This window comes from Aotus nancymaae, unplaced genomic scaffold (genome assembly GCF_030222135.1).
Source record: "Aotus nancymaae isolate 86718 unplaced genomic scaffold, 86718_ANA_hifiasm-v0.15.2.pri h1tg000036l, whole genome shotgun sequence".
Lineage (NCBI taxonomy): Eukaryota > Metazoa > Chordata > Mammalia > Primates > Aotidae > Aotus > Aotus nancymaae.
Genome location: NW_026988450.1, coordinates 86904614 through 86976702, shown reverse-complemented (window position 1 = coordinate 86976702; position 72089 = coordinate 86904614). Strand labels below are relative to the sequence as shown.

Genomic DNA, 72089 nt, shown 5'->3' with positions numbered 1-72089 from the left:
CTATAGACCTGTGCTGGTAGTCTGCATTTATGTGAACCTTGATATAAAACTGTCTGTACCTTCTCATCTATATAAGATTTTACCCTGGATATAGAACTGCAATTTAGAAAGAACAAAATTGATTTATTTCCACCAAGAAGGTGCCATCTGTCTGCCCAGTACCGAGATCTCAGGAAATAAAGCAGCACAGAAGACAGGCCCGGCTGTTTCTCTGGGACACTTGGGAATACAGTTGTTCATGCGGATGAGCACAGAACGGGGAGCTCTCATTACTCGCTGGGGTTTTGTGTTCACAACGGATGTTTAAGCTCCATCCATAGTCATCTTAGGTGTCCCTTCCTTAAGAAAAAATCAATGCCCCATCAGAGCAATATCCAGTGGTGACTCTTCATCTGGAGAAGTCAAACCACCTCCTTGATTCCTGTCCCATCACTTTCATGATGTGGCTCAATAGAACCTAGGTCAGGACAAGCCAGTTCAATTCTACAACAGAATCGGAGCTCAGGGAGAACATTACTTGTGTATACAAATCACTTTTGAAGAGTAAAATCAAGAATGAAAACTCCATCTACAATGGGGTAAGTTCTAGACTCAGAAGGTGAGAAAAGTGATAGTTTAAGGCACCACCATTAGTGCCAGTCACTTTTGCTTACTCACACGGTGCCTGCTGTTGTAAGCACACAAGTCAAAGGACACGGGAATGACAGGTTTAGGTAATCTGTGACGTCACTTACACACACTACTGGTTGCCCTTAAAGTCTTTAGAACAAGTTTTGCACCCTGCAGCGAGGACGTTGGTGAATTTTGGAATCCTTGCAAACTGCAACCATTGTGTCTACGTATATTTGCTAAGTCTAACACAGGAAAGTCTCAATCCCATCCCAGCTGACATGATTTCCCATCAGACTCACGGGTATCATCGCAAGGCCTCTCCAGTGTCTCTATAGAAAAGCCAAATGTGAGAAAGTTCCCTTCACTTCTCATTTTACTAGCCAAGATTCACTTCTGATGCAACTCAAAGCAATTTGACAAGCTTTTCAGTAGGACTCAGCAAAAGCTCAGTGTCAGTTGGGGAGTAGGGATTCCTAGATCTCTAAACACATTTCTATATTTCTCATTTTTTAGATTGAGGAAGGTGGTTTGGTGAAACCATGCTGAAGACATTGGAGCCAACATCCAGAATCTGGGCACAGGAATTCACTGAGGTCACGAGTCTAACCCTCCACAGCACTCAGGCTCTGGGGTCATTGAAATCAGAATAACTAGACTGTATATATGCATTTATATAAATAGGGCCTCCCTGTAGTCGCTCCACTCTCCTGTAGTTCTCAGCTCATGCTCGAACTTTCCCAAAACAATTGAGAAGTTCAAAGACAACATGCATGCCATTGCAGAGAAGGCCATGCTAGAGGACAGTGACAGGATCTGAAGCTCATGTTTCCAGAGTCCAGTTCACACATGAGACACCCATGAGAACCAGGGAAGTGAGACCCTCACAGCTTAAGAAAGCTTCACCTGCTATGTTCAGTGTGACCAGGAAAGATTTAACAGATCATTTCCTTCTGGGACAGAGCCAGTGTCCTTCTAGGATCAGACACAACTCATTTGAAGATTTATCTTTGTCTTCAGATCCCCTATACATAGTTTGTGTGAACACAGGATGTCAGCAATATGCCCTGGCTATAAGGCACCAATCAACCTTCCTCTATGCCTTGCAATTAGCACCTAGTATCTACAGAAGGTTTCCCAGCACTCATGCTCCAGATGGAAACAAAAGTGCTATTAGCTGCACAGGCAATCTGGCTCTTAGCTTCACAGTTCATTTTTACTAAGGAGATGTCTTTAGGGTTCCTTGAAGGACCCTCAAACACTCTTTTGAGAGAGGATATAAAATGCCAACATTTCAGTCTCTACCCAAGTATGACCCTGAAAAGATCCAAGTAAGCAAAACCACTCTTAGTCATGAAGTATCTCCATAGAAAGCTTCTCCACCATGGAAATCTCTATCTCACAGTGGCCTTTCCACTTTTACAAAAGCCAGTGGCCAGAACCCTCTCCTAAGCACAAAGCACATCCGGACTGGGACTGATCATTTGTAGTATGGGGGGTCCAAATTCAATGGTGCTTGAGGACTGTGTACTGTTCGTTACGGCACAAATTGTTCATGCTGCTCCTCCTGCCACAGAAGGTCATGGGCCTGCACTATTGTCTGTATGATATGAAATGACATTCCCTGTTGACCATCTGTGCAACTATAGTATGCAGTGAAACATCAAAATATTCCCAGAGAATCTGTAAGTCCCATTTCTGTTATGTGGCCTTCCAAAAATAAACTATTGTGATCATGCAGCCACACGAATGTCTGTGCCTATATAGGCCATGAACATGTTAAAGATCAAATTTGTGTCCACAGTCCTTGTTCACAGTAAGGGCTCCAACATTGTTTAATGAAATGAATAACCAAGAGAAATTAGATGCTCTTATCTAGAGTCAGAGATCCAAGCTGGCCTACTTTCCCAAAGGTTTACACCCTAAGTCAATCAGATGGGATGGCATCATTTTAATATCTAGCATGAGACTGGGAAAAACGTCAACATATTATCAGACTTTGGTTCAGATTGTGACTCACCAATAGGATACTAAGCCATGTTTATCATTCCTTAGAATCTCATGATTGTCATCCAAAAAGCCTGCTACTGCCCACTGGATAAACTAATTTGAGTACAGAAGTTGAGTGGCTAAGGTAGCTGTCACATGGCCTGTGAAATAGGCATTTCATAAATGCTTACTGTCAGCTTGTACACATTTAAATTTAAAGACAGGGTAAGGTTTAATTGGTAAGGTTGTATGCTTTTATCTTGGTAAGAGGATATGTTTTATTATCTCGTGAAAAGAATTCTAATGGTCAGTAATGCAAATATCTGGCAAAGAATTGACAACATAATGGTGTGTAATGTTGAATAGAATTGTATTGAATGGAAAAATAGCTTCTATCTATTGAATGCTTATTCTGTGCTGGGTATTGACCTAAGAGACCACATGAATCACTTTTTAGCACTCAGAATCATAAAGAGACCATTAGTCCTTTACAGGTGAGATGTCAGATTCAGAATAAGAATTTTATACTAGGCAACACCGCCAGTGAATTAGAGATGTCTGATGCTGAATTATGCTCTTTTCACAGCATTCTACTTTATCCTCCACATTGATTCAAAGCTGGTAATCCCAAGAGACATGCTACCTCAGCAAGAGTTATAGGTTAGTCTTCGGGTTTATTATCTGAATGAGATACTTGGCTTACACCTAATGACTTTAGAACCTGCCTGGTTGAAATACAAAAGTCTATTTGAATTTAGAATATTGTCAAAATGTTGTTACTACTCAAAATAGATTTAATGCAATCAAAATCATAATTGAAGTAAAATTTATCCAGGCTCTTCTATAAAGAAGGCTAACACCATTCTTAACTCTGTAGCTTGGCCAAGGTAAGCTACAAAAAGTCTAAGGAGAGTCTCCGAGTCATTTTCCTAGGCAAGACTGTGTCAGTCCTGACCTGATGAGGGCTTTATCAAAATCTCATATGGAGGAAACTCCAGCATTAAAGGCTCACATCTGCACTGACCTGTCCTGGACAATGGGGTGTTATGCTTTCTGTGTCTTCTCAAATATCAAGCCTTACAGGTCTAATAAAACATCAAAGGTTGCCATGTGCTGCTGCCCCTCCCAACTCACGTTCAGTGGCAGAGCAGTTGGTACATTTTGGTTTACGTGGTGACATATTCATCCCATCCTTTAGAAAAGGTTACCTTCTCCCTAAGTTGTCTGCAGTTCTCACATCCTGTTGCCTCTGTAGTCAAAAGAGCCTCTGCTCTCTGACTTGTCTTCTCAGTACACAAAAGCACATCTGAGCTGAGGGCCCTGAGCCTGAAGACCTGACCTGTGTTAGCCTGTGTGTATCCAGAAAAGGAAACATAAGATTCAACCCTGCACTGCTAATGTTGTCATAGAAAACACAAATTTAGGTAACTTTACAATTTTGGTTTGTATTCAATCTACAATGTCTTCATGTCACCATTTTTGTAAGTTTTCAAATTCTGATTACATGGCAAGATCTATGAGGCCTCCTTCCTTTGCAAGGAGAACTTCAGTCAATGACAGTCTCCTTCAGGGATATCTGCCAAGTGCTTCAGTTCTGAAAATATAGCCAGACTCTGCAGAGCTGTGCTAGTTGTCTGTAGTTATGTGCCCTTAATATAAAACTGATCAAAAGTACTTCCTCGTGCTTATTAAGAGATGGTTTTTTTGAACTTCGGGTTCTGTTTCTGGCTCTGCCATCCCTCGTTCATCTGCTTAGCCCTGAGGTAACCTAAAAAAACATGCTACTGGCCATGATGACCATTCTAGGTAGGAGGAATGCTTGACACTAGCCAGTAGCTATAATAAAAACAAGGAACAAAAACTCATGGGCTTCTACAAGTGACAACTCTTAGATACAGAAGTTTACGAAGCCGAGAAGGGAAGCAGCAATAGTGAAAGACATCACCGTTAAAGCCAGTCACCAGTGTAAGCCACAGAGTGCCTGCTGCTCTGAATCCAAGCACAGAAGCAGCAGCAGCACACAGGTGTGGCAGTAGTATACACGGCTCACATACACTCTGTGCCCACTGAGCCCTGCAGATCATCATTTATACTCAGAAGTTTAAGGAACTGCTGCCTCTGTACTTCAAGGGATGTGAAGATTCCACGGATCTCCATGAAAATCCAAACACAGGAAAACCTCTATCACACCTCAGCAATTCTTTCAGCCCTTCTCCAACATGCTTTGTTTAAAAAAAGAAAACAGAATCCACTTTGATTTTCCCAGATAATAGCTTAAAATGGGATAATTCTTTTCTAGCCTTTCAACACCCAGCTCCTGAAACATTCTCCTATCCAAGACTCACTCCTGCGGAACCCAACTCAACTAGTCACACAAAAGGTCAAAGAAATCATGGGGTTTTATGACCCATGAGAAGCTAGTTATGAATGGGGAGGTGTTGTGGGTTACTCCTTTAAGCAGGGCTGTTTCCATATTTTCAGTTTCAACTTTTGAACAACATTGGAGCCCAACATTTACATCCTGACAAGATCTCATTCACGTTGGGTCCTGTATCTTTGAATTCAGAGTCACTATAATAGGTATACATAAGCACATTCATCCATTCCTTCCATAATTCCATTCTCCCCTAACTCTTAGCTCATATTAAAAAATCCCCAAAAATTGGACATCAAAGCTAAGATTACACATGCCAGTGTGGAGTTGGCCACATTAAAAGGTCATCAACATTCTAGATTTCAGTACATAAGACTCATGAACAATCAAGGAAATAGAACTACCACTCAGACTAAGATGAATGTATCACTTACTGTTTCTAAAATGAGGGTTTCACAGAAAGTTGTGTCATAGGAAGGAACCAAGTCTTTTTCTAGGATCGGAGACTGCTCATCCCTACATTTGTTTTGCTTCAGGCCAACTTAAATGCATGTTTGTGTGCACCAAACCTCAGTTACGCCCTGTCCTCACACAGCAAATGGGACATTCCTGACTTTCCAGTTAGCACAGGGTCACCGTGTACCCAACCCAAGTGGAACCAGATGAAATGCTCTCTCTACATGACAATCTGGCTCTTGGCTTCACAGTTTATATTAAGATGCCATGCTTCTTTGCAACAATCATTCAGTAGTTTTAAAAGGAATAGGTAAAGTGCTTAACAGTGGTATTTCAGTTCCTGAGGATCCCCTAAAGATTAAGGTGTCCAAAAAAGTAAAGTCAGCTTTAGGTCATAAGATGTCTCCACAGAAAGTCCCACCCAGTATTGAGATCTGTATCTCCTATAGCTGTTTGTTTATAGGAAGGAGTGGATGCTGGAATGGCCTCTTGGTCCCATGGAACAGCATCTAACAGGAACTCTTGTTCTCTATGGATACATAGTCCCAAGTAGGCATTGGTTCCAAGACTCATCCTCGGGCACTGGCTTTAGCTTGCTGACTAGATCAGAATGGCTTTACATCTGAGCATCTAGGGATAGTCGCAGGCCCTGCAACCCTCTAACTAGGGAAGAGGAGGAAGATCGATATTTAAACAGAGGTAATATAGAGTAGATGCAAAGAACACCAAGCTATGAGCATGGAGAATTTCCCAGAGTAACATCCTGCTGGGAAGTGACTCCAAGACACGTCTGGGCTCTTTCATTGAGTCCTCAGTTCTGTGCCAGCTAAGGCTAACCCTAAATGCTAGGGACACACATCCCTATGGGGCACCTTGTACTCCTTATCAGTTTGGCAGAGCCAGTGTGCTCTCTGTGACTCTAGCCAAAGATGAATATTCCCAAGATTAAAAAAGCATGCTCAAGTCAGATCCCAGTGGCAGATAGGGCCTTCATTCTCAGCCAGTACCATCTTCAGACTTGACAGGTGCCTGTATCTTCTGTGGGAAAAGTCTCTCACAGCATTTTCTTTTGTGTACTTACAATGGGTCTGTTGGATGGGATGCTCGCCTCTCCAGCTAAAAAGAGAAACTGCTGTTTGTCACTCCTGACTTCCCTTAAACCTATGCTTTCTTAATGGGTCATCAGTAGCTATCATTTGTCCACAAACTTCCTGTGAAAGAGGTAAGTAGTTGAAGACAGCACAATTTCAATCACCGTCCTGGTACTTCCCAGTGGTCTTTCCCCATAGGGCCCCCTGCCCTGTTTTTCCTAGAGCCTCTCCTTGAAGAAGGCATTTATAAAACTAATGTCCTGCCATACTAGAAACTATTGAAAGCCCCAAGACTTATTTTAAGAATAAAATTGGGAAGGAGGTTGGGATGTAGCCTTCCTGACTCCCACCAGAAATGTTGAGCTAAAGCGCTTCTTTGCCCACGCTGCCCCAGGAAGTGTTAGGTTTCTGGCTTATAGTTTAAGATTTCAAGTAATTTCTTATTAAACCAGATAGAAAAAAATAGTCAATTGGATCTCTATAAACACATTTATTTTTCTAATTTCCCATTGCACTGGCCAGCCTTGTACCCACAAGCAATGGATACACCACTTTCTACACTGGTTCACCAGCAGCCTTACTGCTGGGAAAAGTCACTACAATTTAGGTTTCTGACTCTAGACCCCACATTCATTGCTTTGTCAAGAGCAAAGGGGCCAAGTGCATTACATGGTTCTTCCATTCACAATTCAAGGAGGCACTTGGCTATGCTGCCTCCTCTCAAGTAGCTCATTTCAGGACAAATAAAGTTGGAGACGTGGCTAGGAAACCCACCAAGATCAGCAACGTTAAGCAGGGCAACTCCCACGGGTCTCACATGAAATCTGCAAGACAGTTTTGAAGGATGTTGTGTAACAGATGCCCAACCAGTTTCAGGAACGAGCCTAGAAGAGCTAAGCCAGCATTTCCTGCCCTTAGTTATCTAGAGGGAGAGATGACGCTGACCTAGTCCTAGTCTCTGTGTCTAATGGAGCAAAAGCAGAACTTGGAGACCTTGTCATCTTAGTCACAGGCAACGGGGACAGCCTCCGCCACTACTTACCATCCCGGGATGGGCCATGTATACACACGCACAACTGGTGACAGGGTCAGACACACCAACTAGGAGGCAGAATAGGTGTGAATCCAACGGTTTATATACTAGGTTTAAAAATCGAAGGCAAAGCATATCTACCAAGTTTATCTCATTTGGGAACCCAGAAACTTCTCGAGTGAATAGCTTCTTTTGGCTTTGCACTACACCAGGCACACAAAGTGGCCACAGATAACAGCCATGTGCAAGTGAGTCTCTTTGAAACAAGTTTTGAACTCCACATGCCACTACTTAAAAAAAATAAACATTCCAGCCACATAGGCTCAAGACCTGCCTGTTAACTCATCACTCCCCAGTCAAGGGATTGTCACACACAACATCATCTCTTCTAGAATGAGTCTGACACCATATTCGGCATTATCTTCACTCTGCAACTTTGCAACGGCAGCCACAAGAACCATGAGAAGACACCATGTAAGTGATTTTCCTAGGTAGGCCTAGGCCAGCCCAGACCTGATGATTCTAAAATATTTTATAATGAAGAGACTCCAATGCTGAAAGGCTCGACTATGCACTGACCAGTCTTGGACATAGAATAAAATAATTTTCCTTGCATCATTCCTCATATAGACTTAGTCTTTCTCAGTAATGGTTGCCAAATGCTGCTGTTCCCACCCTACCTCCAATGGCAAGGCTGTTGGTGCACATTGTGGCTTAGGCAGTTGTGACTCATTAATCCCATCCTTTATTATCTGAGAAAGTGCCTGCAGAAATGCTGACAACAGGTTTTAAAAGTTTTATTTTAGCTTAAATGCACCAGCATCCCCTGGGTTGTCAGCATTTAGTCTGAAGATTTTAAAAGTTATAGGGGAGGGACAGCAGAGGGTGGGGAGTTGGGGAGAGATAGCATGGAGAGAAATGCCAGATATAGGTGATGGGGAGGAAGGCAGCAAATCACACTGCCATGTGTGTACCTATGCAACAATCTTGTATTTTCTTTATATGTACCCCAAAACCTAAAATGCAATTAAGAAAAGGAAAAAAGTTATACCTGTAGTATAACCCGAGAGGGGAAACAGTAATAGTGTAAGACATCACCATTAAAACCAGTCACCAGTGCTAAGCCACAGAGTGCCTGCTTCTCGAAATCTAAACGCAGAAGCGGCGGCAGCAGCACACAGAGGTGGAAGGAGTTAGTATGCATAACACCGAGAAGAAAAGTTAGGTATAACTGACATTTAGAAGTTTATGACTTCTAAAGTTGTACCTTCAGTCTGCATTCCCTCATCTTGATGCCTATGTAGTTGTGACAGCCTCTGCCCTCTAACCTCATTCTTCCATCACTAGGATGCACATCTAAGCCCAGGGTTGGGCTGGCCCGGAGGAGCCCCAGACTGCAGACCTGACCATGCAAACCTGGGCAAGTCCCAAAGGGGAAGAGTGAGATTCAGCTCTGTGCTGCTCTCGTTTACCCCCCATAGCTAAAGTTACCTCAGTGAACAAACGTTATCAAGTTTGTCAGACTAAAGGAGGCCTCAAAAGATAGAGTTTAACTTAAATGCACCGGCATCCCCTGGGTTGTCAGCATTTCACAAGCACCTTCTCCCTTCTGTTTACAGAAAGAACATAGTTTTGGAAGTCCCTATTCCTCTTCAACTGTGGATCGATCTGTGGTACATTTTCTTTCAGAGGTATGGCTTTGGCCCCTCCCTCCAGTCAGTTTTGGAAAAGTTTTGCGGACCTGTGTTGGTTGTCTGCAATGTCCAACCTTGACATGCGACATTGAGAGCACCCTTCAATCTATAAAAAAATTGCTTCTTCTGAGCCACAGTTCTCTTTCTCTGCTTGTGTTGTCTCGGAACTTTCTGCCCACCAAACTGAAATCCAGAGCTAGGCTAAAGGATGAGAATTTCCAGTCTATGAAGGTTCTGGAGTCCCATTCACACAGGAGATGCCTCGGAGAACTGGGGAAATGGGAATCTTTGCACAGCTTAACGGATTAAGTCATCTGCCATTTCTAGGGTGACCAGGAAAGAGTTGAAATTTCCTTCTCTCTGAAGGAGCCAGATGTTTTTCTAAGATACCATTTATTCCTAGCTTGTGTTCTCTGCCTTCAGACCTCAGGCATGCTGTTGTGTACATAGAAACTCAGAGCAAAGGGGCCTCATAGAGCCAGAGGATTCTCTCATGATCTATGCAGTTAGGACCTGCTGCCTACGACGGGTCATCTAGTATCCAACCGACAAGTGGAATCAGACGAGGTGCTATCATCCTCAGTCTGGCTCTTGGCTTCAGCATAGTTCATTTTCACCACGAGAATGCCATCAAGTGTCTGTAGTAATTCTTACATACTATGTTTTGAAATGAGATATTGAAATGCCAAAATGTGGTATTTCAGTCTCTACTAAAGATGCCCCAAAGGTTTGCTTTTAGGGGGTCCAAGGAGGCAAAAGTAGTCAATTTGGGGTCACAAAACACCCCCACACAAAGCTCATCTAGTATGGAGATCAGAGTGTCTAACAGTGACCTCTCCATTTATATCCACTTCAGTGGGCATTAGAATGCTGTTTGGTTCTAGGTAATTTTATGGAGACCCCTGTTCTCTATGGAGAATAGAGTTCCAACCAGAATCAACTCAGTCATATCTGGGTATCAGCTTTAGCCTTCTGACCAGAGCAGGGCAGCTCCCACATGAACAGCTGTGAACAGTCTTGCTGGCCCTGCAACCCTCCAGTCAGATGTCTTGTTCTTCTAGTCCTCTGAACATTTGCACATGTTCTTCTCACTTCCTTTACTTGAAGTGTTCAATTGGGAAGCTTCTCATCTATATTTTAACTCAAGTACTACCTGACCCGAGAAGGCTTTCCTAAGTTCCAGTGCACCTTAATAAATGCTTCATTGGAAAGATATACAAGTATGATTGTCCAGTCACCTGCTTGTTGGCCCTATGGAATATAAAATCCTTTAAAGGAAAATCATGGAAGAGTTTAAGTCCTTGGTTCACAGGAGTTCAAACACCATTAACAAAATGAATGACCCTGAGAAAGTGATTTGGAGTACTCTTACCTAAAGCCACAGACTTAGCCCAGCTTACTTCCACCAAAGTTCCGCATGCTAAGCAACTTAAAATGATGCTGCCCCATCACATTAACGACTAGTGTGAGTGGACAACACAAAGTATCAGAGAATTTGGTTCAGATTGTGACTCACCAACAGTCTAAGAGCCATGTTTACTTTTTCCTCAATCTCATGACCCTCATCTGAAAAAAGATGATTCTGCTGCCCACCTGGATGAATAGAGTATTAGAATATCTGAAGTTGAATATGTAGAGTACCTGGCACATAGCCCATGACGCAGAAGGCTGTGCTCCATAAACCTTACCGCCTCACAAATCAAATGCAAAGGGAAGGCAGAATTTAGTAACATTATAGATCTCTATACAGATATCAAAATATTTAGATTTCATGAAAACAAGTTCTCATTAGGAATGCAAATCTTTGGCAAAAGATAGCTGAAAAGAATTGTGTTTAATAGCAAAAAAGCTTCTATTCATTGAATGCTTACCCTATTACCAATTAAACATGCCACAGGAATCATTTTAGTATTCACAGTATCATAAGGACTATGAACCTGTTTTTTCCTAATGGCATAGGTTCTGATGGATTAAATTGTTCTAGGCAGCGAAGTGACAAAGGTCTCCCTGATGCTGAATCATACTCTTTCCACAGGACTCTGCTTTATCTTCAATGGATTCAGCACAGGTAAGCCCACGAGTCAGGAGAGCTCAGCAGTTCTCCTTGCTGGGCTTCAGAGTTACCAGTAATAAAGACATTTGGATGAATTAAGAAACAAAATGCCCAAGACACTTGTATCTCCTTGAACTTTTAGATTTAGTATTGCCCACCCCATAATCTGTAAGACAAAAAAATGCAAAGAGGAAACGGCAGAATAGTCAATAAACGGTGTTAGGAACCCTGGGCATTCACATGCAAAAAAGAGTTGGTCCCGTCTCTTGCAACATGCACAAAAGAAAAATCAAAATGGACGTAAATTCTATAAACCTTAACTTTTGAGACAGTGTTGCTCTGTCACCAGGCTGGAGTGCAGTGGTGCTATCTCAGATCACTGCAACCTCTGCCTCCTAGGTTCAAGAGATGCTCCTGCCTCAGCCTCCTGAGGAGCTGGAATTACAGGCACGTGCCACCACACCTGTTCCAGCTACAGAAGGTCCTTCAAGAGGCACAGTGAAAGGTTGCAGGGATTGCAAAAGGAACTGAAGGGATGTAAAAGTGGAAGGCTCATGTTAGATGTCTACACTGAGCTCTGTCTTTCCCCATCTCAGGCAAGTAGGGCAGTTACACAGGCATTGGAGGAGCTGCTAACACCAATGTCCATCTTGGATGAGGATTTTACACCAGGACAACTGCTGTGATATGCCAGTTCAAAACAAAGATGGGCTTGAACCAAATGCTACGTTTTACTTCGTTTCAATGAAGAGAATCCAGACCAGGAAGTCCTTTATCTGCAGTATCTTCATCTCATTGGGGGACTCAGCAGCTTTCCAAGTGCACAGCTTCCTTTGGCCTCTAACAGGACATGGACAGTGGCCCTAGACAAGAGCCTAGTGTACACGGGTCACCTTAAAGCAGAAGCTCTGGGCTTCATGTGTCATTAGCCCTTTAAGTTCTATCCATATAGGCAACCAGATCAGCCTGTTAACGTATCACCCCTGTAAGACTAGAATCTCCGTCTGTGATTGTGTTTCTGATGTACCTGCTCCAAGTGTTTGGAAAGGAGCCGGGTTCTATACATCTCATAATTTCTACTTATGTGAACCCTGCCACATAAAACTAATGGAAAGCACCTTCTACTCAATGTCTATAAACATTTCCTCCCAATGCAGAATTGTTTCAGAAGGAAGATCGTTTTCTGCCTGTATCATACTTCCTCTAACATGGATCGTAGGAAACATGAGCCAACATGGAGATCAGCCTGGATGCTTTCTTACACTAATCAGGGGCTAAAGCTGGCCATGACACAGTCCACACATCACAGAAAGGAATACCTGAAACCAGCCAAGACTTCCAGATTCTACTGGGAACCTGAGCTCCATCCAGTCATTCTGACTGTTCCTCCCCTAGAAATTAGAACAAAATAATTTATCTCCAGCAGATCAAACATGGAATGGGTGGCTCAAAGCCCTTCCATTCATGAAAAGGAAAAAGAAAATATCCAAACCTGTAAGATCCTCCTCAAATCCCATCTTCTCTTCTGACCACTTTTGTAACATGCATAACTAGGTGCAAGCTTAGAAAAAATATTTATTCCATCTTCCAGCAAAACTAGGGCTCGTGAAAAAGCATATATCTAGGATATGTAATAGCTCTGAAAATCAAACTAGATACAAATATCAGGCTTCTCCATAGAGCAAGTTCTGGCACTCAGTTGAAGATGAGAAAAGAATAATTTAAAACATTGTGGTCAATGCCTGTCACCTCTCCTTAGCCATAATGTGTGGCTGGCTGCTGCATGTGTGTATGAAGCCAGTGGACATGGGTTCAGAGAAACCTGTGACATGGCTCATGCACACTACCAGGTGCTCACAGAGTGTGTAGGACCAATTTTACAACTAGCAGTGATAAGGACCTCAGTGACTATTTGTAGTTATAATACTTAGGGAGACTGTAGATTTGATGGAAGTCCAGCACAAGGGAAATTTTAGTCTCAACTCAGTTGATGTATCCTCTGATTGGACCCATGTCTCTCCAACATGCCCATTTTCCATCCAAATTCAGTTGACTGTTTCCCAGAGAAAAATGACGGAATAAGAAAATTCTCTGGCTTTATAGCTTCCAGCCCTTTAAACATTTTCCTACCCAAGATCACTTCTGATACCACTCAAAGCTACGGGAATCTTTATGACCCGATATAAGCTGAGTGGGGGATGGGGAGTCCTAGGACCATTCCTCCCAAGAAAATGACTTGTTTCCAAGATTTTGAAGGTGTTTCGGTCAAACCATGCTGAGAAGTTTGGAGACAATATTTAGACCCTAAAGCACAGGAATTCATATTCATTGAGGGCAAAGATTTAACCCTCCATAGCACCCAGGCTCATGTGACATTGAAGTCAGAATCAGGCTGCTTCCATTTGGAACAGAGGCCCTCCTGTAACCCCCTTGTCTCTTCCATAGTTCTGGTCCTATGCTTAGACACCCCCCAAACAATCGACAGGCAATTCAAGGGAAAAAAGCATGATAGCACTGAGAAGGTCATGCTCCGGGATAAAGAGACCTGAAGTCCATGAGGTTTCTAGAGCCCAATTCATACATGAAACTCCCATGAGAACCAGATCTGATTAGTTGGGTAAGTTTTCTACCTAGATTGCAAAAGGAATGGGGGGTAGGGAACCCCCTGGGAGGACATGTTTCATATTTCAATAGCAGACAGGGCTTTATTCCCTGTATATATTGAAATATACAGCAGTACTGTTCTGATCTGACATACTCACACATTTTTACTTTTCCTGTCAAGTGTCATCACTTCTTACACTTTGTAAGATTAATAAGAGGTGTTAGAAGTAACTATTCACTGCCCAGCCTCGAAGCCACATTGCTCTGGGTTTGGCATACCACGCTCTTTAAACCTACGCATCCCTGTTCCCTGGTCACCAGTAGCCACCTTGTATCTATAAAGTCTACCTTCAAGTGAATAAGGGTAAAGCGGGAAGTCCAGGACAGTGCCAAGTCATTGATTCATTGATCTTGCCTGGTGCTCCTCAGCAGGAATGTGTCCCTAGAGGGCCCCGGCCCATTCCTTTTTACAACCAGCTTGCAGAGAGGCTTCATCCTCAAACCCCTTCCCTACCAAATATGAGGCTACTGAAGGCTCCAAGACCCTGTGTAAGGATGAACTATATAAAGGAAACGGTCTCTGGTCCTTGATTCATGAAGGCCAGTTCCCAAGGTACAAGATGGCTTCTCACCCATGCTGCTTCATGAGCTACTAGAGTGTTTCCAATTTTTAGTTTGTATGAGCAAGGTAATTTCTAATTAAAACAGATTGGAAAATAAGCTACATCTTTGCATTTGTTCCTTTAAGTCCTCCCAACACTTGTTAGTCCTGTACCTAGAAGAAATGCATATGCTGGCTTTGTCTCACTGCAGCCAGAGCCCCAGGTCTCATCTTCCCTGCTTTGTGTCCTCTGCTCCTAGAGGCCCAGCCTCTACGGCCCTGTGACCTGCAGGTATTAGGAGATGCACATCTAAGACTCCAAGACCTGCAGGTATTGGGAGATCTACATTTAAGACTTCAGAAAGCCTGGAAATGGGAGCGTTGACATTTCGGGATGTGGCCACAATTCTCTCTGGAAGAGTGGCAATGTCTGGAAACTGAACAGCGGGATTTATATAAAAACATGTAACTATAGAAACCTGGTCGTCTTGGGTATTGCCAGCTCAAAGCCAGACCCGATTCACCTGTCTGGAGCAAGAAAGAGGCTTGGAATGTGAAGACACATGATATGATAGCCAAACTCCCAGTTGTATTTTCTCATACTGCCCAAGACCTTTGGCCAGAGTAAGGCATAGGAGATTTACAAGAAGTAATATTGAGAAGATAAAATGTGGACATGAGAATTTACTTTTAAGGAAAGGCTGTAAAAGTGTGGGTAAGTTTAAGATGCACAAAAAAAGTTACAATAGACATAACCAGTTTAACAACCACCCATAGCAAAATATCTTAAGGTGAAAAATACGTGAAAGGTTTTCGTACATTTTCAAATTTAAACAGACAAGATCAGACATACTGGAAAGAAACCTTTCAAATGTAAATGATGTTGAAAGTTATTTTGCATGTTTTCACATTTCACTTAACATAGAAATAATTCATACTGGAAGACTTGCACCAAGATGGCTCAGGAGGAACAGCTCCAGTGTGCAGTTCTCAGCACAAGTGATACAGCAGGTGAGTGATCTGCGTTTGCAACTGAGGTACCAGGTTCATCTCACTAGGACTGGTTAGACAGTAGGTGCAGCACAAGGAGGGCGAGCTGAAGCAGGGTGGGGCATCGCCTCACCCGGGAAGCGCAAGGGGCCAGAGAACTCCCTCTCCTAGCCGAGGGAAGCCATTAGGGACTTGTCCCAGCACTCTGGCTCAGATACTGCACTTTTCCCACCGTCTTCACAACCCACAGACCAGGAGATTCCCTCCAGTGCCTACGCCACCATTGCCCCGGGTTTCCGGCACAAAACTGAGTGGCTGTTTTAGCTGCAGTTTTTGTTTTTGTTTTCCCTCTCACCCCAGTGGCACCTGGAACTCCAGCAAGACAGAACTGCTCATTCCTCTGAAAAGGGAGGCTGAGGCCAGGAAACCAAGCGATCTGGTTCAGCAGGTCACAACCCCACGAAGACCAGCAAGCTAAGATCCACTGGCTTGAAATTCTTGCAGCCAGAACAGCAATCTGAGTTAGACCTGGGAAGTTCGAGCTTGGTGCGGGGAGGAGCAACAGCCATTACTGAGACTTGGGTAAGCACTTTTAACTTTGCCTGTGTAAACAAAGTCACAGGGAAGTTTACACAGCAACTAGGCTGAGCCCATGGCAGCTCAGCAAGGCCTCTGCAGGCAGACTGTCACTAGACTCCCTTCTTGTGGGGCAAGGCATCACTGAAAAAAGGCAGCAGCCCATCAGACACTTATAAAGACCCCACCTTCCTGGGACTGAGCACCAGGGAAAAGGGGCTGTTGTGGGTTCAGCTTCAGTGGACTTAAATGTCCCTGCCCAGCAGCTCTGAAAGGAGCAAGGGATCTCCCAGCACAGTGCTTGAGCTCTGTTAAGGGACAGGCTGCCTCCTGAAGTTGCTCCCTGACCCCCAATGTATCCTGACTGGGAGACACCTCAAACAGGAGAGCTGTGGCTGGCATCTGGCGGGTACCCTTCTGGGATGAAGCCACCAGAGGAAGGAGCAGGCAGCAATCTTTGCTGTTCTGGAGCCCCTACATGTGATTCCCAGGCAAGCAGGGTCTGGAGCGGGCCACCAGCAAACTCCAGCAGACCTGCAACAGAAGGACCTGTTAGAAGGCAAACAAATGGAAATAGTTTCAACAGAAAAGACCACTCAGAGCCCATCCAAAGGTCACCAACTTCAAAGACCAAAAGTAGATAAATCCACGACGATGGGAAGAAACCAGTGAAAAAAGGCTGAAATTGACAAAAACCAGAATGTCTCTTCTCCAAGGGACCACAACTCCTCACCAGCAATGAAACAAAACTGTATGGAAAATGAGTTTGATGAATTAACAGGAGGAGGCCTCAGAAGGTGGGTAATAACAAACTTCCCTGAGCTAAAGGAGCGTGTTCTAACCCAATGCAAGGAAGCTAAGAACCTTGAAAAGAGGTTAGAGGAAATGCTCACTGTAATAGCCAGCATAGAGAAGAACATAACTTGATGGAATGGAAAAACACAGCACAAGAACTTTGTGAAGCATACACAAGTTTCAACAGCTGAATCAAGTGGAAGAAAGGGTATCAGATTGAAGATCAACTCAATGAAATAAAGTGAGAAGGCAAGATTAGAAAAAAAGTGAAAAGAAATGAACAAAGCCTCCAAGAAATAAGGGATTATGTGAAAATACCAAATCTGTTTGATTGGTGCACCTGAAAGTGATGGGGAGAATGAAACCAAGTTGGAAAACACTTTAGGATATTATCCAGGAGAACTTCCCCAACTTAGCAAGGCAGGCCAACATTCAAATTCAAAAAATACAGAAAATACCACAAAGATATTCAAGAAGAGCAACCCAAAGACACGTAACCGTCAGATTCACCGGGATTGAAATGAAGGAAAAAAATGCTAAGGGCAGTCAGAGAGAAAGGTCGGGTCACCCACAAAGGGAAGCCCAACAGCCTCCCAACTGATCTCAGTAGAAACCCTATAAGCCAGAAGAGAGTGGGGTCCAATATTCAGCATCCTTAAAAGAAAATTTTCAACCCAGAATTTCATATCCAGCCAAACTAAGCTTCATAAGTGAAGGAGAAATAAAATCTTTTACAGACAAGCAACTGCTCAGATTTTATCACCACCAGGCCTGCCCTACAAGAGCTCCTGAAGGAAGCACTGAACATGGAAAGGAACAAAGCAGTACCAGCTACTGCAAAAACATACCAAATTGTAAAGACCATCAACACTATGAAGAAACTGCCTCAACTAACTGGCAAAACAACCAACTAGCATCAAAATGGCAGGATCAAATTCACATTTAACCTTAAATGTAAATGGGCAAAATGCCCCAAAAGACAGCTGGCAAATTGGATAGAGTCAAGACCCATCAGCTTGCTGTATTCAGAAGACCCATCTCACGCGAAAAGACACACAGGCTCAAAATAAAGGGATGCAGGAAGATTTACCAAGCAAATGGAGAGCAAAAAAAAAAAAAGTTGCAATCCTAGTCTCCGATAAAAAGACTTTAAACCAACAAAGATCAAGAGACAAAGAAGGGCATTACATAATGGTAAAGGGATCAATACAGCAGGAGCTAACTAGCAATCACTTAAAAAAAAAAACGGGAGACAACAGATGCTGGAGAGGATGTGGAGAAATAGGAACACATACAATTGGTTGGAGTGTAAATTAGTTCAACCATTGTGGAAGACAGTGTGGCGATTCCTCGAGGATCTAGAACCAGAAATACTATTTGACCCAGCAATCCCATTACTGTGTATGTACTCAAAGGATTATAAATCATTCTATTATAAAGACACATGCACAGGTATGTTTACTGCAGCACTTCAAAATAGCAAAGGCTTGGAACCAACCCAAATGCCCATCAATGATAGCTTCGATAAAGAAAATGTGGCACATATACACTACAGAATACTATGCAGCCATAAGGATGAGTTCATGTCCTTTGCATGGATAAAGCTGGAAACCATCATTCTCAGCAAACTGACACAAGAAAAAAATCAAACACCTCATGTTCTCACTCGTAAGTGGGTGTTTAACAATGAGAACACATGGACACAGGGAGGGGAATGTCACACACCAGGGCTTATCGGGAGGTGGAGGACTGGGGAGGGATAGCAGGGGGTGGGCATAGGGAAAGGATAGCATTAGGAGAAACACAATATAGATGGGGTGATGGATGCAGCAAACCAACATGGCACATGTAAACCTATGTAACAAGCATGCACATTCTGCATGTGTACCCCAGAACTTAAAGTGTAATAAAGGAATTCACATTGGAGAAAAATCCTACAAATGTGAAGAATGTGGCAAAACCTTTGAGTCCTCAAACTGTGCTACACATGGAATAAATCATACTGAAAAAACTACAAATGTCAAGAGTGTTGCAAAGCCTTTAACTGTTTTTCACATTTTACTACACATAATACTGGAGAAGAACCCTACCAATCTTAGAAGTGTGGTAAAGCTTTTAACCAATCCTCAACTCTTACTACACTTAAGATGATTCATACCGTAGAGAAATTTTACAAATGTGAAGAATGTGGCAAAGCCCTTATCCAGTTCTCACACCTTACTACATGTAAGAGAATTCATACTGGAAAGAAATCCTACAAATGAAGAATGTGACAAAGCTTTCAACCAGTCCTCAACTCTTACTACACATAAAAGCATTCATACTGGAGAGAAACCCTACAAATGTGAAGAATGCAGCAAAGCTTATAACCGGTCCTCAACCCTCAACACGTAATTCATTCTGGAGAAAAAAAAAATACAAATTAAAGAATGTGGTAAAGCCTTTAGGTGGTTCTCACACTTTACTTGACGTACGATAATTTATACTGGAGAGAAATCCTAAAATTCTAAAGACTGTGGTAAAGATTTAAACAATCTTTATACCTTACTACATGTGAGAGTACATGCTAAAGAGAAACCCTACAAATGTAAAAAATGTGGCAAGCTTTTAACCAGCCCTCAAATCTTACTAAACATAAGGTAATTCACACTGGAGAAAAACTTACAAATGTAACGAATGTGGCAAAGCCTTTAACCAGTCCTGACACCTTACTACACATAAGATAATTCATACTGGAGAGAAACCCTACAAGTGTTAAGAATGTGGTTGCAGTGAACTGAGATCATGCTACCTCACTCCAGCTTGGGTGACAGGTCAGACTCCATCTCAAAAAATGGGTTTTTATATATGGTGTGACATGGTCTCATTTTATTACTCTGCGTGTGGTTATAACATTTTCTCAACACCATTTATTGAAGATACTGTCCTAAGAAATAGTCACCTTTATTTAAAATCAACTGTAAGTACACGGATGTATTTCTGGTGTTTTTCTGCTCTGCTGGTCTGTCTTTTTATTCAAGTACCATACTGTTTGTTACTATAGCTTTGTAGTATATTTCAAAGTCAGGGTACTATCTGTTTTGCTTTATTGCTTTGGCTAATTCAGGGTCTTTTGTAGTACCATATAAATTATAAATTTTTTTAAATTGTCACTGGTACGTTCATTGGGGCTGTGTTATATTTGCAGATCATTTTGTGTAATAATATTTAATATTAATGCCAATTCATGAATAACATCTTTCATTCATATATTACCTTAATTTCTTACTTTAAGGTTCTTTAGAGTATAATGTAAGGTGTTTCAATTTTTTGGTTAAATTTATTTTGAAGTATAGTTATTGTAGTTATTGTAGATGAAATTGTTTTTAAATTCATTTTGAGATAGTGTACAGAAATTCTAGTGATATTTGGATGTTGTTTTTGTATTCTGCAATTTAATAAATTTCAGTTCTAATTAAAAAAGAAATGCGTACACTGCTTTCTATGCTGAGATTTGCCTGTAGATTTGCTGGTGGGGCAGGGGAGTAATTAACAGTAACTTAGATTCCTGAATCTAGACCCCACAAGTCAATAGTTCCCTGGTTGAGGGAACTAATGACAACCAGCTATCAGCCCAGTAACAGTGTAAGGGACCAGGACAGTGGCCTATGCCATTTCATTGAACACAACATCCTAAGTGAACCGACAGGGAGTGTACTGTGATTTAACAGTATTCTGAGTCAGGCTTATGTATTAAGGAACAGACACAAGACTCTACAGCATTACCTCCTTTGAATTTAAAGTCTTTTTCCATCCCCTGTTCACATTTGCTGCCTTTCATAGACTGTCCTAATAAAGTCGAGCTCAAGGGGTCAGTGGGGAGCTCAGTCTATTTTCCATTGGTGATAAACACTAGGCTTGGAATTCACATTGGGAAGTGACATGACCTGGCCTTCAAAACCTCTTGCATCATCAGTAAGAATCTAAAACATGATCTGAGCTCAGCCTGCATTGGGCCTTTCATTTGATAGGCAAGCCATCTCCCAGGCCACAGTGTGTGTATGGCCCCAAGTGTCACCTACAGCCTTCCAAGTATTAGGAAGTTCTCCAGTGTTGTGTGGGGAGAAACAAGCTTAGAACCCTAAGTTTTCTAATGAGAGGTTGTAGTGCAAACATTGAGTCTCTATGAAACTGGAGCAAAATATTTTGTAAATATTCAACATATTCCATAGTCTCACAGAAAAAACAGACTAGAAATCACTTTCTCGATTCTCCATCTTACAGATGGTAGCCTGGCCAAATGGATCATCTGTGTGGAATTTCAAATGAATTTCTCATGACCAAGAAAGCAGTCGAATGCTCCTTCCCCAGTCCTGATTAAAGAGATGGAGTAACTCCAGCACTCTAGGCCAAGACGTCATAGGGATACAAAACACAGCATCTACCCTCCAAAACTGAACTAACTTGTGACCACTCCCAGACTAAAAGGACAATTGGCTTAGCTAGTATTTTCGGAGCTCAAGGGTGGGGTCTTCCATTGGAAACTGACACTATAGTTCTATCTGAAGCTAGACCCATGAAGCAGACTCAAAATGAGGTCTGAGGTAGTGAGGATGCGAAGCACCTTGAACCCTTCCCCTCCTCCCATCCTCAGTCTCCTGCCAACTTTTCCCACTGGCAAGGGCTGGGTGGAACAAAGTTGGTACTACATCTGAGAAACACAGGCTTCAAGGTAATGTTCTTTGTGGTTGAGGGAGGGAATAAAAGGAATAGAAGCCAGTCAGACAGGACCAATAGCCACGTAGTAAGTACAGATGAGCTGCTCAGACTCGAGTTTCACTGCATACCATTTAAGTGGACATTTACATATTAGGGTGCGGTTTCAACACAAGGCTGGTGAGGAGAGGGAAAAAAAGCATCTTTGCTTCTTTGGATTGTCTTAGTTTGAATCTGGATCAGATTATAAGAGGCCAGTACTGGCGAATTGCTTACTGGGGTCTTAGGCTCTAGACCATGATGGATGCCTCCAAGATTAAAAAGTACATACTTGGCTCTTCTAGCACTGGATCTGCCATTAAATCAGGACAATCTCCCCCAAATGTATTAGGACAAGTTCTCCATATACAAGGTAAAACAACAACAAAGATCAATCAACCTACACCAAGATGCAGACAGTTATGTATTAGTTGCTGTAACTGTTCTCTATGCTGAAAAGTTATATGGCTATACAATTCTTCTATGTTCAGACAGTTGTCACTATGTTGCAGATGTCCAATAGGAAACGTGACAAAAACTAAGTTGAATTTTGGAGAGGACATTGTAATATGCAGTATGAAAACAGTGGATGAATAGCAAGTTAATTATACAAGTACATACATAGAATATGTCCAAAATGGCAGTTTGAAGTATACATGAGAAAGGGAATTGTACACAAACTCTAAGTAGCCAACTAGATGTATAGATTACCTGAAAATGGACAAATGAAATATTTATCAAGTTTTCTGTATTTGAAGACAACTGTAAAACATGCAAAAAAAAAAAAAATCACCCAGAGTGCAGAGTGTACATTTTAAGCACACAGAGAACAAAAGTGAATCAAAATTAACAGACTTGCTAGTTAGAAGATGCCAGTTTACTGTGTCAATTGAGTGTCCCATTGCTGGTGATATTTTGGCCCTGATTAATAACCAGACAATCCTGTTACTAGGTGCAGAACAAGGAAATAATTCTGCACACCACTGGTTTATAAGCTTCTTATGGAAGGCAAGTTGCCCTCCATAAAAGGAAGAATGGGTTCTTATTCCTCTAACCACCCTCACATCACTCCAGAGCCTTCACTTTCATTCTCAAAGAAGGCGATTATGGATCTGTAGGCTGGAGAACTATCTTATTAGCTCCTGGATTGGGATGAATTACCGTATGGGGCTGCTTAGAGGCGTCCCTTGCCTCAGCCCCCTATCCATGCAGCTGCCTCATGGAAACAAGTCTCTGCTATGTGAAGAGATCACGGTTCAAGAGCAGACAGACATGCTTCCCAGGCTCCCGATTCAAAAGTTCTTACTGTTAGATTGGCACGAAAGTAACTGAGTTTTGCCATTAAGAGCAATGGTAAGAACCAGTTACTTTTGCACCTACCTAATACCTAGCCTGCCACATTAAGCCACAACACAATGTCGTTGGCAACATCAGAGTATCCATATCCTTGCCTTCATTAATAATTAAATCCTATATGAGAACTGTCAAATGGTGCCTCTGCTGAACAGACGTCCTCTGCATCATGGCAATGATAGTCTTTTCAGAAGAATCTTAAGTGATCCAACTTCTTCCCTCATACAAACTCTGATCTAGTATTTTTGTCTCTACTGGTTCTAATTCCTGTGCCTTGTCTTCATCTACGTACTTTCAAGTGTGGGTAGGCTTCATGCAGGTCAACTTCAAGACATCCGTCAAGAGCAAGGAAGAGCCTATGAAGTGTGTTTAACATACGATTCAAGGAAGCGCTGCACTCTGTAGCCTTCTGTAAGTAGTACATTTGAAGACAGCTAATGTCACCTGAAAACCTGGAATCACTAAGATCCATAAGAGCTGATAAGAACATGGAAGACTCCCACAACCACCTAACCACATCTTGTGAGAGCCCCATAAAATGGTTTCTGAAGCTATTGTACAAACAGGTGCTGCTCTGGCTTCAGGAATATGAGCCTAGGTAGAGCAGCTAAAAGCAAGCCTCTCCTCCTTCTAGGTTTCTGGAAGAGATGTTGCCAACCCAGTCCCAGCCTCTGCATTTAGGTTACGGGAAAGGAAGACAGTTTGAGAGGCCAGCAGCTCAGACACAGGCACTGGGGATAACTCCTGCCATCACCTCCATGCTGGGATGAGCACTGCACACAACTGTGGGGATAGGGTCAGGCGGAAACTTGATTAATGCCAAGTGTGTATTCCAAGTATTATGTTTACTGGATTGTATAAAAGGATCTAAGACAGGAACTGTATCATCTGCATTGCATTCAACTCTTCAGGGGATGCAAACTGTACATAGTTTCCTTTGGCCTCACCCACACAGGTCAGGTACAATGTTCACTCAAAAGAGTTACATGCATGTGGGTCACCTAGAAACAGCTCAGTGTGCAGCTCTATGTACCCAGAAACAGTTTTGTATCTGTTAGGGCTCACTAATCTTTTTATACTGTAGCCTGTCAATGCATCACTCCCCATTCCATTAAGTTAGAGTGCCACACATTAGGAGCTGTTCATGTGGAATACATTTGACAACATAGTCCCCATTTACCTTAACTCTGGTTTGGTAAAAACCAGCAATAGAAGCTATGAAAAGACAGACTTCAAGTTGTTTTCTCATACGGAGACCTGGGATCAACACAGCCAGAGAAGTAGGAACTTATCAAGCTCTTACACAGAAAAAACTTAGCTGGCCACTTGAACTGACCTGTCCTAGATGAAAGTATGTCACTTTGTCTCTTCTCTCACATATTGAAGTCTTATTGACCTGGTATATTTCATTTCAAAGAGTACCAAGTGCTGCCCCTCCCACCTCATATGCCCAATAGAGCTGCTGGTGCACATTTTGCCCTAGGCAAGCGTCATTCATTCATCCCATTACTTTCTGAACACTTCTAAGTTATCTTCAATTCCCTCTCTTGGTCCCAGTGCACTGATCATCTGCCTTCTGACTTCATTCTTCCTATTACAAAGGAGCACATCTGAGCAAAGGAGAGCACTTCCCCAGGAAACCCCAAGCCTGCAAACCCCTGGGTGAGTCCTGAATGGGAAGTCCAAGACTCAACCACCTTTCACTGCTAGTTTTGCCACTGCTATTTGGATATATTGTAGACAAACATCCAAGTTTTCTCCGTAAGTTATATTTTGCCTTAAACGTACTAGACCCTTGGTTTGATGTATTTTTACAAGCACTTTCTCAGTTTGGTTTACGAAGATTTGTCAAAATCCTTCCTCCTCTGTAGCCAAGTCAACGAGACAGCCTCCTTCAGGAGCACTTGTTCCTCTGAGTATCTTAGTTCTCGTTAGAAACCAGATTCCACGGACCCACATTGGCAGCCTGTAGTTATGTGAACCTGAACACCAAAATGTGATTGAAACACCTTCCTGTCTGTAGAGATGGCTCCTTTTGAGCCACAGACCTGTTTCTGGCCTTGTCTTCTCCGATCTCTGTGCCTAGCACCAAAATACCAAGGAACAAACCTGAGGTGGTTTGGTCCGGATAGACCTAGATGTTCTTCCTGGCCCACTTGAGAGCTACAATTGGCCGTGAACTCTACCACAGAAGAAATGCCTGGATTTGGCCAGTATACATAATCGCTTTTGAAAAGGAGACCGGGAAAAAGCTCATGGACTTCCACAAGAAACAACTCCTAGATATGTTTATGAAGCCAAGAAAGGCAAGAGCCGCAGTTTAAGATCTCACCATTAGAGCCAGTCACTGGTAATTGGCCACAGAGTGTCTGCTGCTCTGAATCCGAGCACAGAAGCAGCTTTAGATAACATGTGACATAGATCATGTACATTGCTTTGTACCTACTGAGCCTGTAGTTTTTCCTTGGGGAAAAACTCCAAGGTGTCAAATTTCATACCAAGTTTAAGGAACTGATGACTCCATACTTCAACGAATGAAGATTCCATAGATTTTCATGGAAGTCTGAATGCAGGAAAACCTCCACCACACCTCAGCCAACTCTTCTAGCCCTTCAACATGCCCATTTCTTAACACAATCCAGTTTAATTTTCCCAAATAGACCAAGATGAGACAGTTCTCTTGCCTTTCAAGCCCCCAGGTTCTCAAACATTCTCTGAAACTCACTCCCACTAAACCCCATCCAGCTGGTTCTACAAAGCTTCAAGGAAGTCATTTTTTTTTATGACTCAAGAAACTAATTGAGGTGTTCCAGATTACTCCTTTAAACAGGGTGATTTTCGTATTTTCAGTTTCAGCTTTTGAAGATAGTTTGATCAAGACACCCTGAGAACATTGGAACCAAACACTCACATCCTGACAAGATCTCATTCACCCTGGGCATGATGGTTTGATAGCATTGTTTTTTATACCTAGTATGAGAGGGTGGGGAAAAACTCCAAGGTGTCAAACTTTCAAATTTTGACTCATGTTGGAGGAATTTGTATGTCATTCCTGTGACTCTTATAATCCTCACCTAAAGAAGGGATTTTGACCCAGATGAACTGGGTCAATGAGTATTAGAGCGTATGAAGTTGAATAGACAGGGTACCTGACAGCCTGTGACAGATGGTCTTCCATAGACATTCACATTAGCTCATAGAAATCCAAAGACAGGATGAGATTTAGTATGATTAGCAGCTTTCTATAAAATATGAGGGTGTATTTTTTGAAGAGTAACTTACGACCATTCATGCAAATTTTTGGCAAAGGATAGTATGATGGTGAATGGTGAAAGGAATTGTGTTGAATAGTAGACAGCTATCAGTTATTGAAACTTATTCTGTGCTAGACATTCATCTAAACATTCCACATGAATTACATGTTTTGGTTCTTGGTTTCATGAAGGTATTATTTTTACCAGTGAGGTATAATAGATTCAGAAGGTTTAGGAAGTTTGTTCCAGGCCACCTAACCAGTGAATTACAAGAGGGGTAATCAGACACCCGGTTATGCTCTTACCCCAGCAATTCTGACCCTCACATTGGATTCTGCACAGGTAAGTGCATGCAACAAGAGCCTGGCAAGGCACCTCCCCCCATTGGGCTTCAGTTTATCTGAATATGAAACATGACTTGGATCATGAATTCAGGAACCCCTTGGGCCTAAAACATGACAATCTTCTGAAGTTTTAGAATCAGTGTTGAAACATTCATACTACCCAAGGTGATTTGGAGACAATGTCAAAATACCACTCCAGGGCTGTTCCATAATGAGGCTGTAATTGTGCTTCACATGCATCTTAACTCTGCCAATAGCCAAAGGAGGCTGAGAAGATAGACTCCAAGTTTCTTAGGCAGGCCTGGGTTAGCCCAGACCCGACAAGGAGATGTAAGTCTCACATGGAGCAAACTCTTGTTAAAGGCTCAAATATGCACTGACCCATCCTGGACAATGTGGTGTCACACTGTCCATCTTCAGCAAGTTTTATTGACCTATGTGTTTTATTTCAGCAATGGTTACCAAGAGCTGCCTCTCCTACCTCCAAGCTCAATAGAGCAGTTGGTGTAGATTTTGATCTAAGTAGATGTGACACCTTACCCCATTCCTTCCTAAATGGGACTCCTAAATTGTCTGTAGTTCCTTAATCCTTGTGCCTATGTAGACATGACAGAGCATCTGACCTCATTCTTCCCATCACAAAGTAGCATATCTCAGCTGGTAAGCCTGGCCCTAAGTAATTCTGAACCGGCAGACCCGACCATGCAAACCTGGCTGAGACCAGAAAGGAAAGTACAAGTTTTAACCTTCCACTGCTAATGTTACAAGAGACATTCAATTTGTCTGCATGAATACTAGTTTTATTTTGATGTAAATACACCCAAGTATCCACTGGGATTTCAGCATTTTTGCAAGTCCTTTGTTGTGTAAACATCGCTAGGGAATAATAAAGTTTCAAGAATCCCCTGCAACAAGAAGTTTAGCCTATGACAGTCTCTTTCGGAAGTGTCCGCTTCCCCCTCCTGAGGATTTTGGAAATAAACTAGGTTCCTTGAGTCTTCCCGTCTCTACCTACGTGAATCTTGCCCCATAGGACTGATTGAAGACATCTCTACGTGTTTCTATATAGAAACATTTTCCTCCTGAATGTAGGGCTGTGTTTCGGAAAGAGCAGAATTGGTTTCCACCTATGTCATGCCTCTGCCTATCACTAAGATCCTAGGAAACAAACACAAGGCAGCATGAAGGACAGGCTGGGCTGCCTCCAGGCCACTTGGAGAAACAACTGGTCATGAGACTATCAAAGAAGGGGGAGTGCTGTTACCAGCTAGGATTTTATAGTCATCATAGACACCAGAGCTCCACTCACAGCCACCCTGGTTGACCTTAAACTAAAAATTCATCCCCATCAAATCAACATCAACTGTGACTCAGTCAAAGCTTTCTACATCAGGAAAACTTTGATTACTGTCTTGTCCCATCACTTTTATGTTGTGGCTCAAATAGAAATGAGGGGAAGACAAACGGATTCTTCAATCATACAACAAAATCAGGACTCATATGAAAAACTTTAAGTGTATACAATAGCTTTTGAAAATAAGGCCAGGAGCAAAAGTTCATGGGATCCTCCACCAAGCAAGTTCTAGATTTCAGAAGTGTAAAAAGCTAACAGCAATAGTTTATGACATCACCATGAATGCCAGTCACGTGTGCTTAGATATAAAGGCCCTGCTGCACTAAGAAAAAGTAAAGGCACATGGAAGGTTTAGCCAGTATGCAACATCACTCAGTGCACACTACTCTGTGCCCCTAGAGCCTGTAGAACAAAATTTGCACCCAGCATTTTAGAGAATTCAGCAACTCCTGTAGATATATTGGGTGGAAAGATTCCACACATTCACCGATAATCCCATGGAGGAAGTCCATCTCTTGTGAGACCTACTGAAAGACGACTCAGCCAAGATTCACAAGGCTCTTCAACATGTCTATTTCCTAACATTTCAGTTTAGTTTTCAGAGAGAGGCAGAGATTAGAGCAAATTCGATCATCCTCCAACCACCAGGCTCAAATACTGTATCCGAGACTCTTTCCTGCTGGCATAATTATGCAGACCTCCATCAAGACCTGTTAACCAGCAGAAGCTAAGTGTTGATAGAGGGATATTCTGGACTACCCTCCATACAGGCTTGTGCTGGTTAATGATTGACTAGATTAAGGAATGCCTAGGAAATGGGTAAGGGCTATTTTGGGGGTGTCTACGAGTATGTTTCCAGAGAATATTGAAGTGCAAGTTAGTGGACTGGGCAGGAGTGACTGCCCTCAATGTGGGCATGCACCATTCCTTCCGCTGAGGGCCTGAACAGAACGAGACAAACTGGTCTGAGGTGGAATTAGTTTTTCCTGCCCTTGGAAGTCAATTACAGGCTCTTCAGCCTTTGGACTCCAGAACTTACACCATTGGGTCCCTGAGTATTTAGGCTTCCCAATGTTGACTGAGCCTCACCATCAGCTTCCCAAGGCCTCCAGCTTATAGACAGCCTGTCATGGGGCTCTAAACTTCATAGCTATAGGATCCATTATGATTAAGTCTCCTTTCATGTATCTTTGTAACTTACTGGTTCTATCTCTAGAGAGCCTTTATATAGGTACCAGGAGTAGAGGAACATTTACATCTATGTTTCCTTAAGTATCAGAAGCTGGCTCTCTTATCTAATAAGACCACAAAATGCTAAGGACTCTATAGTAATAGAGAGAACATTGATAGCCCATGGCATGAACTAGAAATGAACAAAGTATTTGTTACTAATTCACCACTTATGAGGCAAGGAACTTGGTGACTCTGTATATATTTTCAAACATTTGTGGAAAACCAAGGAATATGAATATGGGTTGATCCTAACATGGGACAAAGTGATGAAACAATGAGCTCAGGAATTCCATTTCCCAGCTCCAGCTCCAAATAAACAGCCTAAGTGATTGAACATCTAAGTGTGGCCCAAGTTGATCTCTCCAGTAGCCAGGGCTGAAATTCCAGGATGTAAAATGACAACCCTCATGTGAATGGCTGAATTACAACGTGAGTTGAACTCTCAAGCCTCACAGGGTGTCTGTTAAAATGAAGCCATTGGTTGGGAAAGAATGGGACCCTGTAAATTGGGATGGAGACATCTGGGAATATCCTGATGAAGCTGGGGACTATAGAGGTCCTAAAATTCAAATAAGCCTTGTTCGTCAGGGACAATGACATCCTCCCCCCACCCAGTGGTAGCCAGCTTTTTACCTCTGAGATTAACACTCTTGCCTGAGTAAACAGTAATGGCCTCCCTGAGGAGATTGCCAGGAGAGAATGCCAGTTCTCCTCAGGACTCATCCTATACTCTTTGCTTCAAGGCCTGTAACTAGACTCATGCCCAGCAGGCCCCCAAAAGATGAGACACAAAGTACAACTCATGAGGTGGTATGCTACCCAAAAGAACCGAGTTTTCCAATTTATACAAACAAATCTAGGGAACATATGAGGGAATGGATATTGAGGATGTGGGATAATCATGAAAAGAAAGTTGAATCAGGCTAGATGTAGTTGAATGGGCCCACTAAGCAGAGATTTTGCATTTAACATTGCAGCTTGGAGAGAAAAGGCACCATTTGGTTGGCCAGGACATGAATGGATGACCCACTGAGCGAGCTGGAGATGCCTGGTCTTCCTTGGGTTAAGGTAGAAAAATGAATTAAAAGGTTTGGGCAGGTTGGAATATGAGGAAGTGTTTGTCACTTAAAACCTACTGACTCATACTGAGAGGATCTGGAAGACATACCTTTTGCTAATACTCTAGATTTCAGGGAAGCCCTAGCATCCCTGAAGAGCTTCATATTTCTCCTTTGTAGGCCAGATCTTACAGTGAGAACCACTGCCACTGAACTGGACAACCTAAATGTGATGGAAATAGTTAGGTTCTGGGGTGGTAGGGGCCAAGTGGTGTATGTAAAGGCAGAGTGGGCACAGTCATCACAATCGTCAGCGACAAAGCAACAATCAGTCTGAATTACGTAGATCCATGACCTTGGCTAGATAATTATGTTTTTAGAAGTGAAAGGCTACTAGAATTTTAGTTGATCTGTGTAATCAGGAGACTTCCAGGTCAAATGAGCAGTCTGACTTAATCAAAATGGAATCATAGCCCCTCAGTAGATCCCCAGACTTGAGCCAGTGTATGAACCTGGAACCTCTTGAGTAAAGGGGAAACTGATCCCCTCCATCAAGGACCCCAGTACAGCACCAAAAATTTATACTGTTAATCTGTCTCCCATCCTTCCACAAAGGGACCTTTAGCCTTTAACCAGGGTAACTGCATTGGGGAAAAGCAAAGAATTGGAACTTTCAGGTGCTGCTGGACACTGGCTCCGAATTGACATTTTTGCCAGGAGATCCAAGACATCACCGTGGCTCTCCAGTTAGAAACAGAGGCTTATGGAGGTCAAGCAACAAATGGAGTTTTAGCTTAGGTCTGAGCCTATTCTGCGGTCATTTTCCCAGTTCCAGAATGCATGATGAATCAACATTTAGCTGGTAGAATCCCCACATTCATCCCCTAACCTGTGGGGTCAAGCGTATTGTGGTAGGAAAGGTGAGATGGACACCATTAGACCTGTGTCTACCTAGGAAGATAAAATCAGTAGTATCAAACACCTGGAGGGATTGTAGAGCTTAGTGACACCCTCAGGGACTTGGGAGGCAGGGATAGTGACTCCTACTACATCCCTGTTCAGCTTTCTTTTTTGACCTGGGTAGAGAACAGATGGATCCTAAGAAATGACAGTGAATGACTAAGCTTAACGAAGAGAATTTGGGAATGAGAATTATAGCTTCTATTCCGGATGTGGCTTCATTGCTTGATCAAATTAACATCTCCTGGTAGCTGGTATATAGCTATTGATCTGGCAAATGCCTTTCTCAGTTTCTGTCCATAAGGCTCACCAGAAGCAGTATTTTTCACCTTCTCAGTCTTATCAACTCTAACCCTATGTCATAATTTACTTCAAGCAATCTTGATCAATTCCTGGAAGATATCACAGTAGTCCATTACATTGACGAACTTATGCTAGTTGGACCTGGTGAGCATGAAATACCAACTATTCTGCACTTATTGGTAAGATACTTGCATGTCAGGGGTAGGAAACATGTCAGATGCAAGGGCCTTCAACCTCAGTGACGTTTCTAGGGGTTCAGTGGCATGCAGCCTGTTTCGATATCTCCTTCTCAGGTGAGGGGCGAGTTGTTGCACCTATCCCTTCTCATAACCAAGAAAGAAGCACAATTTCTAGTGGGCCTATTTGGATTTTGGAGGTAACACATTGCTCATTTGAGTGTGTTACCCTGGCCCTGAGTGACCCCAAAAGCTACTAATTTTAAGTGGGGCCCAGGACAGGAGAACTCTCCAACATATCCAGGCTTCTGTACAGGCTGCTCTGCCACTTGGAACATATAATTCAACAGATCCAATGGAATTTGAGGTGTCCAGGGTAGAGGGGATGCTGTTTGAACCCCTTGGCAAGGCTTCCTAGGTGAACTGCAGTGGAGGCCTTTATGAGTTTGGAGCAAGGGTCTGCCATCACCTGCAGGTAACTTGAGATAGCTCTTAGCCTGCTACTATGCCTTACTAGAAACTGAACACTTGACCATGGGGCACCAAGTTACCATGAGACCTTAGCTACCCATCAGACTGATCATTACCTGACCCACCTAGCCATGTTTGGGTGTGCCCAGCAGCACTCCAGCAAGTGGAAGTGGTAGGTATGACTGGCCCCAAGCAGGTCCTGAAGGCACGAGTTCCATGAAAAATTGGCCCAATTACCCATGGCTTCTACTCCATGAATACCAGCCATAAATATGAAGAATGTCCCAAGCAACATCCTTCTTTGGTGTGGTTGAGCCATATACACACTCTTGTACTGAGTCCTCAGAGCCATGCTTCAGCCAATGCCGTCTTTAAAACGTCATTACCCATCTCTACATGGAGTACCTTGTTTCCAGCTAACATTCCTAGTTATACTGCCTTCTCTCATGTTCTGCACCTATGGCCTCATGAATACACTATGGTCAGTTGACAGAAAGGAGTCAAGGGCCTGGTTTGCAGATAGTTCCGCACAATATGAAAGCACCACCCATAAGTGTATAACTATAGCCCCTTTCTGGGACATCCTTGAAGGAAACAGTGAAGGAAATTTTCCTGATGGGCAGCATCCCAGGCAGCTTACCTGGTTGTGCACTTTGGAAGGAGAAATGGCCAGATGTGCTGTAGCCAGTGGTTTGGCTGATCAGGGACTTGGAAGGAACATGACTGGAAAACTGACAAACTTAGGGAGATGGTACGTGGAGAGATCTGTGCGAGCAAAGGATGTAAAGATACTGGTGTCCCATGCGAATGCTCGCCGAGGAATGATCTTGGCAGAGAAAGACTAATGGTCAGGTGGATAGAAAGGACTCATTCTGTGGAAGCTAGCTAGCTTTTCCTAGCCACCACTGTAATTGATCAATGAACTCATAGTGGCCATAGTGGCAAAAATTGAGGTTATGCATTGGCTTAACAGACTTCTATCGGTGAGAGCCCAATCTGCCAGTAGCAGAGACCAACACTGAGGCCCCAATATCACACCATTCCCCAGGGTGAATGGCCAGTTTACCTGGTGGCAGGTTCATTTTATTAGACCACTGCTGCTACAGAAGGGGCAGCATTTTGTTCTTACTGGAATAGTTACTCTGGATACGGATCCGTCTTCCCTGTGTACAATGCTTCTTCCAAAAAATACTATCCATGGAATCACAGAATGTCTTATCTGTCATCATGGCCTTTCACACAGCACTGCTTCCGACCAGAGATCTGGTTTACAGCCAAAGTAGTGCAGCAGTGGGCCCATATGTTTACAGAAGTCACTGGTGTTACTATGTTCCCCACCATCCCAAGACAGCTGGCTTAGTAGTGGAAAAGGCTTTTCAAAACATTTCCAGTTCCAGCTAGGTAATAGCTCATAGGGTTAGGGCAAGGTTCTTCAGAAGGCTCTAGATGCTCCGAATCAGCATTCAGTATGTAGCATATTGAAATGGAACTCTGATGGCCAGGATTCAACAGGGTTCAGAGGAATCAAGGAGTGGACATGGGAATGGTACTGCTCACCATTACCCATGGTGACCTCTCACTAGCAAAGCTTTTGCTTCCTGTTCCTGCATATTTATGCTCTGCTGATCTAGAGGTCTTAGTTCCAAAGAGAAGAATGCTTCTACTAGGTGACAATGATCCCACCGAACTATAACAAGACTGTCACCCAGCCGTCACACAGCTTCTAGTATCTCAGTCAGGCTAGGATAGGAGTTAACATTGGTTGGGATAACTAACCCAAACTGCCAGGGGACATCAAAATGCTACTCTATAACGGAAGGAAGAGTATATCTGGAATACAGGAGAGCCCTTAGGACATCTTAGTGTTACCATGCCCTGTGATTAATGTCATTGGAAAATTGCAGCAACTGTATTTAGGAAAGACTATGAATGGTCCAGACTGAGAAATATTTGGGTTGCTACCTCAGGTAAAGAACCATGCCCAGTTGAGATACTTCTGGGAGTTAAACACAGAATAGGTAGTACAAAACCTAGTTATACATGTCAGCTCTGAACACATGTCCAGTTACAGGAACTAGGACTAGTTGTCATGAGTATCTTCCTATTTTCTGTGTGTCTATACAGGCATGAAGCCCATATTTTTCTTGTCATTCTTCTTATTCCTTTATCTTGGAAGATTTGACTTTATATTGTTTGTGCATATTAATCATAGCATTTAAGTTATGGGGCATAAGAATCGTTCAAGAACTCTACCTTCTCTAGCTAAGGCATTAGTGCATTTTTAGTTTTATGCATGATAGTTATATCATTTTAGATGAAATAATTACCTGGTTGTCTTTATTTGGAAGTTAGATATAGTTTAAGGAGATGCTATGGGTGCCAAGTTGATAAGGGTAGACTTTTGATGGTTAGTTTTAGGCGTCAATCTGGCTGGGTTAAGGGATACTTAGGTAACTGGTAAAGCATTCTTTCTGGGTATCTCTGTAGGTGTTTCCAGAGGAGACCGACATGAGTCTGACTGACCAAGGTCTGTCCTCAGTGTAAGTGGGTACCATCCAATTAGCCAGGATCTGGACAGAATTGAGAGAAGGCAAATTCTCTCTCCTCATTGGAACTGGGATACACTATTTTATGAAATAGTTTCAGGTTCTCTAGCCTTTGGACTCTAGTACTTATTCCAGCAGATCCCTTCCCTAGTTCTTAGGCCTTCAAGATATGGACTGAGCCATGCTATCAGCATCCCGGGTCTCCAGCTTACAGAAAGTCTGTCGTAGGACTTCAGACTATAGTCACATGAACCAATTCCCAATAAATCCCCTTTCATGTATCTATGTATCTTATAGAATTTGTCTCTGTAAAACACTAATACAAAAGCTATTTCCATATATCTAGTTTTCAGTTTTTGAAGGTGGTTTAGTCAAATCACCCTGAGAGCATTAAGACCAATATTCAGATCTTGACCACAGGAATTTATGCATTTAGGATATTTGTTTTACTCCATTACACTAGGTCCTGTGTCTTCAAATTCAGAGTGACCAGGATTTGTATACATACACGAGACCTTCCTGTAACCCTCCCACTCCAGTTTTTCGTTACTTGTTTCATAAAGTCCCCAGACATGACATGCAGGTCAAGGACACAGATGCTAGAGCAGAGAAGCCCTGCTAGAGGATGAAGACAGTTTCAGAGGTTCATGAAAGTTCTAGAGTATAATTCACATATGGGACTGCTATGAGAACCAGGGGAATTGAGCCTTCAGAGCTTGACTAGTCTCTTTCAGAGCTATCTGTTCCTACCTACTGTCTTAAGTCTGTAATCAGATTATGTAGTCCTATGTCAAACAGTCTATTTGTGTGAACCTTGACACATGAAACTAAAAGCAGTCCACACATCAATAGAAGATTCCTTGTGAACCATAGTTCCACATTTGCCCATGACATCCTTGATGTCTGCCCAGCACTGGAATCCCAGGGAAACATCATGGAAGTAGGATTGATGACAAAGCCTGACTGCCTTCAGGGTCTTCTTGGGTGTGACAACTAGCCATGGTAACTGTCATGGAAGGGATGGTGTCTACGCCTGGCTAGAACATTCTTATTCATCGTGATACTGGAGGTCCATTCATAGTCAGCCTGATCATCCCTGTCCTACATAGTGGAGAAAACGGTACCTCCAGAGAAGACAACTGGAGACTCCAATATCTTTTGGAGTCCTGAAGTCAGACCCTGCTTAATTCCCATCCTCCCTTTCCATCAATAATATAGCTAAGTAGATCCTAGATGACAATGTATTTCTTCAATAAAATGCAGTAAGATCAGGGCTCATACATTTCCAGTACAGCCTTTGAAAATAAAGTCAGGAAGGAACAAACTCACAGGCTTTAAACACCACAAGACAACAGAAACAACCCACAGGATAAGTCCAAGAAATCAAAAATCTATGAAGCTGGAAGGGGACAAAGCAGTTTAAGACATCATCCCTTGCAGCACCATGGATGCAGCTGAAGGCTGTCATCCTAAGTTATGTAGGAACAGGAAACCAAATACATGTTCACTTGTAAACAGGAGCTAACCCCTGGGTATACATGAACATAAAGATGGGAATGATAAACACTGGGGACTACTAGGAGGGGGCAAGGGCTGAAAAGCTACCTATTGGGTACTAGGCTAATTGAGCAATAGGACCATTTATACTCTAGACCCCTGCATTATGCAATATGCGTACGTAACAAACTGTACATGTACCCCTGAATCTAAAAAGTTGAAGTGATCTAGTTTTTACTATTTAAGTGTAGTAAAGACAGGTAGACATGTTTATGTGGAGATTAAGATGACTTGTATTTCTAACATTCTTTATAGCATATACCAACCCTTGATATCTGCAGAAATTAAGTTTCTACACAGGTTTGTCAGTAGCTTTGCTGAAGGAAATTACGAGAACATGAAATTCCTGAATCTGGACCCCACATTCACTAGTAAAGAACCAACCTAAGAACTGTGAATCTAGTAACAAAGTAGAGGGAAAGACCAGGACGGTAGACTACACCATTGCACTGAGCACAACCTCAAGTGCTCACACTGGGTGTTTTCATCAAACCATGTTTTGAACCACACTTGAGTCTTGTGTCCACTTCTCTCAGACACTGCCCCTCTTCAGTTTAAAGGCTTCTCCATCTCCTGTTTTCACTGCTTGTCAGGGTTATTACTTGCAGGGGTTTTGCAGACTTTGACTTAGCGATGGATGAATAAAGTACACTGACACACAGATATCATGCTTTGCTAGTTTGGCCGAGGCTTTGTGGCTGCTTACAGACACTTTGGAGGGTGCAGTAAACAGATAGCAGCCGCTGGCCCTTGATACCCATCTTAGTCTGTGCTAATGAACAAAGTCAGCCTCAAGGACAAGGATAATGGTGAGCTCAGTTTTTACTATTAAGAACTAAACCTGGAATTTGCTTCAGGAAGTGACACTACCTGGCCTTCAGGACCTCCCGAATTGGCAGCAATCTAGAATATGCTCCTGAAAGGCCCAGTGCAGGCTGAGCTCATTTGATAGGCAAGCCATCTCATAGGCTACAATATGTGCATGGCCCCAGATGTCCACTAGTCTTTTAGTATTAGGAAATTGCTTAGTGTTTCCAGGGAGAGGTACAAACCTAGCATCCCAAATCCTCTTTGAAGTGCAGAGTCCCATGACTAAACTACAATAAATCGTTGTTGTTAAGACTCATAGGCCTAATTCAGAGGTTCACAGTGGCAAGGTTTTTTTTTTTTTTTTTTTTTTCCCCCCCAAACTAGAAGACATTTTCCTTGTTTTACCTACATGGCAGGAACATAAGAGCTAGCCCTAAATATGAATAAGGTATGTGCAGTTCCAGACAGCTAGACTACTGTTATATTAAACAATTGATGAAAGCTGAATGTTCCCCCACCTATTCATGAGAAAATATAGTTACTTATACTATGAACCAAAATTCCATGCAAAAGAATGTGCTTGGTCTCCAAGAAAAACAACTCACTTGTAGCCACTCCCAGGCCGATTAGACACTGGCCTTTTTTTAAGCCCAGGTGTAGAGCTTCCCACTGGAGCATGACACCATGACTATCCTGTGTGAAGCTGCAGACATGCAACTGACTCTAAAACGCTGTCCGAGGCAATGAGGTGGTGCAGCACATCGACACTTCCTTTCCTCCCATTCTCAGTCTTCTACCAAGTTCTCCCATTGACTGGACCCAGAAGACAGCAAGTTGGTACTGTAAATGGGAAATATATCCTCAAAGGTAACATAAGGTGCCCCTTCCAAGGTAAGGTGCCCGTCATCTAAAATGACATGCAGATAATTGTAAATATACATGAACAGAACAGTAAATTGTAGGCAAAAGTGGCCTAATACATGTATAAGTGGATTACCTGAAGGGGAAAGAGACGTCTGAAAAAGACAATGGTTAAGATTTGATATTAGAAGACAACTTTAAGTCAATATATATTAAGCCAAACCCCCAAAGCACAAAACGTGTATCTTAAGCACCCATGGGACAAGTTAACCAAATTGGTGATGTGAATTGTGGCAGAAGAGACTCTTTAGAGTCCTTGATATCTGCTAGTCAGAAAGTGCCAACTGAGATTTTCAATGTGGTATCCCATGGGAGGTGATGATTTTGACTGATGGAAAGACCAGACAATCCTGCTAGAGCCTAGATGAGGGGGGATAGGCACCAGCCAGGACCATCCACACTCCTGGTTTATAAGCTTCCCACAGAAGGTAAGTTGTCCTTCCAGGGATCAACAGTTTCTATCTCTTTCCAAGCCTCACATCACTTCATAGCCTTCAGCTTCATAATCACCAGCTTTGATGATGGAATATGTGGGCTGGAAACTATCTTATTAGCCCCTTTTGTTAAGAAGGGTCACAATATAAGGCTACTTTGTATTGTCATTTGCCTGGCCAGTAAACTGCAGCCCCCATCCACACAGAGCCCTCATGGAAACAAGTCTTTCCTCTGCTACAAGGAAAGAACACAGCTTAGGGTAGACAGGAAGCCTTCACACTTCCCAGGCTCCTGATCCAAGGACTTACTACCTAGACCACCATTAAACTAAAAACACAATGTTACAGGAGACATACGATCTCTGGATCCCTCCATTCCTCTATAGTCAGGCCTTGTCTTGAAATTGCCAAGTGTCATCTGGACAGATATTCTTTGCACCATGGCAAGAAATCTCTTCCCAAAAAGTCTCTAGAAACCTAGTTTTTCCCCATATGAATTCTAATCTTTTAGCCTTTACTGGTTCCCTAACTACTGAGTCTTGACATTGTCCCATCATCTAGGTACTGAAGAGTCGACTCAGCTTCACGTGAGCCAACTTCAGAACTGGCAAGAAGGTACCAACCAAGATGTGTTTTGTATTCATAATGATTCAAAGAGTTTTTCACCTATGCTGCCACTGAGGCACATTTGAGGACAGTTTTGAAAAGGATAAGATAAGCTCAACAATGCTTGACCAGGACATAGAGGATTTCCACGAGTTTCTGACCATATCCTGCAGCAGTAGGGTCATGAGACAGTATAAAGAGAGACTGTACAATAAAGAAAGGGGCCCCATCGGATTCCAGATGGAAAAGAGGCAAACAAAATAATTGATGTATCTGAAGGAAGAGAAAGCTGACCCAGTCCCAGCCTCTGCATGTAGCTAGGGGAAAGAATCACTTTGAGGTGCCAGCATCTCAGACACAGGCACTGGGGATAACTCCCACCACCACCCCCATCTTGGGGTGAGCATTGTACACACATGCAGCTGTAGCAACAAGTCAGGTGCTAAAACAGGTGACACTCAGCTTTAATTGAATATATGTAGGTTTTATAAATGGATTTAGGACAGAAGATCTCTCATGTCTTCATCTCACAGGGAAAGCCAGGAAATAAACACACCTTTGAGTAGTTACCTACATGAGGCACACACAGTGGCCCCAGACAAGAGCTAAGTGCACACAGGTTGTCCTAAAGTGAGTTCTGGGCTACATGTCTCATTGATGTCTTATTACTTTCTGGCCACATCACCATTTAAACTGCCAGCAACTGTCACTGACCCAGTCAAGAATCCCACACATCCGGGGCTTTTTTTCTAAGAGTTGGACACTATAATCCACATCTATCTTAACTCTGTAGCCTGGTAAACAGCCACAAAAGATGTGAGAAGGTAGATTCCAAGTTATTTTCCCAGGCAGACCCAGATCAGCCCAGACCTGACAAAGAATGTCTTATCAACAGGTCATGTAGAGGGAACAGTGTTAGAGGCTCAAATCTGTAGTCTGTCCTGGACAATGGGATGTCACACTTTCCTTGTGTCCTGTGACATCAAGGCTTATAGACCTGATGTAGTTCACTTTAGCAGAAACTGCTAAGTGCTGCCTCTTCTGGCCAGTTCCCAGTCATAGAGCACTTGGTGCACATGTGGACTTACGATTATATAATCCTTTCATTCTATCTCTTCTGAATTGGCTTCTCCAAGTCATCTATAGTTTCCTCATAATGGCTCCTATGTAATCATGAAGGAACCTCTTCAGTCTGACTTCATTCTTCCTACTACGTAAAGCACATCTGAGCAGAAGAAGCTGACCCTCAAGTCCCCCCCCGAAGCTGCACACCTACCCAAGTAAACCTAGATGAGTTTGGGAAGGAAAGTTCAAGATCAACCCTCTACTGTTGGTTTTGCCACAAAAGACAAACATCTCATGTGATAATGGACTTAAAGTTTTTTTTTTTTTTTTCCTTTTTCAAAGCACCAGAGTATTCCACAATTGCCTTCTCTGAAGGCACTTTCCTAATCTTTATCGTGTAAAGAACAGGGTGAAGACACTTCTATTAAAGTAACTAGAGCTGTGTCAGAGTGCCTGATGCTCTAAGCACAGAAGCAGGAGCACACAGGAGTGAAAGCCTTCAGATTGCATGTGCCATGGCTCACATGCTACTTTGTGCCCATTGAACCTACAGACCAAGATATGTACCTGGTAGTTTGAGCAATTATTGACTACACCTCACTGGAAAGATTCCATAAATTCCCATGAAAGTCCAGTGTAAGAAAACCTCCATCACACTTCAGCTGACTTAGGTGGTTTCACGGGATTTGGAAGCCCCTTCTCCAACATCCTCCTTTCCCTACACATTTCTGTCTTCAGAAAATAAACCAAGATGAGACAGTTCTCTTGCTTCTTTCTAGGGTAGCCTTCTCCACACTAACATGGGTGACCTTCACCTGGATGTCAAAGTTTGATTTCTGAATATGAAACAGAAGAGTTACAGGGAGGCCTCATGAATATACATACATGCTGGTACCCTGGGACACAGACCCTCAAAATACTTTTCTCGAAATCATTCCTGCTGACCCAAGTCAATTACTTTCAGGAAAGCCTGTTTTTTATGACCCAATGAGAGATATGAAACAAGGTATTCTGGATCACAAGTTTACACATCTGCTTCCATATTTCTATTATTCAGCTTTTGAAGGTGGTTTGATTAAAGCATCCTGAGAAAATTAGTCAATACCAAGACCCTAAGCTTAAAAGTTCATTCTGGGCATGAGTTTTTCCTCCACAGCACTCAGGCTTCTGTGCCTTTTAACTCGATCACCAGAATGTATACATATATTCATGATGCCTTCCTGCAATCCTTCAGCCTTAGTGGTTTCATACTCAAATGCCAACATTTGGCATACAGGTGAAGGACATCCATGCCAGTGCCGAAGAGGCTATAGTAGAGGACGACATTTCCTGAAGCCCTTGAAGGCTCTAGAGTTCAATTCACACAGGAGACTCACATGAGAATGAACCAGGGGGAATGTGACCTCTACACAGCTTGACTAAAGCAAAATCACCTGCTATTTCTAGAACTACAAGGGATTTTATAGAAATGTGCCTTTGTTATGCAAAGAGCTAAACCTTTTTTTCTAGGATCAGAGACTATTCCTGTGGTTTGTATTTTCTGCCTTCGGGTCATTAACTGCATGTGTGTGCATGAAATCCGAGTTAATGCCCTGTCCACGCAGTCAATAGAACGCTCCTTGTCCTTCCAATTAACACAGTTTACAACAGGTCACCCCATATCCAACTCCCAGGCTGAATCAGGATTTGCTACCCCTGTATCAGTCTGGCTTCAGCTTTAACAGTTCATTTTATCTGAGAAAGTGCCATCAGACCTCTCCCATATGTTAAAGTTATAGGTTAAAATGTCAAATAATCATGTTTTAATCTTCCCCACAGAGGACTTTCAGAGCATTCAAAGGAAAAAAGTCCTAGGTCATGAAGCATCTCCATAGACAGCTCATCCAGTATAGATGTCTGCATCTCACATGGTGGCCTTTCCATTTGTAGACATCAGTAGGCATTGTCCTAAGAGCCACTCGGTCCCAGGCAGTGGCATTTTATAAGCATCCTTATTCTCTGGAGAACACAACTCCAAACAGCTGTTGAACGTGAGGCCATATGTGGGCATCAGCTTCAGGTTGCAGCCTGCTCTGAATAGCTTCACATCTGGGCAACTGGGGATAGTCCACAGGGCCAGCAGTCCCCCAAACTGAAGAAATAAGAGATTGATATTCAGGCACAGAGGAAACACTGAGTAGATGCAATAACACCAAGCCATGGGCACAGAGGGGTTCCAAGTCACATCCAGGCTCTTCACCAAGACCTCAGTTCCATGCTTCAGTTAAGGCCGGCCCTAAACACGAGACATCTCCATGTGAATTATGTGTTCCTCACTGAAGTATGAGCTCAGATTGGCCAACTTCGGCTATGTCACTGGTTGATGGCATGGCAGATCTAGTGCTGGCCGAGATAAGTATGTTGGCTTCATCTTGGGGGCAGTCATCTTTGACTAGAGTCCCTAAAACCCCAGTAGCAAACAGGTCCTTCATTTTCAGGCAGTACAGTCTTCTGCTTTGACAGGTCACCATGAATCCAACCCAACTTTTTTGTTGAAAAGTCACACTACATGTTTTTGTTCCATATCCTCATTAAGGACTATCAGCTCCAGTCATGAAAAGCCACACTGCTCTGGGCTTGTCACACCAGGCTTTCCTTACACTGACAGTGTCCTAGCAGCCCACCTTTTAGCCACCTTGTGTCTGAACTCCATCTCTTCCTGAAGGAAGAAAGGTAAAGGAGGTAGTTGAGGAAAGCAGCACTTCCTTGACATTCCCTGGCACCCCTCAGCCTGGAGTCCCACAGAGCCTTGTACCCTTTTCCCTGTGGAACAAGCCCCTTCAGAGGGGCTCACTCCAGAAAACCCATGTCCTGCCAAACTCAGGTGATGGAAATGCCAAAGGCTCATTCTAAGGGAAAAACAAGGAAACTGGGATCTGGCCTTTCAGAATCAAGCATCAGAGACTGTTCCAGGGAGCCTTGTCACCCACACTGCCACGAGGCATTAGAAGGGTTTTGATATTTATAAAAAGTTTACATTAATATGGAAAAAGTTGACTGAGTTTATATGTCTTTGTAACTCTTCAGAATTTATCAGTACTGTTCTTGCAGAAACCGGAAATACTTCCTACACTGGAGTTAGCCAGCAGCCTTGCTAGTGGGGAAGTCGTTACGAAAGACTGGATTCCTGAATTTAGACCCACATTGATTCAACCGTTCTCTGGTTGGTCATTTACTACTAGTCCAGGTAACAAAGCTGAGACACTCCAGAATAATGGACTATATGTCATAGAACATACTAAGTTGGACAGTGTGCTATGATTTGAATAGTCCAAGTCAGGCTCATGTAGTCAGAATGACGAAACGAAGCACTGATTGCCCCATTCAGTTTAAAGCCTTCCCATCCCCTGTTCATTGCTATCCATCTCGGACCATCCTAATAGGCAAAGTCAGGTTCAAGGATAAGTAGAGAACTCGGCCTAGCTCCTATTAATGATGAAAACTAGACCTGGAATCTACTTTGCAAAGTGACACTACATGGTATTCAGAACTTCCTGTCTCAAATTTAGCATATGCAGCTGGACAGCCCAGTGTAGTCAGAATACATTTTATAGAAAATCCGTTTCACAGAGAACAAGATATATGGCTCCAAATGTAACCCAGAATATCCCACTTGTGAATAATCGGCTGGTGTTCTGGAGGGAAGTTGGTGATGATTGATACTGAGTGTCAACTCAACTGAAGGATACAAAGTATTGATCCTGGGTATGTCTGCGAGGGTGTTGCCAAAGGAGATTAACATTCCAGTCACTGGGCTGGGGAAGGCAGACCCACCCTTAATCTGGTGGGCACCATCTAATCAGCTGCCAACAAATATAAAGCAGGCAAAAAAACGTGAAGAGGTAACAATGGCCTTAACTCCCAGCCTACATCCTTCTCCCATGCTGGACACTTTCTGCCCTTCAACACTGGACTCCCAAGTTCTTCAGTTTTAGGATTTGGACTGGCTCTCCTTGCTCTTCAACCTTGTAGACAGCCTGGTGGGACCTTGTGATCATATAATACTCAAACTCTGGAAACAAAAGCAGGCGGGCTGACAGGGCTGCTGGAGTTTGCAGAGACAGGAGAGAGTCTGCTTTGCCTGCCGCAGTGGCTGGGGGAAATCTGCCTTTTCCAACAGCCCACCCCCTTTGAGATACACTCTGGCTGGGAGGTGGGTGGGGGAAAAGTTTGCTTTGCAATCCCCTGCCTTCCTCTTTCTCCCCATCAATGCATATTTGCAAAAGGATTAAAGCCACAGATCACCGGAAGCCTATTTCTGCCTTGCAAAGGAGACAGGACTGAAAAACCAAAAGCCAGTTCCCGTTTCTTTTCACCAAGTGGGAAGGTGGTTTATTTTTCTTGCTTTTTGGAGTCAACACACCCTTCACCCCGCAACAACCCCTTCCATCCTCCAAAGAGGCAAAGAGTTTTCTATTGGTCTTTTTCCCCCCTTCCCTATTTATCCTGAAAAGGATTTGACGACAAGCTTGAAGTATAAAAAGCCTTGGTGCTTCCCAGCAGCTAAGTCGAGGAGCAGAAGAGGAAGAGCTGGGGGCCGACATAGCCTTTGGAGATGGACCAGCAGCCCAGGCTGATGCATTGCCATGCTGGGGTCTGAATGGCCTGATACCCTGGCCTGTCCCAGCACTTGCAGGATGGGGCTGGAGGGATTGAGGGGGGAGGCTGGGAGGAGGCAGGACATTGAAGACATTTTACAGAAAATCATGACCATCACAGACCAGAGTTTGGATGAGGCACAGGCCAGAAAACATGCTTTGAAATGCCACAGAATGAAGCCTGACTTAGTCTAACGTGTTGTGTGAAATCAAAGACTAAACACTTTAGTATCTGAAGAGCCCAGGAGGAGGAGCCATAGGCCCCTAGCTGGTGCGGATATACCACATGCTGTTAGCAGAAGCCATGGCTGGCTGTGGCTTCTGGAGAGGCAGGTTCAGACAACTCAGTAGAGCATTCAGATTACAGAGCCAAACTCCCACAGATCAGACAAATCTACTATACAGAGCTAGAGAAATATGAGCAGGCCCGCAATGAGTTCACCACCCACGTGATGAGTCTCATGTGAGAGACAAGCAGACCAAGCCCATTTCCCCAAAGGAAACTGAGCGGATGGTCAGCATCATCCACCCCAAGTTCAGCTCCATCCAGACGCAGCTCAAGCAGAGCACATGCGAGGCTGTGATGGTTTTTCAGTCCGGTCTCCTCTGCAAGGCAGAAATGGGCTCCTGGTAATCTGTGGCTGGGATTTCTGGATACATGGTGGAATTGACAGAATTTCAACAAGCCACAGAAATCCTGAATGAGTGTTTCTATTTCCATCTCAGCAATCCTTACCCCAGTGAGGAAGTCAAAGAGGAGTTAGCCAAGAAGTGTGGCATCAGTCTCCCAGGTATCAGACTGGTTTGGAACTGAATCCGGTACGAGAACACGTAGGTAAACTAAGAGGAAGCCAGTGTTTATGCTGCCAAAACAGCTGTCACTGCTACCAACGTGTCAGCACTCAGCTGGGCTTCCACGGACTGACACGTTGGTAGCAGTGACCAACTCACCCTCAACTCCCAGCTCAGCTGCTTCTTTCAACATGTCAAACTCCGGAGATTTGTTCACGAGCATGCAGTCACTCAATGGGGATTCTTACCAAGGGGCCCAGGTTGGAGCCAATGTGCAATCACAGGTAGATACCCTATGCCATGTTAGCAGCCAGACAGGAGGATACGGTGGACTCGCAGCTGGTCAGTTATACAGTCCACAGGGTATCGGTGCTGATGAAAGTTGGCAAGATGCTACTACCCCTTTATCAGTGACCTCCCCTGAAGAAGGCCCTGGTAGCGTTCACCAATACCTCCAACTGATCTCCCAGCAGTTGCATCCCGGCTGACCCTGTGCCCCAGTTGGGTAAGGGGCAGGGGGGTGGGTTTCTTTCCCAACGCTGAAGCTGAGAGACTGGAGGTCGAAGCAGTCAGCAGACAATGAGCATCTCCTCTTCTCTGGGATGCTATTTCAGCCAATCTGGACACTTTTATACTCTTCCCTTCTTCCTGGGTAGAAGCCACTCTTCCCTGCCTCCAGCCGTCAAACCTGATTTTTATCCTCTTCCCTGCCCCTGTGCCTCTGTCTTAGACTCCCGGGGTCCCTGCCTACTATCACTGAAAGGTATTTTCAACAATTAGAGGAATTTAAAGAGGAAAAAAGTTAAAGAAAATTGTTGGGAGGAGGTCTTGACATGTGTGTGATGGAGTATATGTTGTCTGCTGAGAGGCAATGGTAAGGAACACAGCCATCCCCACGCAGAAAACTCCTAGAATAGTAGGCAGTATTACCAGCCACGCACTACTTAAACCAGCTCCCAAAACACAGGATATCTGACCTTGTCCCCATTGCTGAGTCAGTGCTTTCTAGCTTAATTCTATCTTAGCAGTGAACAGGCACGATCTGCCCGTTTAGTCTATCTTTATTCTATGAAGAAACACTGAGCGTCTGCTTAATAGTAATCACTTGTTCACAAAGAAATATGTGCATCAGAGTCTGCTTTGGGCTTTTCGCAGAGAGATGCTGTCAGTCCCCCGACGGTCCCACTCTGATCCCACTTTTGCACTCTTTGTATCTGTTTAATTCCTTCAGCACCACCTGGGTTGGGGTCTCTACAACTGAGCTGGTCTTGGGAGAAAAAAGTATTTGTACATTTTCATGCAAGCCCACTATCACTTCTGACTTCCAACGTGGCAGTTGTAAGATCTGTCCACATTAAGCGTAGTAGGATGGGTTTGGATAGAGTACCTCTGGAAACAGCTTCCTGGAATTCACATTAACCCAGTCCTACAGATACCAAGATGCACCCCAGGATTCCTTCACTTTCTAATGGAAGTGGGATGCTCCATCCTCCCAGTGAATTTCCCCAAGAAAATGATACTAGACCCTGGGGGTTGGCCCACCTTGTAACTCATCTTTTCATCCCTAACTCTTCCTCCCCGCTGGCGAGGAATTCGTGTCTGTGCAGTACATTTCTTTCGATTTGTTTTATTTTGCCGTGATGGAGCTTATTTGCTGGTTGCCTCTCCTCACATACTTTTCTTTCCTTCTGCTTTTTCTGCCCAGAAAAATCCGACTTCAATACCAAAAAAGATGAAACCACAGAAACTCTAAGAAACTTTAAACAAAAAAATACTCAACGATTCTTTCAGCTTTACTAACATTTTCCATTGTTTCTTGCAACTTGTCTCGTTCTTTGTAGTATTGAACATTTGATGGTGAATGTTCTTGTAAATTCAGATGAAGAAAAAAGTGGTCTAAATAGTGTTTATAAAAATTTAACAATGACCCTCATAGCACGTGAGACAGGATGGGGAATTTCCCCTCCTCTGGGACAACGTGCATCATTCCTGCATTAGTTTGTAAACTCCAAATTGCCTACATTCTTTATTTCCCTAATTTTTATTTTCTTGCATTTGTGAATTAGTTCAGGAATGCTAGAAAAGTGTTGAGTTGTACACATCCATTTGTTTCACAATGTTTAGAAGTGACAATAATTCATTTTTGTAAACTAAAAAAGGCTGGAATAGTGAGAACATGTACAACACATTATGTTTATTAACTTTGAGACCCAGAAATAAGTGTTTTATTCTTGCTCTTAAAAATATAAAAGTAGTTTTGTTATTTTTGATTTGGAGGAGGGCTTTTAACTGTCAGAATTACGATCTTGATGTTTTTCTTCAATGTCTACAAGGTGATGTGAAAAGATGATGTTAGCAGAGTAGTAACAAGTAGGCTTGTTCTCCTACTTTTGCTTCAGAACTCAGTTAATGCCAGAAGCAAAGATCAAGCCCATGTTGACGTCTCATTGCTCACCTGCATTTCTAGAGTGTGGGGTACTCACGCAGTCCCTGAGAAAGATAAGGTCAAGGACACGCTTCTCCTTTCAGCCCTTTAAAAATTCAAGAAATTAGTCCAAGGGAACTTTTCATGTTATCAGGAAAGGTTTTTACTATTTTTTTTATTCCAATTGTCACAGCCAAGTACTTTTTTTTTTCTTTCTTCCTATTTAATAACTACATTCCATGAGGCCTCTCCCAACTAGAGGTTTTTTCTTTCAGTAGAGTCCTGAAGGAGATGCTGGTATGATGGGCACCATTGGCTAAGTAAACTAGATGCAGGAAGCGGTCCTTGGGGCCAGTCTGCTGAACCCTGGTTTTGGATGAAGAGTTGGTGAGATACTGGGCCAGGCTCAATGCTGTAGTTTTAATGCTAAGAGGTTAAGTTTACTTCACAGACAGCATACCTCTCAGTAACCTCTGACTTAGGCAGCTGCTTAAAGCAAGTTGCAAAACTGGCTTGATTTGGAATTTTTTTTAAGAGGAAAAAAGCCCTAGTGTCTGGTAAAAATTTTAAATATCTTATTCAACAAACTGTGTTTAGAAAGTGGTCAGAACTTAAAGGTGAAGAATGCAGAATTGTGGAGAAACGCTTTGGGAAATATTTCTACCCAAACGCTTGTGCTCTTGAAGTCGTAACAAAATGAGCTTTTCCATCACCTTTTTGGTTTCAATCCCTAGCTCAAAGCTTTCTGGAATTTTTGTAAACTTTCTTTTGTTAAATAAAACATTAAATGAAGACTTAAATCTAAGACCTGAGACTACAAAATATCGGGAAATGCTTCTGAACATTTGTTTGAGCCGACTTTGGGCAAGAACTCAGAAGCACAGGAAACAAAAGCAAATATCAATAGGATTAGAGCATGTTAAAGCTTCTGCACCGAAATCAGTGAAAAGGCACCTCCAGAAGGCTCCACCCTGCACTCAGAGTTCCTATTGAAGACAAAGTTATGTGGATAATTTTAAAATAGTGTAAGTATCAGATTCTCCCCACAGTTCAGCATTTTTTGTCATCAATTTGTCATGTAAGGATTGAGGGTTCTGAAACCATGACTCAGTCTATGACAGTCCTCTTCAGGGTCTCAGGTCCTCTCCCAAGTCATAGTTCCAATACCAGTTTATAGAAACTGTTTCCTCTGGTAGTCTGACTTTATATGAACATCAACATATAAGAAGCTAGTTGAAGCCCTTTCTGTATCTGAAGCTTTCTCCAGAATTTCAACGCTTCTCCTTCTGTACCACAGATCTTGTCCTGCGAGTTCAGTGTTGAAAAATCCAAGTAACAAACATGGGGCAGCTTCAAAGTCAGACCTGGTAGCCCTTTCCGAACCACATGGGGACCTACAACTGGCTGTGGTAACTCCAAGATGGGAGACCACGACTGGCAAAGACTTTCATATGTGATGTATACTGATGTGCATCTATATCCATCTTGCATGTTCCTGCTTCAGTATTCTCCAGAGCAGATAGTACACAGGTAACACCTAAAGCCTTCCACTTGTTTAAAATCAGATCCTGAATTTCCATCCTCCCATCCTAGCACTCCTTTGTCATTAAGACCTAGGTGACCTCAAATCATTTTTTTCAATTCACAATGACAGGAGAACTCACATAAATAGGACATTCTTACATATGCAATAGCTTTTAAAAACAAATATGGAGTGAAACCTCACAGGCTTCTCCACAGAAGTTCTAGCTCTGAGTAGTTTAGAGCTCACCATTAACGCTGGTCACCTGTGCTTAGCTATCGAGTATCCATTGATCAGACACGTAGTAGGGAACAAGTCGATGCACACAAATGGACAAACGGAAGCCTTTAGGTAAAGCCTGACGTTGCTCACGCACCCTACCTGCTGCACTGAGCCCATAGAACAAACTTAGCACCCAAGAGTAAAACTCTTTGTAGTTTCAATCACTGGAATGATTTTGTAGATTTGCAAGTGTTTGACATCCAGGAAAACCTCAGTGGTGTCTCATCCGACTCGTCTTCCAATTTGTCTCATAGGGCCTGGCACGGTGGCTCATGCCTGTAATCCCAGTACTGTGGGAGGCTGACATGGGTAGATCACCTGAGGTCAGTAGTTTGAGACCAGCCTGGCCAACATGGCAAAACCCTGTCTTTACTCAAAATCAAAAAGTTAGCCAGGTGTGTTGGTGCATGCCTGTAATCCCAGCTACTTGAGAGGCTGAGATAGGAGAATCGCTTGAACTTAGGAGGTGGTTACAATGAGCTGAGATTGCATCACTGCACTCTAGTCTGAGCAACAGAGCAAGACTCCATCTTAACACACACACACGAATTTGTCTCATGGGCATCACAAGGCCTCTTCAACATGCCCATTTCCTAAAAACTCAAATCTCAGGAGATAAAGATTTAAGAAAGTTCTTTTGCCTTCCAGCCTCCAGCTCTTTGAATATTCCATCAGAGACTTAACATGGCGATACAACTCAGTGATACAAAGATACACAGAAAAATGTCCTAACAGAAGCTGGATGTTTACTGGGCAGGGGGATGTTCCAAACCCTAACTCCAGTTGTGAACTTTGAGAAAGTTATTTCTAATATCACCCCGAGAACAGAAGAGCCAGTAATCAGATTCTGAGCACAAGAATTCGTTGAGGGCACGAGTTTTACCTTTCATGGCACCCAGGCTCCTGTGACATTGAAGTCAGAAGGACGAGACAGTATATAAAGTGAGGCTTTAACCACTTCTGTGTCATCCAGTCTCATGCTCAGACATTCCCCCAGAAGTGGGAGCAAGTTCAAAGGAAATCAGTCATGCCAGTGCAGAAGACATCACGCTAGAGGATGAAGACAATTTTTGAAGTCTGAAGTTTACAGAGTTCAATTCACATGAGACTGAGAACCAGGAAATATAAACTGCACACAGCTTGATGAAACTAGTGCATCACCTGCTATTTCTAGACTGACCAAGAGGAATTTGATGGAGAAATGGTTTTCTTTCTAGGAAGGAATGAATCCTAGATCAGGGACCGATTCCTGGGTATGTTCATCCCAAGTTCTACTTGAATATTTGCGCGTGCATGCAATCATACTGTCCCCATAGAACCACTGGAAATCTCTTGGCCATGCAGTAATACAGGGCATCTACAAACAGATTATCCCATATTTGACACCAACTTGAACCAGAAGAGGTGTTATTAAGCCTGTCACAATCTGGTTTAAATAGTTCATTTTAACTAAGACATCATTAGGTCTTTTAGCTAGAGTCATCCCCTAATTATAAGGAATAGGTAAAATGCAAACCAGTGATATTTTAGCTTCACTGAGGATGTCCCTAAAGTTTAGGGGATCCAGAGTCAGTTTCAAGACATGAAGTATCCCACCGAAAGCCCATTCAGCACTAATATCTATAGACCTTTCCATTTATAGATGTCAGTGGACATCGAAATAGTGGCCATTTCATCCTAATGACACTTTACATCAATTCTTGCTCTCCATTGCGCAAAACAGCTCCAAAACAACAAAAAACAGAAAATTGAGGATGAGGCTTGGATTTCAGCCTCAGCCTGTTCATTTGAGCAGAACATCTTTATATCTAGGTGACTGGAGAAGGTCTATATGCCCAGCAACTCCCCCCATCAGTGAAAAGATTGACAATATTCAGGCACAGAGGGAAGCAATAGGTGCAGAGAACACAGCAAGCCATGGGTATGGACAAGAGTTCCCCAGTTTTCAAGTTGTGCAAAAGCCACATTCATGCTCTTTTACAAGTCCTCAGTTTCGCCCTGTAGTTAAGGCCAGCCTTAAGTTCCAGGGTCTTGTCTGTGTAATGATCCTTGTTCCTAGCTAGAATTCAATCACGCCAAGTTTTCATTCTGAATATGCACTTATTTGGCAGATCCTGGGCTTTCTGGGCCAAGTATGTCAATTTCATCTTGGGGGTGCCCATCAGTGGACAGAGTTATGAAGGGCTCAGTAGCTGACAGCTCCCCCTTTCTCAGGCAGTGCTACCGTCTTCCGATTTGACAGGCGACTACACGTTGTCCTTACCCTGATAATTTCTCTGGGTGTATCTGAGGATGTTGCCAGAGGTGGCTGTCATTCGAGTCAGTGGACTGGGAGAGAAAGACCCACCCTCTCAATGTGTATAGGGGAGATTCCTTAAGTGCTGAGGCAGGAGCCAGAAGCCTCAGCCTATTTCCATATAAATAATGAAGCAGATAACTAGTAATATAACCGTAGTAGTAGTTGTTCATAGGTGATCTTAATTCTTTTAGCAATACCTTTCAGGTCGGAAGTGTGAACCTGGGGCAACGTTGTGGAATGAACCTAAGGCAAGACACTAAGTCCTCTGTCGTGCCCCTGTAAGGGCTGCCGGAGGGCGCCTTGGCTGTGCATCAGCACCAGTGCTGGGAAAGCATCCACTGTTTAGCCAGCTAGGGAAGGAGGTGTCCAAGATGGTTGAGACATCTCCCTCGCCGGAGGAGTTAGGAAACTCTGCTCCTCCAAGCTCTTGTAGTAGGCCTGACACCGTCACGTAGGCCCGCAGACAGCTGGGGGCTTGTATGTGATGCTGTGCTTCAGTGGTCACGTTCTATGTCTGTCATGTTCCGCTTCTGTAGGTGGTTTTTTCTTAGAAGAGACAATCAGTAAAAGTAATAAATCTCAATGTCTTCGTTCTTCCTTAAGTATGGAAAGGTGCTGACGCATTATGCTCCTCATCTCAGCTACCAGAAATTCCTGAGTCCCTACCTGTATGACATGTGACTTACTTGATCTTATCACTGCCATACCCTATCTACCCTGCCCCCAGGTTTGCAACTCAAAGTCAGAGAATCTAAGCATTCCGGGCCCCTGCTGGACTCCACCCTTCAGTTGACAGCGGGCCCCCGGGCCCAAACTCTTTCCTTGGTCTGTCTCTTGTGTCATTTCTACAATTTCTTGTCTCCACACCAGCAGAGGGGCTCACAGAACCCTGTAGGGCTGGAACCTACAGGTGGGCACCATCCATCTAATCAGCTCCCAGCATGACTAAAAGCAGGTGGAAGAAGGTGGGATAAGCTGACTTGCTGAGTCTTCCAGCTTGTCTTCCTCCCGCACTGCATGTTTCCTGCCCTTGGACATCAGACTCCAGGTTCTTCAGCCTTTAGACTCTTAGATTTAACACCAGTGGTTTGCCGGGGGCTCTCAGGCCTTCGGCCACAGACTTACAGCTGCACTGTTGACTTCCCTACTTTTGAGGCTCTTTGGAGTTGAACTGAGCCACCGCTGGTTTCCTTCTTCCTCAGCTTACAGACAGCCTATCATGGGATTTCGCTTCATGATCATGGGAGTCAGTTCTCCTTAAACTTCATTATAGACATATCCTATTAGTTCCGTCCCTCTGGAGAACTCTAATATGGTATGCATTGAAATTTATCAGATAGGAAGTCAGTTTGAAATCTTTATACACATTTTTGCAGCTATTCCTACCATTTGCCAGCCCTGTATCTGTAAGAACAAGCAGCACCACTTTCTACACCGAAGTTTTCCCATAGCCTTGCTGAAGGTAAAGTTATTACCAGAACTTTGATTTTCTGAGTCTAGACCGCCACACACAACAGTTATCTATTGGGTTTACTACGAGCCCAGGTAACCATAGTGAAGGAGACCAGGACAAGACATTTCTTTGAACAGGGTCCTATGTAGACAGGGTATGTGCTGTGGTTTTATTAAACACCTTTTGAGCCAGCTTGTCTAGAGACAGGGACAGAAGACTGAGCATTGTGCTCATTCTGTGAGAGGCTTTCTCCCTACCCCATTCTCATTGCCACCCACGGTAGTTTGTCCTAACCAAAGTCAGGCTCAAGAATAAGGATGAATGAGATCATCTTTCTGTTAATGATCAAAAGTAAACCTGGAGTTTATCTTGGGAGGGGACACTACCCTGGTCTTCCGAATCGTCTCGGTGAACAGCAGCCATCTACACAGGCTTCTGAGAAGCCCAGTGGAGCCCAAATTATTTGAATAGGGAGCTATTTTATACGGTTCGGTGTTTATGGCACCAAACGTCAACTAGAGTCTTCTAGTGGTAGGAAGTTGCCTCATGTTTCTGGGGAAAAGTTCAGGCCTAGAGCCCTACATTTTTAATTCCATAGGTAGAAGCAGTCTCTCTGAAACCGATAGAACGTTGCCTGTTCTGTGAACCTATGGGTTAGACCGAGATTGATCGAGTTGTGTTTGTAGACTAGAAACCATTGCCCTGTTTCATTGTACTCAGAGGGGATATGAGAGTTGGACATGAAGATGGAAGAGTACATAGAATTCTAAGTGTCAAAAAATTTCATGTAAACACGTCCTGGAAAGCTGAACACTCTTACCTACCCCTGAGGAAAGAACCTGACAATGGAGGCCACGGAAATGCGAAGTAGCATGCTTGGTTTCCAAGAGAGAAGACACCTGTGGCCATTCCCAGGCTGACTGGAAAATCAGGTTAGCTGGCATCTTTGAAACATCCGGATAGTCTCCCATTGAAGACTGGCACCGTGGTTGTCCTGTGTGATGAAGCTGGGCCCATGGAGCAGATCAGAATGAGGTCTGAGGTAGGGAGGAGGTGAAGCATGTTATTACTTCCCTTCCTCCCATCCTCAGTCTCCTGTAAGCTTCTCCCACTGGGCTAGGCCCAGATGAAAGCAGGCTAGTACTGTACCTGGGAAACAGCATGCTGAAAGTTAATGTGCCCCATAATGACACAAAAGGAACGGAATCAAAGACAAGATGGATAGCTACGTCAGTAAAGAGAGGCAAGCTGCTCAGACTTCAAAGTTCTACCACACACCATTTAAGTAGACATTTACCCATAGAGGTGTGGTTCCAAATGAGGCTCAAGAGTGAGGAGAGAGTGCATCCCTATTTCTTCAGTTTCAGTTCAACTCTACATGAGACGAGGAAGAGGCCAACCCAACACTTAACTGGGAGAGTGCACTGGAAACTGGTACTCCACAGGCACCAGGAGAAGGAAGAGAAGTTTGTTAACAGATACAGGTGCAAGGAACATTCGATTACCTTAGTTATAACTCAAGGTTACTTAAAACTTTGAGGTGCTTTCCTACGGACACAAGTTATGTCACGAGGGAGTGGCTAAGTCTTGTTTCCTGGTGGCTCTCACATCCCATGGAGAACTTCAGTATTTGACCATAGCATAAAGAGCTTTGGCTTTGCAGCCCCACAAGCCCTGTGAAGTGACCTATGAGCATGGTTACAGGAGTGTTTCACTATCATGTTCAATAAGACATGTCGTGGAAGATGTCTAAATCAGGTTTACAAAGTCTGTGTCTAGGACTTCAGTTACAATGTTGGGAACAGAAATTGGATACTACAAAGGAATTTACTGAACTTAAGGAAAGCGTCCAAGTGAGAAAAATTAGTTATACTATACATAGGTGAGTTATGGGCAAACAGTCTAACAGACATGTAAATGGTGTACCTTAATTAAAATAAGACAAGTCTCAGAAGATAGTGGGCAAGATTTCATTGTGCTTAAAGTTCTGGGGTACGTGTGCATAGCATGCAGGTTATATAGGTATGTACGTGCCATGGGGTTGATGGATGCAGCAAAGCACCATCATCTACATTAGCTGTTTATCCTAATGCTATCCCTCCTTTTATATTTTAGGGCAACTATGAGTCATGGAATCAATACAAGATGTACAAGATAAACTCTCAAGTTAACTGAATCACAATGAAGCAAGTCATAAGATTAGCAGAGACTTGTTTTTGAGTCTTTGATACCTACTATCAGAAAATTCCAGTTCAGTGTAATCACTTCTTATGGCAGTTAATGTTCTTACTAATAAACCATAAGAATTGTATTTCTTAGGCGAGGACCAAGGATAACCACAACCACCTATGAGCACCACTGGTTTATGAGCTTCCCATGGAAGGCAACTTGTTTTTCCAGGGAAGGATGGCTTCTCTCTTCCTCCTCCAACCTTCACACCATGATTTTCAGTTTCATGATCACCGTGATAATGGACTCTGTAGGCTGGAGATCTTACTAGCCCCTTGGCTGATATGAGTCACAACATGGGACTGTTTTATACAGTCACTTGCTTGGCTGGAAATTTCAGCCCACTATCCACACAGCTGCCTCATGGAAACAACTCTTTGCCACGAGGAACAAAGACAGTTCAGGAGCAGACGGATATCATGCTTCCCAGGTTCCCGATTCAAGTACTACCTAGCCTGCCATTAGGCCACAAAACAACGTTCTTGAAGGTATCAGATGACATCTAGGTCTTTCTATTCTTCAATAATTAAGTCTTCTCTAGTAACTGGTAACTATGGTATCATTTATTGGGCAAATGGTTTTTTGAGTATTTAGTAAGAGAAGTCTTTTCCCAGAAAAGTCTCCAGCATGAGACCCACTTCTTCCCCCTCGAGGAACTTTAATACCCCTTTAATCCCTCCTGGTTTCTCCAAATCATGTCCCTCTCCCATCCATCATTTTAGTTCTTGTTAAATGTTGAGTCAGCTTCACACAAACTAACTTGTAAGTAACTGGCTGTCAAGAGCAAGGAAGGAGGGGACGAAGTGAAATGTGATTTTTATTCACTCAGTTTTGAGAAGTGCTTGGCTACAATTCATCTGCCTTAAGCAGCACGATCCTCAAAATCTGGCCCAACGTCACTAGGATCAGCAAGCCTTGACCAGAACACAAGTCCCATGAGCTTCTGACCATACCTTGCATGAGGGACATTGGATGATTTGGGGAGATACACAGACACTGTTAGGAGGCAAGATATAAATAAGCTGGAGTAGTGAGCATTTTCTTGTGTCTGCTCACTTTCAGTTTAAGCGATCATTCAGGGCATTCATAGGACTTTCCTTTCAGTAGGGAAGATACATGGTTATGGCTCTAAGTCTCAGAAGACTAATTTCTTCAGACTATTTCAGTACGTCAGAAGTTATTATCTAAGCATCTAGATACTGCATAGAGAACAAACGAGAACCCGATTCCAAGGCCACCTCTGTTTTAGAAGGCTCAGGACACCTATAAGTCCCTGTAATTGCTACAGTAAGAGTTAGCAAGTTGGTAACTTTAAAATCACACATTTTAGAAACAGGAGAGGTCAGATGGCCATATTTATAGAATACAATTTCCCACAGGCTCAAGACAAGACAATTTAACCCGAATGGAGAAGTAGGAAGACAACTATTTACCATAGCAAGTCAGAAGTATGATTGCTCCTGGCTAGTCACAGGTCTAATGGCGAATATCAGCCTTCTCTGCAGTATACCATGTATGTTCCACAGGAGGAATAAAATGGAGAGGCATCACTGCCACTGGGATGGCGAGCCATGGCACAGTCCAGGATGCAGAACTGCACAGCTCGGAAACGTGGGCATGACACTGACTTCAAGGGAGAGCCCTTAGCTGTCCCTCTAATGGCCACTGTGAAGGGAGCTCTGAGCCAGGAAAGGTCTGAGATCTTAACAGCCTGTCATAGCTCCCTGGTGTCATAGCCTAGGCTAGGACCAATTCAGCAATGAGACATCCTAAGATGAGCTAAAATAACTTGGGAAAAAAAGTCTGATAGCAGAAGATGAGATGTAGACTCTCTGGGAGAAGGGAGGGCAGTCTACCTTTTGTTTATCCCGAGTCTTTGTTCCAAGTGGTGGATCTTGCTCAATTCAGATTTGATTACAATATGTGGCAGATTCAGGTCACATGATGAACAGAGGAGCTACAATTAAATCGAGGGCCAAGTGCAGGAAGTAGGGCACACAGCAGGTCCTCCCATGGCCCCATTTAGCAGGTTCTGATAGTTTCACATCCTCAGTTATGGTGAGACTATGTTTTGGGTAAGGCAAGACTTCTTATCTCTAGCTGGTCACTCGGGGATCCTGCACTCATGGCTGGATACAATCTCGACAGGTTATCTCCTCCTTACCAGACACTGATGTGCTTCCCCCCTAGGAGAGCAGAACCTGGTAGCATCTGTGTTTACTCAGCACATGACGTCCCTGTTCATGCCAACATCTGATCCTGTGATCAGTGGCTTTTCAGAGACCCTAGGATGTCCCTGGGGCTGCCACAATAAGCAGGGCAGGCCAAATTGCTGAATTCACAAGGCCCAATTTACACGAGACACAATTATTACGAAGTCCCATCCGACAAAGAACGTTGAGGTAGGTCCCCAGTGTACCCTGAAGTTTAAGTGAGATGGCCCTCCGGGTGCATTGAGTGGTAACTTGTTTAATGTCCATGTCTCACTTTGCCACTGCCCTGCAGATGCTTGCGAGATCACCTCCCACGTAGGCTTACATACCAATCCTCACCTTAGATTCTGCTTTTAAGAGTTTGCTTGACATAAATAACTTGGCCTGGAACTCAAAGTCAGGATGGGATTCAGGAACTGGCTACAAGGTCCTAATTGCTGGTGGCTGAGGGCAGTAGCAACACCTCTACCACCCATTGCACCGCAGCATTGCTATTCCCAAGACCTTCCAGGGAGGATTGGGACATGGTGCACGCCAGGTGATATGCTGGTTTATGTAAGGGCTTAGACCCTATGTCGCATGATATTTCCAGCAGCAAGACAAAGGAAGGCGTTGCAGGGTCAGATACACAATACTTATTTCAGAGCTCTGATGTGTTGATGGAAGTTTTAGCTAGGCTGGAGCCACAGTTCAACATCTCCTAACCAACCCTGCTTTCTCCTCCCATTCACTGACATTATCCCCGACTGACCAATCAACTCCTCAAACTCGGTGTGGGCATCACCTCTGCCAGTGTCCCTATATACCAAAGATAGGGCTCACCACCTGCGAGGGGCTGCCCTGCAGACCCCAATTCAATGATAGTCTCAAACCCTTCTGGAAGGCATAAGGGTTTTCCTATGTTCCATGTTTTTCCATTATTTTTGCCACCATCCCCGACTGAACTCAGTTTAGACAGCAAAACTCATCGTGTGTCAGCCTTGTGTCATAAGGCCTTGAAAATGGAATCCTTGCAGCTTTCTGTGGGCACCCAGAAGAGATGGGTGAACACTGCTAGTCAGTTCAAAGGGTCTGACAAGATCTAGGTTGTTTTCCCTCCCAATGGCTTTAGCAGTGAGCTTTTGCAGCAATACCTTGGGAAAGGCTAACAGGCCTCCCTGCCTCAGTACCTCAGATCCTGAGAGATAAGCTCTTCCCAGTAGTCAGACCACCTCATCTCCCACCTCTAATGACATGGACCATAATCCCCACATTTGATGTAGGTTCTTGGGCTGTGTGATGGTTAATATTGTCAACTTGGTTGAAGGATGCAAAATATTGGGTGTCTGAGGGTGTTGCCAAAGGAGATTAATATTTCAGTCAGTGGACTGGGAGAGACAGACTCACCCTCAGTCTGGGTGGGTACCATTTAATCAGCGGGTGGCAGAAGATGAAAGAACAGCCCGAGTCTTCTGGCTTTTTTCTCCCGCGCTGGATGCTTCCTGCGCCCCTGAACATCACACTCCAAGTTCTTCAGCTTTTAGACCCTTGGACTTATACCAGTGGTTTTGTCAGGGCTTTTGAACCTTCAGCCACAGACTGAAGGCTGCACTGTCCACTTCCCTAATTTGAGGTTTTGGGACTCGGACTGATCCACCACTGACTTCCTTGAACTTGCAGTCAGTCCACTGTGAGCTTTACTTTGTGATCACGTGAATTAGTTCTCTTTAATAAACTCCCTCTCATATACATGAGTTCTATTAGGATTCTCTACAAGGAGATAACTAACAGGCTGTCATCCTGTGTCCAGTCAACTTGGCCTGCCCAAAGCTTCTGTTTGAAGGCCGTGTAAGTTCTAGCTTACATTAACCATTTCTCCCGGTCACCTTTATCTTCCTTCTCAGTCACAATCTTATGATTAATCTTTCAGCTACCCTTACCAGTATCTTCAGCTATCCATCTCCATGGTTTGATAATGCACTTAGTTTTAGGACCTAGAGAAAATTCTCTTGAACTTAGATTTGCACATTTGAGATAGTAATATCTAGGCAGGTCATAACAACCCATACTTCCCTGATCATCTAGTGCCAGCTAAGTCTGTCAAGACCTCAAAGACACTGGATCGGCATAACACAACACTGTAACAGACATCCAGATTGGCTAGTTTTTTAAAAAAGGAAAGATACTTGGGGAGTGCTAAGAGCCGACAGTGTAGTGAGTCCCTAGTCACTCAAAAGAAGAGTTTTCAGATTTATACAAAAGCAAGCTTCTAGAGCCAGGGTGTTACCTTCATTCCAAGGTGGTCTGAGAAGTGTTATGACAACCTTTGAGTTTACTTCCAGAGATCCAGAGGAGAGTTAGAGCAGTTACTGCTTTTTTCTTAAAGCTCTTTTCACGTTTTTCTCCTGCCCTTAACTCATTAGGCAGTCACCAGCTCAGTGTCAGGCAGACATAAGTCCCTCAGTCTCACTCTTGGGGTCCGACATGGTTTGGCTCCACGTCACCACCCAAATCTCATCTTGTACCTCCCATAATTCCCATGTGTTATGGGATGGACCCAGTGGCAGATGATTCTATCATGGGGCAGGTCTTTCCCATGCTATTCTCATGGTAGTGAGAAGTCTAAGATCTGATGGTTTTAAAAACGGGAGTCCCCCTGCACAAGCTCTTTGCCTCCCACACCGTCCATGTAAGATGTGACTTGCTCCTCCTTGCCTTCTGCCATGATTGTGAGGCATCCCCAGGCATGTGGAAGTGTTCCATGATCATTATGCAAAACAAATGTATAACCTTCTAAGAGTTATCTAGCTTTTAAAATTCCTTTGTTATCAGAGAATGGATCAGGCATTCACTTCACATTTGTCTTTAGACATTTGAAGAGATTTTTGGACACTCGAGATGCAACTGCCACATATATCCAAGTGATTTAATAGGTTTTCAATGGTACTACAGATTCCTATAATTTACCTAGAGAAGACAGTTGGAGAACTTCCAGTTCCTTCAGATTCACATCTTCATACAAGAGGGAAATGGTTACCAAGGCAAGTCTCTCATACCAAAGTCACTAGTCCTGCCTCGAAAGAAGAAACAATGTAGCCTTCAGACACCATTCATTTATACCTTTCCCATTATTCAGAATGGCTGCAAGTTTTATTAACAGAAAAAGGTATCCAGACTAACCTAGGAAGTCCCTATTTTGTGGAAATCATAACTATTGCCTGTCTCACTCTGGGCATGAAATTCAGTGGGCCTGTATTCAAGGTGGGTCAAGATAGGAGATACCTCTAAGTCCACCCGCTGCCGATTCTGTTCTAGAGGTCCGAGCTCCACCTGAGCCCCATTCAACACAGCTTCCCCTGTGAGATCTGCATTTAGATCTCTAAATGTTGATCTGCCACTTCGGTGCTCTAAATTTTTGTACTCTAGATGTTGGTCTATTTTTGTACCCCAAATTTGGACTTAGTTTAACTAAGCTAGATTCCTCTCGTCTTCCAAATCACTAAGCCACTTGGCTATACCCACGATAATTGTACTAACTTGTTTTATGAAGTTCTTACCTACCATTTCCACTTTGCACAATGTGTACATTGCTGCTTTATGGTATCTTCCTGTGTTGCCATGAATACACAGATCTTGCTTATATGGCAAAGTCTTATTTGTTCAATGCCTAGAGGCATTCAGATCCCTCGTCCTGCCAGAAGTTTGAGAACACGCAAGCTGAGCATGTCTGCTTTGGGTGATGCACCCCTGCTTTGAGATTAGGGTTAGCTCTCTCACCTCTGAATTCTAGCAGTTGTGTTCCTACAGCTAGAATAGGCAATAGTAGCAACCCCAACAACAGTTCTCCCACCAACTATGGATATAAGATCTGAAGCGCAGGAGAGCATCATCCCTCTAAAGTCATGGTGACAAGGTTGTGGCCATATGAGCTTGAGATTTTCAGAAATGTACTCCAACAGGCATGAATTATCAATGTTTCTCAGACATTACAATACACCACAGTCCAGGATGATGATGCTTTGGGTTCTGTTTTATGTGAAGCTTCTCAGCTCACAGGACAGCCTATATAAGTGTAACATTCCCAGAAAATTCTAGAATTATAATCCAGATTTCTCTACCATACACAAATCCTTAATTGGCTGAGCTGCTTTAAGCTAGAGTCAAAGATTATACACATTCTTAAAGTTATTCCTAAAGCTATCTGTCTTTCTCCTACCCAATAGGGTACTGTCTATTGGATAGCAATTGCTCTATAATACTGATGTTTTAATGGGAGGCATGCATGGAGATCAGGAATGTTGGAATTAAGGCCAGTCAGTTTTATCTTACTCATCTGAATTTCTATATGATTTCACTGATTCAATATCATTCTACAGGAGACTAATCTGCATTTTGTATCAAAAGCTGTCTAGTTTCTCCTGAAGCAGTTCCGTACGAAACCCTTCTCAAGCTACAGAAGCAGAGATGACAAATCCTGGGAGGTTCCTCTTAATTCTGGCAATCTTACAAGTCAGGCTCCCTAGGTGTCACTAGATCCCATGTTCAGCCCATTCTTGTAAGGGTAAAGTGACATTTAAATCTTGACTATACAGTATTTCCAAAGTCAGATCCCCAGATTCTGTATCTCTACTGCCCCCATCCCAAGAACTGGCCACCTACCAGGTGTTTTCCACGTACTTGTCCCAAGACAAACACTTGTAGTTCTACAAGCAGCAGCTCAGGTCAGGGCCCAGAGTCCCTCACTACTCAACTTTTGTCACTGGTATAAGCTCAGTTCCTTGCCCTTATCCTGTTTATGGGGAACATTTATGACAGTCAGACCTGCAGAAGTTCTTTGGGTATAACAACTTTCTCACCCTACCCTGAGCTCACATGAGGACTTCTAAGCCCCACCCTCATTCTACACTTCGCACGTGTGCTGTGCCTTTCGGCTGTCAGTCCCTTCTAATTTCACGTTTTTAGCTGCACTTAAGACTTGCATTTGCTCCGCTGGCAATAGTAAGTGGTCGGGGATGCGTAGGTAGATCCAATCCAGTTGTTTAGGCTCCGGAAATTCTCTTGGCCTACACCACCCTTGTCCTCAGAGGCTAAAATGTTATCAGCCAGTATCCAAAGAACATCCTACCCCTCTTGAAGATTAACTTAATGATCAAAGCAGAAGAGGTATCTTAGACGACATTGGTGATGTAGAAGTAAAAAGTGAAAACATAGAAACAACTAACATGGCATGGCCTGCAAAGTGGCCCAATATGTGGTTTCAGAGGAAGTTAGGGGAGAAGCATACTCAATAGCACTTTCTCTAAAAGATAGGATGCTTATTAACTGCAGCTTTCAGCAAGAGTATTTCCATTTCACTTTAACCGAAGACTACAGCACAAGTCTTACACGAGAAGGTTCATTATACCCAACATACTTAACACAAATCAGATCCTAGAAGGTATACCTGGTCATATCAGAAGCCAGGACTCATCTTCGTATTAGTGAAGTTTAGCTCCTCCCGGTTCAACTGGGATGGAGCCAAGGGGGTTTCAGCGCTCTACCTCGCTCCGATTCTGGCACTAGGACAAGCTACACAGCTGGAGAATACCAATTCATGTTCATGCCATAGCACCTGCTCCAAGTAGGAACAAGCTCCAGGGTAGCTAAGCATCCTGGCATTCAATTTGAGCAGTGTTTCCAGGGATTTGAATCTTTTCCTCCTTTTAAGGGGTAGAGGAAATGGCTCTTTTAAGAACTGCACAGTTCTTAAAAGAACAGTTTTCTAATAAGTTTCTAATAAGAAACTTCTGTGAGCTAAAAGAACATGTTCTAACCCAATGCAAAGAAACTAAGAACCTTGAAAAAAGGTTTGATGAAATGCTAAAGAGAATAGACAATTTAGAGAGGAATATAAGTGAATTAATGGAACTGAAAAACAATACGAGAACTTCGTGAAGTATGTTCAAGTTTTAACAGTCGAATTGATCAAGCAGAAGAAAGGATATCAGAGGTCAAAGACCAACTTGAAATAAAACGAGAAGACAAGATTAGAGAAAAAAGGGTAAAAAGGAAAGAGCAAAGTCTCCAGGAAATATGGGACTATGTGAAAAGACCTAATCTATGTTTGATAGGTGTACCTGAATGTGATGAAGAGAATGAATCCAAGCTGGAAAATATTCTTCAGGATATCATCCAGGAAAACCTTCCTAACCTAGCAAGGTTGGACAATACTCAACTCCAGGTAATACAGAGACCACCACTAAGATATTCCTCAAGAAGAGCAACCCCAGGGCACATAATTGTTAGATTCGCCAGGGTTGAAATGGAGAAAATACTAAGGGCAGCCAGAGAGAAAGGTCAGGTTACCCACAAAGGGAAGCCTATCAGACTCAGAGCAGATCTCTCAGCAGAAACCCTACAAGCCAGAAGAGAGTGGGGGCCAATATTCGACATTCTTAAAGAACTTTCAACCCAGAATTTCATATCCAGCCAAACTAAGCTTAAGTGAAGGAAATTTTTTTTTTTTTTTTTTTTTTTTTTTTTTTACGAACAAGCAAGTACTCAGATTTCATTACCACCAGGCGTGCTTTACAAGAGCTTCTGAAAGCAGCACTACACAGAAAGGAACAACCAGTATCAGTCATTCTAAAAACATACCAAAAGGTAAAGAGCATCACCATAAAGAATCTACATCAACTAACGGGCAAAACAGCCAGCTAGTATTAAATGGCAGTATTAAACTCATCTATCAATATTAATCCTAAACTTAAATGGACTAAATGCCCCAAAAGACACAGGCAAATTGGATAAAAAGCCAAAACCCATCGATAGGCTGCATTCAGACCCATCTCACATGCAAGGATACACAAAGACTCAAAACAAAGGGATGGAGGATGATTTACCAACCAAATGGAGAAAAAAAAAAAAAAAGTAGGAGTTGCAATTCTCGTCTCTGATAAAATAGACTTTAAAGCAACAAAGATCAAAAGAGGCAAAGAAGGACATTACATAATGGTAAAAGGATCAATGTAACAAGAGCTAATGATCCTAAATATATACGCACCCAATACAGGAGCACCCAGATACATAAGGCAAGTTCTTAATGACTTACAAAGAGACTTAGACTCCCACATAATAGTGGGAGACTAATACTACATTGTCAATATTAGATCAACAAGACAAAGTTAACAAGGATATCCAGGACTTGAACTCAGACCTGGAACAAGTAAACTTAACATTTACAGAACTTTCTACCCCAAATCCACAAAACGTACATTTCTCAGTATCACATCACACCTATTCTAAAAGTGACCACATAATTGGAAGTAAATCACTCTTCAGCATTTTAATAGCATTTGACAAATATTGGTTGGCTGCTTGTTTATTTTCCTCCCTGTCTCCATTGTTAAGCACAATGATTGGTATAAAAGGTTTTTAATACCCATTTTTAGACTGCATTCTAGCCTGGGCAATAAACCAAGATTCTCATTCTCCTTTTTCTTTCCTTTTTGAGAACAAAAAAACTGCACAAACATTAGTCACCCCAAACCTACTGTTTAGGATATCTGAAAACTAAGCCACTTGTAAAATTGAAGATCGATTGTGAGGTTCAATTCCAGGCACACGATGCCCAGGAGTTTCCTTAGAAGAACCTCAAGGTACCACTAAAGACTAGAAATTTCAGGAAGAATTCTTAGAACTTTGGACTCTGAGACGAGAGACGCTTACAGGACCGATTATCCCTCTCAAAGAGGCACATCCTGCTGCCACCCAAGAAGCGTTCTGTGTTCCTTACATCCCTAGGTGGCAAGCTCTATGTTGTTAGGAACATACAAGTTCCCAGCTCAGCTTGCCACCTAGACTTCTGCAGGACTTCACAATTGCAGCATCCTTAGACCTCACCTCACCAACCTCAGCCATCTGTTCCTTTTCTCTTTTCCATCTCATTGTCTCCTACCCTAGTGGAGAAAAGCTAGTCAATATTCTACTAAGAGTGGGAAAGTGCTACCATTTCAGACTTGCAAGTCAGTTCCACACTGGCTGCTGCTTTGCACTGTTTTCCCGAGAACAGGTGCTGTAGGACGATGATGTGCACAAAAACAAATCCCAAGGCAGTGCTTTGGAGTAAGACACCACTAGAACAGGATGTGCTGCGGTAGCCACTGGCATGAGGGAGCCTATTTGGGAGGAAGGGGCTGAGGAAATGAGACTGCGATGTGCACCAAGTGGATAAGGTTCCAAATTTAGGAGAAGCACCTAGAAGAGCCAAGAAGAGTGGCAAGACATTCATTCTTCCTGCATGTCTTGTCATAAGACTGTCCTGATGGCTCTATGCACCATGCCTTGAACAGTTCCGGCATCTCTTAGGTACTAAACAGTGGAGGGAAGAACCCGCAACACAGCATCCAGCAAACAGGGGGCAGGCTTGAGAGGTGCCTGGTGTTAGAGGCCAAGCTACCCATTTCCCACAGGGGTCTGACTTTAGGATGCAAGATTGTTTCAGGATGCAAAAACAGGGCTTACAGGCCTTAAAAATCTACATTTTTGCCAGCAGTACCCCTATAAGATACCTGCTTTTGGATTAGGGGAAGGGAAGACAAAGCAGGCCCTGTGGCAGTGCACTTCCCAGAAGGGGCTACAGGTGTGTGCAGCTATAACCTTGCATAGAATGGGGAGGGCTCAGTCCTAGGACAGGCCGGCTTCTCTGCAGCATAGCTGCAGGAACCTGGATGCTGGCCATGTAAGCCCAGAAGAGCCTCAGAACATTATCTAGGACCTTCACATCTACATTCGCTGGTAGCTTTTATCTGGAGCAGGCTGAAATTATACGACAGGCCACTTATGGTAAATTGCTTTTGGGAAAAGCAGCCTAAGAACTAACATGTCTTAGTATACACTCACGCTGCCATCTCAGAGTAGCCTCCATTCGGCAGCCTTGCTGGATTCACAGAACAATTAGGAGCCTGAGCTAAGGACAAAGGTTAAAGTCGGAAGTAAGATGTTCACAGGCAGCCAGTCACCAAAGGCACTAGAGTGGATCAGAAGTACAGGATTGAATCCTCTACACCGAAACCACTTTGGCTGAGTAAAATTCAGAAAATCCGATCACTTCTCCGAAATACACTGTGCTTAACACAGAAGGTGAAAGTGTATAGTACATTTCAGTAGACTCAGACATACTGGGATCATGGCCATCTGCCTGATGGAAATTCACTACAGGATACTGTAAGTAACAAGATTACCTTTACACTTTTCACTAGGTCAAGATTCTAGTCACCCAGCATGTAGTTTCTGCCCTGGAGTTTTAAGCTGATGAGCATTACTGAAGGATGCAGGAAACCTTGCAATACTGAACATGCAGGAAGGCTTCCCAAATCCAACATCAGTATAGGTTTAGGCAACAGGATCAGAGCACTTTGGGGCCCAGCAACAGGACACGTGCCCTTCTATTTAATGAATTAGAGGATTTTAGCTCCAAGAGTTTGAAGGGATAGCAAAGCTCACTACCTTCATGCCCACAGGTGTCCCTTGCAGTCTTCATCCAGTTATAGCCTGGTCTAACTTGTAAGGAGATGCTCCCAAAAACCACAACCTTGCTTTGAAGACCAAAGTTCTCTAAGGCACCTGCACTTCAGTTCTAGGGGTACCTGCCACATTAAAGGTTATTTGGCTTCCACAGCCGATTGGCTACCACTTTTCCAGATTAACAAGCTCATTTGACCTCTTTAGTGTAAAATCCAGGCAGAGGTTTAGTCTGAACAGGCCCCAGGCCCCAATCATTAACTCTAACAGGTGTCAAGATACACGATACTGATTGGGCGTGGGGATGCCAGCTGCCATCCATTATTCAGGAGAAAAGATCAAAATTCAGTTTCCCCGATTTTTTTCCAATTAAGTCATTACTGTTCCTTTCAACCCAACACTTGGGGACAGCCCATTTCTGTTTACTTCAGTAAACAAAGGAAAAGAGCCAAGAAGATCTTTCCCGTGGGGAACTTCAGGTTTGTGCAAACTGTCCTTCCTCAATCCCATTTCCCAAGCTCCCCACGGCAGCCTTGGGGACCCATTCAGCCTTTTTATGGTGAGTTGAAGCCTCAAGATTTGCGATTTCTAAACCGCTAGAAGAGACTAGGTCTTCACTGCCTCTTAAAAGGTAGCCCGAATTTCCTATATATCATCAGGGTCCTTTTCGTAGAGGGAAAAGGGGACTTCTGAGGAAAGGAGATCCTCTGATGATTCCGGAAGTATATTCTATGGAGCATGTGCACTTGAGATGCCTGCCAGAGGTTTTTGTGTCTGCCCCTTCACGGTCATGGTAACACAGGGGAGCAAGTGGGAACAGCTAGAGAAGACCCGAGGAGAAAATTCTTTCAGGGAGACCATTAGGAAGAGGCAACTTTGCCTTAAAAGAATCATGAAAGCCTATGTACCATTCCTGATCTCCTTGGACGTCCACATTGAATTCCTGCAGAGCCAGGCACACTCCAGAGCCCCCAAGCCCTACCAGGGGGAAAAGAGGCCACCCACGCAGGCTGCCTTGTAAGCCATGACCCACTGGAGAAGGGCTGCCTCAGGCTTGCCGACCCGCTTGCTCCTCCCCCACACTTAACAGTGCTCACCTGGTCTACAGTGCATTCTTGATCTCCCTTTGGTGGGGCAGCTGGGGCCTTGAGTCCTCATCTGAAGGATATTAACCACCACCTCTCCACGTAGAGAAGGCAAGGTAACCGGTCAACAGCTGTTTATTGCAATTAGCTGACCAGTTCCTTCCTGGGTGTAGACCTGACATCCTGCAAGCCCTCAGGGGCAGATCCCGAAGACAGGGTGGTGCCACTATTCCTTTAAGAGGTGGTACTTCTGGTCCTCCATGGACAGAGCATGCACCTTCTGGGGTGCCACCAGGGCATAGATGTTTGCCTAGACCACCCCTCTTGCTCCAAGTAGCACAGGGCGTTGCAGTTCCATCACCTGAGCTGCACCTGTGCTGAAGCTGCACCCTGACATCCTACATTACCCACCCAGGCTCCAGCAACAGGGCCTGAAGCCCCCTGAACCAAGGCAGGTCTATGCACTCAAGGAAAGAGGACGGGCTGCAGTTTGACTTCAGTAGCCGGCAACATGTCCTTCATGAGTTCGGACATCTGAGGTGTAGAAGAGGAACCAGGGCTGGGAAGTGGAAGAGGCAAGGTCTGATAGGCAGCAGAGGGAGAGCACACCACCTTTGCTTTCCAGTTGAGGTCTTGTTCCCAACGCCCAGTGAGCGCATAGGGAGCGTCCCTACCTCCCCAGGCCTCCATCGTCTCCATGTCCTGTTCTCCTCTGATGATACTTTTCAGGTACAGAACATCTATGGTTAAATTTCTGCAGCCCAAATCCAGTAAAGGAGAGCCACTCAGGGTTTTACGGATTACAATCTTAAAACTGTCCAGGAAAACCAATTTGGATTTGACTTTGATGAGCAGACTTATGAAACGTTTCTAATAAAACGTGTACAAGAGAACATCTTAAGGATGTTCCTCTCTTAAGGAGGAACTAAGTGGGCAGTTCATAGTTTCACTGGGTATTAAGGAGTATTGTGATGTACCAGCTATAAGTCTTACTGGTTTGGGAATTCCCAGATTAGAAAATGTTCCAAGACCATGGAATCCTGTAAAGCTATAAAAATGAAAGCCTACCTTTCCCAGTAACATGGATGGAACCGAAGATTATTACTAAGTAAAATTTATCTTAGGTTTAGTTTTCAAACAAATCAAATGCCTCATTCTAATAGAAGGTGAACAGTAGGTATGTAAACAGGGAAATAGACAATGATTTTCTGAGTGGGAGCAAGGGTTGACAGTTACCAATGGGGTATACTGTTCATTTGCATGATGGGCACGCCAGAAGCCTCAATCTCCCCATTACATGTATCCACATGACACGTCTGTGGCTATGCCCCACAGGTCAGTAACGGGACCTAGAAGCACCCGTGTCCTGGACAAGACGATGAGGAGCGGGCAAGCTTATGTAGACAAGAATGCTGAATGAAGTCAAAAGTGACTAGGGAGGCTTCCGATTGAGCACAAGGGAAAGGAATGGAAGTAGACTTGGTCCCTAAACATGACCCCAGGAGATAGACGTCGTTACACGGCAGCATCTTCTCTATGTAAGACGCAGGCTAGGGAGAGCCTAGGAAACCTTCCACAACAGTTCTCCAAAAGACACCCGAAGGCCGCATTGAACTTCTCTGCCCTTGTGGTTTCCTACCATGACCACTGGTCAGATATCTGAGGAAGCAGTTGGCTGTTCTTGGGGCAGCATTTCACCTGGTTTCACTTACGATGCCTTTCCCAAAAGGAGAGGTGGCAATAGTTACCTGGAATGTCTTAATACATAGCGCTCACTCCAGTTGCCTCAGAAGCCTCCACATTCAGCCTGCCTGGATTAGGAAAGCAGTTAGAAACGTGAGCTAAGGATAAGGTTGACGGTGATGCTGGAGCTAAGAATTGCTCCGTTTACAGGCAGGTCATTAAAAGAATCATACGCATTCAGTCAAAGACTGGGAAAGAATCCCTCTAAAGTTACTTGTGTTGCTTTAAGATTCCAACTAGCAAACCCAGATTCTGCCTTTCTTGAACAGCATACTGTGAGCAAGAAACTAAGGAGAAACAGAAGTATGATAGCATTATTGATAAACTCAGTTATGGGGGTCACAGCACCTGCCTAGTGAAGATTATGCTCTAGAATATTGGAAGAAATGGAGATGCATTTCCTCTTGCCACATCAAGATTCTGGACGTCCAAAATGTACTTCATGGCATACTGTTTCACAAGGCTACTGAACGTTAGTCACGTGAAGTAACGTTTGCCAAATCTGTTATCAGCGTAGAACTACACAGCACAACTAATACTTTGGTTCCCAGGCTGATACTGAATGGAATAGCAAATGCCTTTAAGGCATTTGGAGGTTTTAGTTGCAAGCTTGAGTGACCAGCAGAGTCCTTAACAGCTCCTTGCACATCCACAGGTGTTCCTAGGTAGCTCAATGTAAATTCGTAAATGCTTCCTTACAGAGGCGGCCACACAGTAACCTATGTCTTAAGAACTGAAACACTGTTAAGCTCTAGGGGCATCCGCCATGGGAGAAGACATTTACCTTTTATGGCTAATTGCTGCCACATTTGTGGCTAAAAGGTCACTTGACTTCCTTAGCACAAGTTTATATAAAGGTTTAGTTTCAGAAGGCTCCAGTCCCTAATCATGTAGTCCTTAATAACAGATGTCATTCAAGGTAAGGAGCAGAACACCCGTTGGGCACCAGGGTGGCAGTTACCAACCTCTTCTGCAGAAGAGTACAAAGTTCAGTATTGTCCCGAGTGTTCCAAATGAAGACTGAGAATCATTATGACTCATTTTCTTGTAACCCACTAGTTTTAGAGGCAACCCAACCCTGCATGCTTCCCCACTGAACCCAAGAAGAACTTGAGAACATCTTCCCTACTAGGAACTTCCAACTCGGCAAAAAGCTACCTTCCATTCTGCTTCCCAATTTCTTTTCTCCAGCAACCATGGGGGACCCCACCCTATCCTTTCTAGGAATTGAGGCTTCCTCAGACCTTGATCTGTTTCTCTAAAAGGTCATTAGAGACTAGGTTTTAATTGTGTTTTTAAGAAACTGGCTCAAAACTTCCCACAGGCAGTTCTCAAGGTCCTTCTCTTAAAGGCAAAGTGGGGGGCTTCTGAGGAAAGGAGGGTGTCTTTGAAGATTCCAGATGTAGATCATATGGAACCAGTGCATTTGAGAGGCTGCGAAGAGGCTTCTATGTCTGTCCCTTGAGGGTCACTGAGAGCAGGCAAGAACAGCATGAGAAGTCCCCAAGTAGGGGACGGGCAGAGGAAGAGCATTAGGAAGAAAGTGACAGCTTTACCCTAGCAGAATCATAAAAGCCCACCATTCCCGATCTCTCTGGATGTCCAACCAAACTCCTGCAGATCCAGGCATGCTCCAGAGCTCCCAAATCCTGGCAGGAAAAGGGGCCACCCACGCAGGCTGCCTTGTAAGCCGTGACCCACCCAGATGAGAAGGGCTGCCTCAAGCTCATCGACCCGCTTGCTCCTCCCCCACTTAATAGGAACAGTGCTCACTTGGTCTAGGGTGCATTCTTGATCTCCCTCTGGGTGGGGCAGCTGGGGCCTTTTGGGTCCTCATCAGAAGGCTATTAACCACCTCTCCACGTGGAGGAAACCTGTCAACAGC

At 43.5% G+C, this 72089-nt stretch overlaps 1 pseudogene; it reads left to right on the top strand.

The window, feature by feature from the left end:
* The first annotated feature begins 38303 nt into the window (after positions 1-38303).
* On the top strand, positions 38304-45961 carry LOC105723265 (pre-B-cell leukemia transcription factor 1-like; annotated as a pseudogene).
* The last annotated feature ends 26128 nt before the right edge of the window (positions 45962-72089 follow it).